Source organism: Tachyglossus aculeatus, unplaced genomic scaffold, assembly GCF_015852505.1.
Source record: "Tachyglossus aculeatus isolate mTacAcu1 unplaced genomic scaffold, mTacAcu1.pri scaffold_123_arrow_ctg1, whole genome shotgun sequence".
Lineage (NCBI taxonomy): Eukaryota > Metazoa > Chordata > Mammalia > Monotremata > Tachyglossidae > Tachyglossus > Tachyglossus aculeatus.
In genome coordinates, this window is record NW_024044852.1 from 430,832 (window position 1) to 502,920 (window position 72,089).

The 72,089-nt window shown below is 47.6% G+C and overlaps 4 pseudogenes; all 4 read right to left on the bottom strand.

Annotated features, from left to right (window-relative positions):
• Positions 1-1,211: 1,211 nt before the first annotated feature.
• Positions 1,212-21,528, bottom strand: LOC119922749 (annotated as a pseudogene).
• Positions 21,529-28,883: 7,355 nt separating this feature from the next.
• On the bottom strand, positions 28,884-36,120 carry LOC119922750 (annotated as a pseudogene).
• Positions 36,121-43,406: 7,286 nt separating this feature from the next.
• On the bottom strand, positions 43,407-52,946 carry LOC119922751 (annotated as a pseudogene).
• An 8,674-nt stretch (positions 52,947-61,620) lies between these two features.
• LOC119922752 lies at positions 61,621-69,214 on the bottom strand (annotated as a pseudogene).
• Positions 69,215-72,089: the final 2,875 nt, after the last annotated feature.

Below are 72,089 nucleotides of genomic sequence, written 5' to 3' on the forward strand. Positions count from 1 at the left end.
TGTCCATATTTATTCTAATTATTTTATTCGGTTAATATGTTTTGTTTTGTTCTCTGTCTCCCCCTTCTAGACTGTGAGCTCACTGTTCGGTCGGGACCGTCTTTGTATGTTGCCAACTTGTTCTTCCAAACCGCTTAGTACAGTGCTCTGCACACATGAAGCGCTCAATAAATACGATTGAATGAATAAATATTTGTACATATTTTATTACTCTATTAATTTTATTAATGATGTGTATATAGTTATAATTCTATTTATTCTGATGGTATTGACATCTGTGTATTTGTTTTGTTTTGTTGTCTGTCTCCCCCTTCAACAATGTGAGCCCGTTGTCGGGTAGGGACCATCTCAATATGTTTCCAATTTGTTCTTTCCAAGCGCTTAGTACAGTGCTCTGCACACAGTATGAGCTCAATAAATACGCTTTAATGAATGAATGAACGAATGATCTGGACTCGGAAAGATGCTGGGATCATTCACTGTGGCCATGTCAACTCCAGCAGGCAAAGAATGATGACTCCACGTCCTCAAGATGGAAGCCATTCCCTTCCGAGCCTTCTCCCCAAGGCGGCCTTCACATCCCGGTTCCTCAGGCTGTAGATAAGGGGGTTCAGGGTGGGGGGCACCACGGTGTGGAACACGGACACCAGAAGATCCAGTACTTAGGGGGAATCTCAGGGTGGTTTCAAGTAAGCACAGAAACAAATCATGACAAAGAGAGTAATGACGACGAGGTGAGGCATACAGGTGGAGGCTTTGGCCTGGCCCTCGGCGACCGGCATCCTCAGCACGGAGCGGAAGATATGCACGTATGAGATGATGATGAGAATGAAGCAGACAACGCCTAACGTTGCTCCGGCGGTGACGCTCACATCGACAGTGACGTGGCCCTCGGAGCAGGTGATCTTCAGCAGGGAAGGGACATCACAGAAAAACTTCTGGATGACGTTGGACCCACAGAAGGACAGAGAGAAGGTCAAAGCTGAAAACAAGACTCCGAACAGGCCCCCACTAAGCAACAAGGCGGCCGCCATCTTACCGCAGGTCACCCTGCTCATGACGACCTCGTAGCACAGGGGGAGGCAGATGGTGGCGTAGCAGTCATACGACATCACCGTGAGGACAAAACATTCTGCACCTGCATAGAAAATCAACAGATAGAACTTTGCTGCACAGCCTAGGAAGGAGGGAGTTGTGGATAGATTTGGGGACTATGACGGAGATGTAGCAGATCTTGAAGACGGACAGGTTCCTGAGGAAGAAGTACATGAGGGTGTGGAGGTGCTGGTCGAGAGCGGTGACGGCGAAGGTGAGGAGATTCCCTGTCAGAGCCGCCAGGTAGACCACGAGGCACAGCGCGCTGTGGAGCAGCTGCAGCTCCCGGACCTCCGTGAATCTCAGCAGGAGGAATCCCGTCATCATGGAGACGTTGGGCGTGTCCTGCAAGATATCCATGGGCATCAGATGATAGGACATGATTTCAGACAGGGATTAAAAACATTCAGTGAGAAACTCATACGACAAGATAATGCCCTCCAGGGATGAACCTCAATCAATCCATTAATCAGTCAATGATATTTATTGAGTGTTTGCTGTGTGCAGGGCACTGTACTTAGCACTTGGGAGAGTCCACTACAACAGAGGTGGTAGACACGTTCCCTTCCCACAGTGAACTCGCAGTCTATAAGGGGAGCCTCACCTGGTCATCTCGTCCTGCCTCCTGTCTCAATTCAGGACAAAACGGAAAACTTTCCCCGTTGATGATGTATATTTTATTCTGAAACATCAGCAGAGATTGTGTCCAGTGTTCTGCACTAAGTGCTCAATACTTAGAGAAGCAGCGTGGCTCAATGGGAAAGAGCACGGGCTTTGGAGTCAGAGGTCATGGGTTCAAATCCTGGCTCTGCCACTTGTCAGCTGTGTGACTTTGGGCAAGTCACTTAACTTCTCTGTGCCTCAGTTCCCTCATCTGTAAAATGCGGGTGAAGACTGTGAGCCCCACGTGGGACAACCTCATCATCTTGTATCCCCCCAGCGCTTAGAACAGTGCTTTGCACATAGTAAGCGCTTAATAAATGCCATCATCATCATCAATACGTTCCACTGATTGATTTGGGCTTATAAAAATCTAGAACTCAGGGGTTGTGTAATCACAAAACTACGTGTTTAGGGAAGGCTGGTGCTGAACTTTGTCAGACGCTAAACAGATGCACACAAGCCAATTCTTCCTGCAACACAGCACACTGTGTCCAAAAAGGCTCGAAGTGTAGAATGTATATTTCCAAATTTTCAGACGGCTTCCTAGCCAAGATATGATACAACAAAAACAAGGATTATGGCAACATTAAGTGTATCGACAAGCTCTTACTCACAGGATTGTTTTCATGGTGTTTGTTAAATGCTTACTATGTACCGGTCACTGTACTAAGCACTGCGGGGAATACAAGGAAATCAGGTTGGACACAGTCCCTGTCCCACACGAGGTTCACAGTCTTAATCCCCATCAGATGAGGTAACTAAGGCACAAAGAAATTATGTGACTTGCCCAATGTCACACACCAGTTAAGTGGCAGAACTGGGATTAGAACCCGGGTCCTCTTGCCTCCCGGGCCCATGCTCTTTCCACTAAGCGACACTGCTTCTAATTTAGAAAAATTGTGACTCTGACCCTGCTCATCCAGTTTCCTATTGAAACGTCTCTCACCTTACCCCGGCTCCTCTCCGGAGTCACCGGACGTGTCTTGGACTGGAGAGCAACGAACTCCACTGAGATAGAAGCTCACTCCATCCCATCGGTCCTGGACGCGGGTGGTGGTGACAGGGAGGTCTGGGTGAGGGGTGAGAGCTGTCAGGATCCTCTCTTCCCCTTTTGGTCCTCTGGATGGCTGTGCCATCCCCTCAGACGACAGCCGGGTTATTTTCTGGGGGATTTCCCGTGGGACAACGGTCCCAGAGCACCGCTGAGCTGGCTGACTGTCCGTGAAACTAAAAAGGCCACGATAGTGGGTTCCCTGTGGTCCCAGTCCCCTCAACTTAAATAACCGCCCATTCCCACGTGGTTCCCACTCTGGGACTCTATAACAACGTCAACAGTCTAATCATCATTCCCTTTCTGTGATTCATAATAGCGTTCTGGTTAAGCTCTGGGGTTTGGAGCCTCATCCCATGCTAGGGCTTGGGACCATCTGAAATCTGCAACAATCGATCTTAGACATTCCGCGCTACAATATAAACTCATCATAGAGAAACAGCGTGCCTCACTGGAAAGAGCACGGGATTTGGAATCAGAGGTCATGGGTTCAAATCTCGGCTCTGCCACCTGTCAGCTTTGTGACTTTGGGCAAGTCACTTAACTACTCTGGGCCTCAGTTACCTCATCTTTAAAATGGGGATTAAAACTGTGAGCCCCTGCTGGGACAACCTGATCACCTTGTAACCTCCGCACCTCTTAGAACAGTGCTTTGCTTGTAGTAAGCGCTTAACAAATACTAGCATTATTATTATTATTCATTCATTCATTTATTCAATCGTATTTATTGAGCGCTTACTGTGTGCAGAGCACTGTACTAAGCGCTTGGAAAGTACAAGTTGGCAGCATATAAAGACTGTCCCTACCCAACAGCGGGCTTCCAGTTTAGAAGGGGGAGACAGACAACAAAACAAAACATATTAACAGAATAAAATAAATAGAATTATCATGGGCAGGGAAAGTTGCTACCAACCCTGTTACACTGTTATATCGTACTCTCCCAAGGGCTTAGTATCAGGATCTGCACATATTAAGCGCTCAATAAATATGATCGATCAACTGATGTGCATTATTTTCCCCTACTGAATTCCTACCTGCATTCTCCATTCCTCCATTCCTCACCATCTCACTGTGCCTCATTCCCAACTCTTGCCCCCTCAGAATTCTACCTCACCACTTTTCCCCCGCTTGGAGTACCCTCTCTATTAAAATCCACCAGACCACAGGGCTGCCCATCTTCATCATCATCATCAATCGTATTTATTGAGTGCTTACTATGTGCAGAGCACTGTACTAAGCGCTTGGGAAGTACAAATTGGTAACATATAGAGACAGTCCCTACCCAACAGTGGGCTCACAGTCTAAAAGGGGGAGACAGAGAACAAAACCAAACATACTAACAAAATAAAATAAATAGAATAGATGTGTGCAAATAAAATAAATAAATAGAGTAAAAAATATGTACAAACATATATACATATATACAGGTGCTGTGGGGAAGGGAAGGAGGTAAGATGGGGGGATGGAGAGGGGGACGAGGGGGAGAGGAAGGAAGGGGCTCAGTCTGGGAAGGCCTCCTGGAGGAGGTGAGCTCTCAGCAGGACCTTGAAGGGAGGAAGAGAGCTAGCTTGGCGGATGGGAAGAGGGAGGGCATTCCAGGCCCGGGGGATGACGTGGGCTGGGGTCTATGGCGGGACAGGAGAGAGAGAGGTACGGTGAGGAGATCAGCGGTGGAGGAGCGGAGGGTGCAGACTGGGCTGTAGAAGGAGAGAAGGGAGGTGAGGTAGGAGGGGGCGAGGTGATGGAGAGCCTTGAAGCCCAAGGTGAGGAGTTTCTGCCTGATGCTCAGATTGATTGGTAGCCACTGGAGATTTTTGAGGAGGGGAGTGATATGCCCAGAACGTTTCTGGACAAAGATAATCCGGGCAGCAGCATGAAGTATGGATTGAAGTGGAGAGAGACATGAGGATGGGAGATCAGAGAGAAGGCTGATGCAGTAGTCCAGACGGGATAGGATGAGAGCTTGAATGAGCAGGGTAGCAGTTGGGATGGAGAGGAAAGGGCGGATCTTGGCAATGTTGTGGAGCTGAGACCGGCAGGTTTTGGTGACGGCTTGGATGTGAGGGGTGAATGAGAGAGCGGAGTCGAGGATGACAGCAAGGTTGCGGGCTTGTGAGACGGGAAGGATGGTAGTGCCGTCAACAGAGATGGGAAAGTCAGGGAGAGGGCAAGGTTTGGGAGGGAAGACAAGGAGTTCAGTCTTCGACATGTTGAGCTTTAGGTGGCGGGCAGACATCCAAATGGAGATGTCCTGAAGGCAGGAGGAGATGCGAGCCTGGAGAGAGGGGGAGAGAGCAGGGGCAGAGATGCAGATCTGGATGTCATCAGCATAGAGATGATAGTTGAAGCCGTGGGAGCGAATGAGGTCACGAAGGGAGTGCGTGTAGATCGAGAACAGAAGGGGACCAAGCACTGAACCTTGGGAAACCCCCACAGTGAGAGAATGGGAGGGGGAGGAGGAGCCTGCAAAAGAGACTGAGAAAGAACGACCGGAGAGGTAAGAGGAGAACCAGGAGAGGACGGAGTCTGTGAAGCCAAGGTCAGATAGCGTGTTGAGAAGAAGGGGGTGGTCCACAGTGTCAAAGGCAGCTGTGAGGTCGAGGAGGATTAGGACAGAGTAGGAGCCGTTGGACTTGGCAAGCAGGAGGTCATTGGTGACCTTTGAGAGGGCAGTTTCCGTGGAATGTAGGGGACGGAAGCCAGACTGGAGGGGGTCGAGGAGAGAGTTGTTGTTGAGGAATTCGAGGCAGCGAGTGTAGACAACTCGTTCAAGGAGTTTGGAAAGGAATGGTAGGAGGGATATGGGACGATAGCTAGAAGGTGAGGTGGGGTCAAGAGAGGGTTTTTTTAGTATGGGAGAGACATGGGCATGTTTGAAGGCAGAGGGGAAGGAACCAGTGGGGAGTGAGCGGTTGAAGATGGAAGTTAAGGAGGGGAGAAGGGATGGAGCGAGAGATTTAATGAGATGAGAGGGAATGGGGTCAGAAGCACAGGTGGCCGGAGTAGCACTTGAGAGGAGGGAGGAGAGCTCCTCTGAGGACACTGCTGGGAAGGATGGGAGAGTAGCAGAGAGTGTTGAGAGCCGGGGGGATGGAGAAAGGGGGGAAGAGACTTTGGAGAGGTCGGACCTGATGGATTTAATTTTGTTAATGAAGTAGGAGGCCAGATCGTTGGGGGTGAGGGAAGGAGGAGGGGGAGGAACCGGGGGCCTGAGAAGGGAGTTGAGTGTACGGAAGAGCTGGCGGGGGTAATGGGCATGGGTGTCAATAAGGGAGGAGAAATAGTTTTGTCTGGCAGAGGAGAGGGCTGAGTTAAGGCAGGAAAGGATAAACTTGAAGTGAACGAGGTTGGCATGGTGTTTAGACTTTCACCAGCAGCGTTCGGCAGCTCGAGCATAAGAGCGAAGGAGGCGGACAGTGGCAGTGATCCAGGGCTGTGGGTTAGTGGTGCGAGAGCGGCGAAGGGAAAGCAAGTGAGTCTAGCTGAGTAGAAAGGGTAGAGTTGAGAGCAGTAATCTGATCATCAAGACTGGGTAGAGAGGAGAGGGCGGCGAGGTGGGGTGTGAGGCGCTCTGAAAGATGGGTGGGATACAGAGAGCAGAGATCTCTGTGAGGGAGTAAACGGATTTACAGGGGAAAGTGTGAGTGAGGAGGCAGGTGAGAAGATTATGATGAGAGAGAGGGATTTCAGAGTTGGTGAGGGTGGACACAGTGCAGCGATAGGAGATGATGAGGTCGAGGGTATGACCAAGTTGGTGAGTGGGTGAGGTGGGGTGGAGGAAGAGGTTGGCAGCGTCAAGGAGAGATAGAAGGCGGGCGGCAGAGGAGTCGTTAGGTATATCCATGTGGATATTGAAGTCTCCGAGGATCAGAGTGGGCATGGAGAAGGAGAGAAGGAAGGTGAGGAATGGGTCAAAGTCGTTAAAGAAGTTGGAAGTGGGGCCAGGAGGGCGGTAGATGACGGCTACAAGAATCTGGAGGGGGTGGTAGAGGCGAATAATGTGGGCTTCAAAGGAAGGGAAAGAAAGGGAAGGGGGAGGAGGGATAGTGCGAAAGCGACATTGGGGGACGAGAAGGAAACCGACACCTCCTCCTTTTCCGCTGAGTCTGGGGGAATGGGAGAAGAAGAGGCCTGCACTGCAGAGAGCAGCAGAAGAGACCGTGTCGTCTGGAGACAGCCAAGTTTCAGTTAGGGCGAGGAGGAGTAGAGAGCTGGAAAGGAATAGGTCCAGGATGAAAGGGATCTTACTTAAAACGGAGCGGGGGTTCCAGAGGCCACACTTGGCAGCAGCTGTCGAGGGAGGGGAGGGAGGGGGAAGGGTGCGAGGGGTGGGGAGGGTTTGGATTGGGATGAGTTTGCGGGGGCCTGGGCGGGGAGAGTGGGAAGGGGGTGGCGATGGGAGAGGAGAACTGGTATGGGGTGGGGGCGGGGAGAAGGGGAGGGAGGGGGCCGGGAGGGAGGAGCGGAGGGCTGGCGCTGGTACAGAGGAATCCTTGTTAGGGGGTGAGGGGAGTGGTCTTGGTGGGGGAGAGGGAGGGAAAAAGCTGGGTGGGAGAGGGGAAGGGGAAGGTGAGGAATGGGAATGGCAGTTGGGAGCTAGGGAATTGAAAGTTCATGGTGAGTTCAGCAGGGCGAGTGACAGTACGGTGGGAGGTTAACAATTGAGATGCAGAAGCAATAAAACAGTAGCAATGATATAAGTAGGCGATGGCATCACAAGAACCAGAGGAAATTTGGACGGAGTTTAAAGATGTCATCAAGGAAGAAAGTGACACAGTATTGCAAAAGGTCAGGAAGAAGAAAAAGCCAAAATGGATGGCAAACATAACTCTGGAAGTAGCCAAAAAAAGGAAGGAAGCAAACATCAGAGGTTAAAAGAACCTGGTTCAAGAACTGAGCTGAGAATTTCAGCGCTCTGACAGGAAGGACAAACAGGAACATTGCAACAGCATATGTAAAGAAATGGGCATCAGTAACAAATGTGGGCAGACAAAATCACTGTTTCAGATGATTAAGGAAATTAAGGGAACATTTCATCCTTGAATTGGCTTTGTCAAAAGCAAAGATGGACTGACAATAAATGATACCTAGTGCAATCATACAGAGATGGAAAGAATACACACGGGAACTATACCAGAAAGACTGCAATATACAATAAGTATCTGAGGAATCTCCTTTAGGATTAAAGCCACTCATCATGGAAAGTGAAGTTAGGTTGGCTTTACACTGCCTCTCCAAAGACAAGGCACCTGGCTTTGATAGGCTTCTTATTGAGGTGTTTCCCACAGCTAAAGAGGAATTGGTTAAAGTCCTTACCGAATTATGTCAACAGGTGTGGCTAACCATTCAATGGCCATCTGATTGGAAGAGATCAGTTAATGTTCCAATACCGAAGAAAGCAGATACAACTAAATGCAACATTTATCATACACTTTCCTTGATCTCACATGCCAGCAAGGTACTGCTAAAAGTTATACAGCATCAAATGGAGGCCTACATGGAACGCGAATGGCCCAGTGTTCAAGCAGGATTCCGGAAAGGACAAGGGACATAAGATATTATTGCTGATGTTTGGTAGATAATTAAAAGGACAAGAGAATAGCAAAAGGAAGTCAGCCTGTGCTTTATTGATTATATTAAGGCCTTTGAATGTGTGGATCACAAGAAACCCGGGAGCACATTGAGGAAAATGGGCAGACTGAACCATGTAATTGCATTAATACAGAACCTGTATGACAAACAGGTGACGACATTGAGCTTACAGTCTGGAGGTAGAGATGGCACTGATATAAAGAAATCCATTACAGATATGGACGTAAGATATGGGGGCCCGGAAGGGGGTGGAACGCAAGAAGGCAGCAAGTCAGGGTGACTCAGAAGGGAGTGGAACAAGAAGACAGGAGGAGTTAGACAGGGAAGGCCTCTTGGGGGAGATGCGCCTTCAATAAGGCTTTGACTGGGGGTAGAGTCATTGTCTGTCAGATATGAGGATATGAGGAGAGAGGGCATTCCAGGCCAGAGGCAGGAGGTGGGTGAGAGTTCAGCGACGAGATGGAGTAGATGGAAGTATAGTGAGAAGGTTGGCATTAGAGAGGTGAAGAGTGTGGACTGGGTTGTAGTAGGAGAGTAGAGAGGTGAGAAAGGAGGGGACAAGGTGATGACAGACACCTCCTTCCTCATTACTTTCCCCAAAGCTAACCCCGTCTTTTACAGAGGCACGTGTGCATGCACACGCACACACACGTACACACACACACACACACACACACACACACACACACACACACACTGCCCTACCAACACCACCGCCCCCTCCATCTTTCGTTTGAGTGGGACTGCACTACAGGGCTTTCAATGGTGAGCTGCATTTGAGAATTGACCTGACTGCCCAAGTGCAGGGGGACATTCCTCTGGGCTGGGGAGTTGGGATGAGCTGCATCTGCAGAAGGAGCAACAGCCAGTTGAGTTCTCCCCTTGGTCATCCGGTCCCAACCTGCACACTGCTGGAGGAGGAGGCCTATGGGAGCTTTCTGATTCCCCTATGGGGGCCATGATCTCTGGCTCCCAAGCTCATCCTCTTTCCACTGAGCCATGCTGCTTCTGTAGGCTGCTCCTTCCCAATTCCTATTATGCTTATTTCTTATAACTTACTGCAGCAAATATTTTCAGATCATGACTCTAATGTTTAGTTGTTACGGACAAAAATACACCATGGCATCATTTTTACAAAACAATTCTACCCTTTTCCATTTTTTTTACAGTTTAGATAAATGGTAGGCATTTGTTTTAGAAATATCCCATTTTTTATTTGTCCAGAAACATTTGCAGAAAGGGAGCTAAGTTCCTTTGTTCCAATAAAAGTGAAAATTCCACCTCTTAAGAAAACCAATCAAGAATAATTGTGGTGTTTATTAAATGTTTATTACGTTCTAAACTCTGGGGGAACTACAAGGTTACCACACACCTTCAATTATAAATTCCTAATCCACGTTGTTTCACTTGACAATTGAACCCCAACTGATTCCAGTGCTGGACTGGGGATTCTGACCATGTCAGACCCCTCTGCACCTGCAGCCTTGCTACTGGGAAAGAGCAGAGAAATCCTTCACCAGATAGGTCTTTTTTAGCCACTGTGTTTCACTAGACCCTTGCACCCTGGATAGAGAATTCTTTTTTTAGGACATTGTAGGGTGGCAGAGGTTACCGAGAAGGCTTGGGGGTGCTGGGGAATAGCCGGTGAAGAGAGATGACATGTAAGATGGAGGGAGATGGTGCAGAGCTTTGAAGCTAATGGCAGTTAGTTTCCATTTATTGCAGAAGGAGAAGGATAACCACTGGAGATTTTTGAGGTGTGAGGAGATGTGTGCTGAGTGGTGCTGAAAAAGGATGATCCATGTAGCAGTGTAGAGAATGGGCTGGAGAGCTGGAGAGTTAGAGGCAGGGAGAACAGTGATGAGGCTGATACCTGATGTAGTCTTGCTGAGGTAGGATTGCAGGCTTGGGCCAGCGTGGATGGACAGGAAAGGGTGGATTCTGGAAATGTGGAAGAAGACCTGGCAGGATTTAGAAAGAGAAGGATGTGAGAATTGAAAGAGAAAGAGGAATTCAAGGATAATCATCATCATCATCATCAATCGTATTTATTGAGCGCTTACTATGTGCAGAGCACTGTACTAAGCGCTTGGGAAGTACAAATTGGCAACATATAGAGACAGTCCCTACCCAACAGAGGGCTCACAGTCTAAAAGGGGAAGACAGAACAAAACCAAACATACTAACAAAATAAAATAAATAGAATAGATATGTACAAGTAAAATAAATAAATAAATAGAGTAATAAATATGTACAAACATATATGCATATATACAGGTGCTGTGGGGAAGGGAAGGAGGTAAGATGGGGGGGATGGAGAGGGGGACGAGAGGGAGAGGAAGGAAGGGGCTCAGTCTGAGAAGGCCTCCTGGAGGAGGTGAGCTCTCAGCAGGGCCTTGAAGGGAGGAAGAGAGCTAGCTTGGCGGATGGGCAGAGGGAGGGCATTCCAGGCCCGGGGGATGACGTGGGCCGGGGGTCGATGGCGGGACAGGCGACAACGAGGTACGGTGAGGAGATTAGCAGCGGAGGAGCTGAGGGTGCGGGCTGGGCTGTAGAAGGAGAGAAGGGAGGTGAGGTAGGAGGGGGCGAGGTGATGGAGAGAATTGAAGCCGAGGGTGAGGAGTTTCTGCCTGATGCACAGATTGATTGGTAGCCACTGGAGATTTCTGAGGAGAGGAGTGATAGGCCCAGAGCGTTTCTGGACAAAGATAATCCGGGCAGCAGCATGAAGTACGGATTGAAGTGGAGAGAGACATGAGGATGGGAAATCAGAGAGAAGGCTGATCATGCTGAAGAATCCAGGTTCTGCGAACAGGGAGGGGGCATGGAATTGGTGGCAGCGAGAGGAACGTTTGGAGGAGAACAATTAGTGGAGATGGAGAAGGAGGGGCTTGACAAAAGAAGGTGAGGCTCTCAGTTTTGAACACGTTGAATGTGCAGGTAGAACATTCAAGTGGAGCTGTCCTAGGGCCAAGAGGAAATGTGGGATTAGAACCCAAGAATAGAACCAAGGTTAGAATGCTGCTTGGGGGAGACAGCATGGCTTCGGGGAAAAACCATGGGCCTGTAAGTCAGAGGTGGGAGGTCAGGGTTAGAGAGAGAGAAATGGGAGTCATCCTCTTAGTAGCCTTCCCTGATTAAGCCTTCTTTTCCCTGACTCTCTCTCTCTTCTGCATTATCTGTGCACTTGGGTTTGGTACTTTTGGGAGCATGATATAGACCTCACCCTCAAGCCTGCAGCACGTACATACATATCCATAATCATTTTATGTATATAAAGATCTATCTTCCCCTATCGACTGCAAACTTGTTGTGGGCAGAGAATGTGTCCACGAACTCTGTTGTATTGTACTCTACCCAGCGTACATGTCCCTGCACACAGTATGTGCTCAATAAATACCGATGATGGATTTATTCATTGATCGAGGTGGTAAATAAAGCCACATGAATACATAGATGCCTCTAACGAGTAAATGCAGAATGCACTAAGTAGGCATCCAGAACAGAACCTGTGGGACACTGACAACCAGCAGATCAGAGGGGAAGGAGATGCCAACAAACAAAACGAAGGGATTACAATCTCTGGAAGAGGTCATATTTCCTACTGATGAATTTTCTCAGGGCCCCTTTCATGTCCTTGTTCCTTAGGCTGTAGATGAAAGGGTTCAGCATGGGGGTCACCACTGAGTACATCAGAGATGCTATAGAGTCTTTCCTAGCCTTGTGGGTGGACCGGGGGCTGAAGTAGACCCAGAGGGAAGTGCCATAGGACAAGGAGACCACAGACAGATGAGAGCCACAGGTGGAAAAGGCTTTAAACCTTCCCCCAGCAGATGGGATTCTTAAAATAGTGGAGAAAATCCGAGTGTAAGAGAACAGAAGGCCAGTGAGGGGACCTAGCCCTAACAGAGCTGAAAGAACAAAGAGCAATATTTCATTGTTGATTGGATCAGTGCAGGAAAGGTTTACGATCTGGATAGGTTCACGGAAGAAGTGATGGATTTTATTGTCTGCACAGAAGGATATTCGAAGCACCATTAAAGTATGTGTCAGAGCATGGAGACTGCTGATAATCCAGGACCCAGCTACCATCAGGGCACATAGCCGTGGGCCCATGATGGTGGGGTAGTGGAGTGGGTGGCATATAGCCACATAGCGGTCATAAGCCATTCCAGTGAGAAGAATGTGGTCCAGAGTTCCGAACAGAATGAAGAAATACATTTGCGCCAGGCACCCAGTGTAGGATATGGATTTATTGTGGGTCTGAATGTTGACCAGCATCTTGGGGACTGTGGTGGACAGGAAACAGACGTCGGCCAGGGAGAGGTTGGTGAGGAAGAAGTACATGGGAGTGTGCAGATGCGGGTCAGATCTGATGGCCAGGATGATGAGCAGGCTCCCCAGGAAACCGAGCAGGTACATCCAGAGGAACAGCATGAAAAGGAGCTGCTGCTGCTCCGCTCAGTCGGACAGTCCCAGGAGGAGGAATTCTGAGATGCTGGTTTGGTTTCCCTTGTCCATTCAGCCGGAAATTCTTCTGGGGGAGATGTGGCAGGAGAATGGGAGGGAGGAGCAATCACATACTTGTTTAGACTTAGTCTAGACTTTATGTAATTCAGTGTGTTATTGCCGGGGCAGGGTAAATAGTGGAGGGACCCCTGCTACGCAATTTTATACATTTCCCTGCTTTATTGGAAATGTGGTTTGGAGCGTTGAGTTCTGGCTGGAGCATTTTGTTCATCTGAGATTCTCCTGCTCACACTCTCCAGCCTTCCTGGGGTCCTGGGTCAACAATTTCCGGGCCCGGAGATGTGTCAACACTAGGTGAAGCGAGTTCTATTTCTGTCCCATCCCCAGGCACAGAATTGGGCTCTCAGGTCGGCTGCTCCTCATTCCCATGGAACACCCCATCAGAGACTCGGAGCCCATCATCAGTGGCCCCTCAGGCTTCTCCTCACATGAATCAATAATCCCAGTTTCTTCAGACACCCCATTCCCAGACATTTCTCCATCATCACCTCTCCCTCCGGAGCCTTCTCCATGGAATGTCATCTCACTTCTCAGGTTAAGGCTACTCAGTACTAAGGAGACAAATTGTGCCTAGCTCATTTTGGTGCCAAAAGAATATTGCTGGGTCCTGTTCATGGACTTTACAGTGCTCGCAGCTGCCCTGCACCCTACACTTAACAAATGCCCCCCAACTCCTTCCTTATGCCTTCTTAATAAGTTTATTTTGCTTTCTTTTAAAGCCCAACATACTTGTTTCTGCCATGCTCAGTTCCAGCCCTTGCTCCCAGTCTTGCTTGTTTTCCACATTTCTGGACTTCCTATAAGAATGAGGGTTCTGGCATTTGCAGGGGGTGGTCCAATGGCTAGAGTAGTCTCCTCAAAACCCACCCAACAATTTGAGGAGTGAAGCCAGATCTCTATCAAGAGTGCAGGGTGGGCCATCCATGCGGGCGGGGTCACCAGTAGAGGGAAGCTCCGGTCTGTGATAGGCCGCTGGCTGGCCAGGTGAGTCTTCTTCCTCTCCCCCCCAGGATGAAAATAAAGCCCATACCAACTAAGAACCACTGGGAAAGACTGCAGGCATTTGTACTCTAGTACTCTTGATTGGAGAGGAGAAAATCTTGATAATTCCCCTGCCCCCAAGTGCTGTTTTAGCTATTTGTTTAATTTTGATAATTTGGGGGCTTAAATCATCAAATGCCTCTTATTCTGGATTGCAATTTACTGTTGTTTTTTTTCTTCTGTGGGTTTCTCTTCCCTTACGTAGTGGGGTCAGGGTCCAGAGAACTGAGACCATGTCTTGTGTTTGTCTTGAGGGCAGAGATTATGCCTGCCTACCCTCTTCTGCTGTGCTTTCTTAGGAACTTAATACCTTGCTCTATACACAGGTGTTCAATAAATACCAGTGATTAAATACCAGGGCTTAGTATGAGGTAAGTGCTCAACAATAATACTAATATAATCCTGAAAATGGCTGTTGTGATTGCTGTCTTTACATCCTCTAGAAACCCCTGATGACAGTTAAACATACCCCCCTCTTCTCCCTGCTCTGGCAGGAAAACCCACCTAATTACCCCACCAAGGTCCAGGCAGTAAACTCTCCCCCATCCCTGAATCCATTGTTAAGCCTAGGCATTTCCCGGGTTTAAACACTGCAGGTTGAAATCCGCGTCAGGGAGTATGAAGTAGTTTTAGTTGGTTCGGAGGGATTCTAGGCGGTTTGAGCCATGAAACTCTGTTGGGAGGTTCTGGTCCACCTTGGCTGATCCATGCTGATCATACTCCGAGCCCAGCTTTCTCCAGCCCCACAATCCTGAGGGCCAGCCCTTCTTCTGGGGTAATCCTAGTATCCAACAGTCTTCAGCTGTGATGGCCAGTTGACCAGTTAGGTCTTTGAAGCCGTCCTTTCACTTCAAACTTTCCCACCCCACTTCCAGTGCAAATCCTCACCTGGCTTTGCCCCTGATTCTTTTTTTAAAAATGGTATTTGTCAAGTTCTTACTATTTTCCAGGCACTGTACTGAGCCCTGGGGTAGATGCATGGCAATCACGTTGACACTTTCCATGTCCCATGTGGGGCTCGTAGTCATAGTTCACATTTAACAGATGAGGTAAATGAGGCATGGAGAAGTTCAATGACTTGCCCAAGGTCACAGGGTGGACAAGTGGCAGAGCTGGGTCTAAAAACCTAGGTCCTATTTACTCCCAGGCCAGAGTTTTCTCCACTGGGCCAAGCTGCTTCTCAAGATAAAAATTTGTCATCCATGATCTCATCTGGGACACCAGCCATCTACTTAACCCAGGTGGATGGACCGTTTTGATGGTTTTCTTTAAGCACTTAATATGCTCCAGACGCACTGTACTAAGCAGCGTAGCTCAATGGAAAGAGCACAGGCTTGACTATCAGAGGTCATGGGTTCTAATCTCGGCTCTGCCACTTGCCAGCTGTGTGACTTTGGGCAAGTTCCTTAACTTCTCCGTGCCTCAGTTCCCTCATCTGTAAAATGGGGATTAAGACTGAGTGCTCCACGTGGTACAACCTCATTACCTTGTATCCCCCCAGTGCTTAGAACACTGCTTAGCACATAGTAAGCGCTTAACAAATACCATCATCATCATCATCACTGCAATAGATCCAAGTTAATCAGGTTGGACGTAGTCCATGTCTCACATGGCACTCTCAGTCAATCCCCATTTTACAGGGAAGGCACAGGGAAGGGAAGTGACTTGGCCAATGTCACACAGCAGACAAGTGGCAGAAGCTGGGAATAGAACCCAGTCCTTCTGACTCCCATGTCCATGCTCTATCCCCTAGGCCACACTGCTTCTCAAGATCTCACCCAGGAATGGTCGGTTTTAGATTCTTGTCTTACTGGATGATTTAGAGGGAAAATTAGGGATATTAGATGAGGTATCCCTAACCATTTACATGATATTAAGGAGAGTAACTGTTACCAGTTGGCCAGTGGTCAGGGATGGGGGTCATGGCTCCACTTCCCACCTGGCAGACCTGGCCACTGTTGCCATCACCGGGATGATGAGGCCACTTACCCCACTCTCAGGGTGCCCCAATCATGTAGCTTACCATCAGGGAGGTGGGTTGAGACATGCTTTAGTCCCAGTATCAGAGTAGCGTGAAGGCTGATGTTCTCCTGTCAGGGGTGGGTAACAGGTGCGGGTGTTCCCATGGGCTGGCTCGGGGGGAATGTACCTTACCTGTCAGGTTGTCTTGAGGTCGGTCGGGCAATGTACTTTTCATACGCCATCCAACTCCTCTGTACCCTCGGGGTATGAGCCTTGTGGTGGGGAATTCCTCCTAGAACAATTGATGTGGCTGTTTGGGAAGAGGAATGCAAGAAATTCAGGGTCCCAGGCAGGAATGCTGCATCCTCACTCATGGTGGCAGTGCAGATGGGAAAGAGGCTCATGGCAGGACTATTGGCAAGACCCTCTGGGCCCTTGGGACTCACACTCCATGGCTCCCTGTGCTTCTTGTTAGATGTGAATGAACACTCAGCTTCTGGTTTCTGTCCTGGCCCCTCCTGGTTCTACTGAGGGAGGTATCTGGAGATGATAATGTAATCTTACTGGGGACTGCTTACATTGGCTTAGTAGAAAGAGCACAGACTTAGTGGAAAGAGGTTGTGGGTTCTATTCCTGCCTCTGCCACTTATCAGCTGTGCGACTTTGGGCAAGGTAGTTAACGTCTGTTGTGTCTCACTTGCCTCATCTGTAAAATGGAGATTAAGACTGTGAGCCCCAAGTGGGACTTCCTGATTACCTTGTATCTCCCCTAGAGTTTACAACAGTGCTTGGCACATAGTAAGCACTTAACAAATATCATTATTCCTTCTCGACTGTAAATCTGCTGTGGGTGGGGATTTTTCTTTTATGGTATTTGTAAAGCGCTTACTATGTACGAAGCACTGTTTTAAGCGCTGGGGGCTATAAGGTGATGAGGTTGTCCCACATGGGGCTCACAGTCTTAATCCCCACTTTATAGATGAGGTAACTGAGGCACAGAGAAGTTAAGTGGCTTGCCCAACGTCACACAGCTTTGTGGTAGAACCGTGAATTATTTCCGAATTGTACTCTCTAAGTGCTTAGTTCAGTGCCCTGCATACAGTAAGCACTCAATAAATAAGATTGAATGAATGAATGAATGAATGAATGAATGAACCTTCTCGGCTCCCCTGGAGAGCCGTCCCTGAAGCTCAGTGATTATATCCCCCAAGCCGACTCCTGAGAATCTCTCAGCATAGACCAAGGGACAACCATAACCAGTCTCCTCACCCCTCTAAGGCAGGAATCTACTCAGAATCCTCCACTGCACTACCACTATAACCTCTGCCCAGGAGAGAGTGAGCCTTGGGTGGCATTCTTATCTAACAACCAGAGAAATGCCATTGCTGTCTCAGCACAATGGTGCCCAGGTCCCAGAATTCTTTCTCTGACAGTGTCTTTCTCCCCCTATCTCAGAAGCACACTGTGGGCTTTCCTGGGATATACCTTCTTATCATCACTAGTGCTCCCTCCAATGAACTGCCATGAATGGATGCCTTCCTAATCCTTTCCTGAACCTTCCACTATCCCTCTTGTCTTGTCTTATGCCTTTGATTCATTTCTATCACATAGAGACACCACGGGCACCTCTGTTCCAGAAGGCCCCCCTCTCCATCTGCAATCATTCTGGTAGCGTTTCCAGAGTTTTCTTTGCAAAATTCCAGAAGTTATTTATCATTGCCGCCTTCCACCCTCAACCCTCTCCTTTGCCACTGCTGCCCATCATGGGTGAGTTTTGACTCGTAGGAGATTGCCTTCCATTCACTATCCACTGCCCAAAGTAGGAATGGAATGGATAGACCTGTGCTTGACACTCCCTCCCATAGCTGAGACTGATAGATTACTGGACACTCTCCAGATGCGACCCTGAGGGGGGCTAGTACCTTTCCATAAATCCATAACATCCATAAATTTAGTAAAATCCCATGTGAACATGGTTGATTTCTGCCTGAATTTCTTACATTTGCTTTTCTTTGGCTTGACACTCCCAACACTGAGTGTTATTAGGTGTCCCCTCCTCCCAGTAGTGTGGGATTTGGTCAACAACGAGACTTTATTGCCGCTATCTCCGCCCTTCATGAACAATGACACTTCAACCATAACCTAAGTATTCATCTTTTTTGTCAATTTCCGGCCTTTTTCACTGTTTCCCATTTTACAAATGTTAAGTGATGGGTTTTTTTCAGATTTTCAGTTTCTACAAATTCTGCAATTTGTAATCGCACCTGTGATGATGGCATTATTATTATTATTGTACATATTTATTACTTTGTACATATTTATTACTTTGTAGATATTTATTACTCTATTTATTTATTTATTACTCTATTTATTTATTTATTTATTTTACTTGTACCTATCTATTCTATTTATTTTATTTTGTTAGTATGTTTGGTTTTGTTCTCTGTCTCCCCCTTTAAGACTGTGAGCCCAATGTTGGGTAGGGACTGTTTCTATATGTTGCCAATTTGTACTTCCCATGCGCTTAGTACAGTGCTCTGCACATAGTAAGCGCTCAATAAATACGATTGATGATGATGATTATTATTAAGCATTTACTATGTGCCAAGCACTTTTCTAAGCGCTGGGGGGAAACAAGGTAATCAGGTTGTCCCACATAGGACTCACAGTCTTAATCCCCATTTTACAGATGAGGTAACTGAGGCACAGAGAAGTGAAGTGACTTGCCCAAAGTCACACAGCTGACAAGTGGCGGATCTGGGATTCAAACCTATGATCTCTGACTCGCAAGCCCGTCCTCTTTCCACTGAGCCACACTGCTTCTGTAGCCTGCTCCTTCCCAATTCTTATGATGGTTATTATTATAACTTACTGCAGCAAATATTTTCAGATCATGACTCTAAGGTTTAGTTGTTATGGATACAAATACATCATGGCATCATTTTTACAAAACAATTCTATCTTTTTCTATTTCTTTCACAGTTTAGATCATTGGTAGGGATTTGTTTTAGGAATATCCCATTTTTTATTTGTCCAAAAACATTTGCAGAAAGGGAGCTGAGTTCCTTTGTTCCAATAAAAGTGAAATTCCACCTCTTAAGAAAACCAATCAACAATAATTGTGGTGTTTAATTAAATGTTTATTATGTTCTAAACTCTGGGGTATCTATAAGAGGTATCTACAAGGTTACCCACACATCTTCAATTATACATTCCTAATTCTGGTTTTTTTTACTGGACAATTGAACCCCAACTCATTCCAGTGCTGGACTGGGGATTCTGACCATGCCAGACCCCACTGCACCTGCAGACTTGTTACAGGGAAAGAGCAGAGAAATCCTTCATGAGATAGCTCTTTTTTAGCCATTGTGTTTGACTAGACCCTTGCACCCTGGATAGAGAATTCCTTTTTTTTAGGACATTGTATGGAGGCAGAGGTTACCGAGAAGGCTCGGGGGTGCTGGGGAATAGCCGGTGAAGAGAGATGACATGTAAGATGGAGGGAGATGGTGCAGAGCTTTAAAGCTAATGGAAAGGAGTTTCCCTTCATTACAGAAAGAGAAGGATAACCACTGGAGATTTTTGAGGTGTGAGTAGATGTTTGCTGAGTGGTGCTAAAAAAGGATGATCCATGTAGCAGTGTAGAGAATGGGCTGGAGAGGTGGAGAGTTAGAGGCAGGGAGAGCAGTGATGAGGCCGATACCTGATGTAGTCTTGCTGGGCTACGATTGCAGGCTTGGACCACCGTGGATGGAGAGCAAAGGGTGGATTCTGGAAATGTGAAAGAAACTCTGGCAGGATTTAGAAAGAGAAGGATGTGAGAATTGAAAGAGAATGAGGAATTCAAGGATCATGTCAAAGAAGCCAGCTTCTGAGAACAGGGACGGGGCGTGGAGTTGGTGGCAGAGAGAGGAACGTTTGGAGGAGAACAATTAGGAGGAGATGGAGAAGGAGGGGCTTTACAAAGGAAGGTGAGGCTTTCTGTATTGAACACATTGAACTTGAGGTGCAGGTAGGACATTCAAGTGGAGCTGTCTTAGGGCCAAGAGGAAATGTGGGATTAGAACCCAAGAATAGAACCAAGATTAGAATGCTGCTTGGGGGAGACAGCATGGCTTCGGGGAAAAACCATGGGCCTGTAAGTCAGAGGTGGGAGGTCAGGGTTAGAGAGAGAGAACTGGGAGTCATCGTCAAGTAGTCTTCCCTGATTAAGCCTTCTTTTCCCTGACTCCCTCTTTCTTCTGCGTCATATGTGCACTTGGGTTTTTTTTCCGTTGGGAGCATGATATCGACCTCACCCTCAACCCTGCAGCACGTACATACATATCCATTATCGTTTTATGTATATAAAGACCTGTCTTCCCCTCTCGACTGCAAACTTGTTGTGGGCAGAGAATGTGTCCACGAAATCTGTGGTACTGTACTCTACTCAGCGTACAGGTCCCTTCACACAGTATGTGCTCAATAAATACAGATGATGGATTTATTCATTGATCGAGGTGGTAAATAAAGCCACATGAATACATAGATGCCTCTAAGGAGTAAGTGTAGAATGTGCTAAGTAGGCTCCCAGAACAGAAGCTGTGAGACACTGACAATCAGCAGATGAGAGGGGAAAGAGTTGCCAACAAGCAAAACAAAGGGATTACAATCTCTGTAAGAAGTCATACTTCCTACTGATGAATTTTCTCAGGGCCCCTTTCATGTCCTTGTTCCTCAGGCTGTAGATGAAAGGGTTCAGCATGGGGGTCACCACTGAGTACATCATGGATGCTATAGAGTCTTTCCTGGCCTTGTGGGTGGACCGGGGGCTGAAGTAGACCCAAAGGGAAGTGCCATAGAACAAGGAGACCACAGACAGATGAGAGCCACAGGTGGAGAAGGCTTTAAACCTTCCCCCGGCAGATGGGATTCTTAAAATAGTGGAGAAAATCCGAATGTAAGAGAACAGAAGGCCCGTGAGGGGACCTATCCCTAACAGAGCTGGAAGAACAAGGAGCAATACTTCACTGATGAGTGGTTCAGTGCAGGAAAGTTTTATGATCTGGATAGGTTCACAGAAGAAGTGATTGATTTTATTGTCTGCACAGAAGGATATTCGAAGCACCATTAAAGTATGTGTCAGAGCATGGAGAATGCTTAGTATCCAGGACCCAGCTACCATCAGGGCACAGAGACATGGGCCTATGATGGTGGTGTAGTGAAGTGCGTGTCATATAGCCACATAGCGGTCATAAGCCATTCCAGTGAGGAGAAAGTGGTCCAGGGTTCCAAACAGAATGAAGAAACACATTTGTGCCAGGCACCTAGCATAGGATATGGATTTATTGTGGGTCTGAATGTTGACCAGAATCTTAGGGGACTGTGGTGGACAGGAAACAGGCGTCAGCCAGGGAGAGGTTGGTGAGGAAGAAGTACATGGGCGTGTGCAGGTGTGGGTCAGATCTGATGGCCAGGATAATGAGCAGGCTCCCCAGGACCCCGAGCAGGTACATCCAGAGAAACAGCATGAAGAGGATCTGCCACTGCTCTGCCCTGTCGGACAGTCCCAGGAGGAGGAATTCTGAGATGCTGGTTTGGTTTCCCCTGTCCATGTGGCCGGAGGATCTGCTGGGGGAGATGTGGCAGGAGAATGGGAGGGAGGAGCAATCACATCCTGTTTCAGACTCAGTCTAGACTTTATGTAGTTCAATGTGTTATTGCCGGGGCAGGGCAGGGTAAACAGTGGAGGGACCCCTGCTACTTGATTTCATACATTTCTCCGTTTTATTGGAAATGTGATTGGGAGGGCTGGGTTCTGGCTGGAGCATTTTGTTCATCTGAGATTCTCCTGCTCACACTCTCCAGCCTTCCTAGGGTCCTGGGTCAACCATTACTGGGCCTGGGTGTGTGTCAACACTAGGTGAAGCGGGTTCTATTTCTGCCCCATCCCCAGGCACAGAATCGGGCTCTCGGTCTGGCTGTGCCTCATTCTTCATGGAACACCTCATCAGAGACTCGGAGCCCATCATCAGTGGCCCCTCAGGCTTCTCCTCACCTTCATGAATAATCCCAGTTTCTTCAGACACCCCATTCCCAGACATTTCTCCATCATCACCTCTCCCTCCGGAGCCTTCTCCATGGGATCTCATCCCACTTCTCAGGTTAAGCCTACTCAGTACTAAGGAGAAAAATTGTGCCTTACTCATTTTGGTGCCAAAAGAATATTGCTGGATCCTGTTGTTGGACTTTATAGTGCTTGCAGCTGCCCTGCACCCGACCCTTAGCAAATGCCCCCCAACTCCTTCCTTATGCCTTCTTAATAAGTTTATTTTTGCTTTCTTTTAAAGCCCAACATAATTGTTTCTGTCACGCTCAGTTCCAGCTCTTGTTCCCAGTCTTGTTTGTCTTCCACATCTGGACTTCCCATAAGAATGAGGGTTCTGGCATCTGCAGGGGGTGGTCCAATGGCTAGAGTAGTCTCCTCAAAACCCACTCAACAATTTGCGGAATGAAACCAGATCCCTATCAAGAGTGGAGGGTGGACCATCCATGCAGCCGAGATCCCCGTAATAGGGAAGCTCTGGTCAGTGATAAGCCGCTGGCTGGCCAGGTGAGTCTTCTTTCTCTCCCCCCGAGGATGAAAATAAAGCCCATATCACCTAGGAACCACCGGGATAAGACTGCAGGCATTTGTACTCTAGTACTCTGGATTGGAGAGGAGAGAATCTTGATAATTACCCCCTGCCCCCAAGTCCTGTTTTAGCTATTTGTTAAGTTTTATAATTTGGAGAGTTAAATCATCAAATGGCTCTTATTTTGGATTGTAATTTACTGTTGTACTTTTTGTTCTGTGGGTCTCTCTTCCCTTACTTAGTGGGGTCAGGGTCCAGAGAACTGAGACCGTGTCTTGTATTTTTCTTGAGGGCAGAGATTATGCCTGCCTACCCTCTTCTGCTGTGCTTTCCCAGAGGCTTAGTACAGTGCTCTACATGCAAGTGTTCAATAGATACCAGTGATTAAATACCAGGGCTTAGCATGAGGTAAGTGCTCAAGAATAACACTAATATAATACTGAAAATGGCTGTTATGATGTGATTGCTGCTTTTAAATCCTCTAGAAACCCTTGATGACAGGTAAACATATCCCCCTCTTCTCCCTGCTCTAGCAGGAAAACCCACCTAATTAACCCCTCCAAGGTACAGGCAGTAAACTGTCCACCATCCCTGAATCCACTGTTAACCTAGGCATTTCTCTGGTTTAAACACTGCAGGTTGAAATCCGTGTCAGGTAGTATGAAGGAGTTCTAGTTGGCTCGGAGGGATTCTAGGCATTGGAGCCATGAAACTCTGTTGGTTCTGGTCCACCTTGGACGATCCATGCTGAACATACCCCAAGCCCAACTTTCTCCATCTCCACAGTCCTGAGGGCCAGCCCTTCTTCTGGAGCAATCCTAGTATCCAGCAGTCTTCACCTGTGATGGCCAGTTGACCAGTTAGGTCTTCAAAGCCATCCTGTCACTTCAAACCTGTACCACCCCACTTCCCCTGCAAATCCTCACCTTGCTTTGCCCCTAACTCTTTTTTTTAAAAACGGTATTTGTCAAGTTCTTACTATTTGCCAGGCACTGTACTGAGCCCTGGGGTAGATGCATGGCAATCAGGTTGACACTTTCCATGTCCCACGTGGGGCTCATAGTTATAGTTCACATTTCACAGATGAGGTAAATGAGGCACAGAGAAGTTCAATGACTTGCCCAAGATCACAGGGAAGACCAGTGGCACAGCTAGGACTAGAACCCAGGTCCTATTTACTCCCAGGCCCGAGTTCTCTCCACTGGGACAAGCTGCTTCTCAAGATAAAAATTTGTCATCCATGATGTCATCTGGGACACTAGCCATCTACTTCACTTAACCCAGGTGGATGGAGCATTTTTATGGTTTTCTTTAAGCACTTAATATGTGCCAGACGCACTGTACTAAGCAGTGTGGCTCAATGGAAAGAGCATGGGCTTGAATGTCAGAGGTCATGGGTTCTAATCTCGGGTCTGCCACTTGCCAGCTGTGTGACTTTGGGGAAGTCCCTTAACTTCTCCGTGCCTCAGTTCCCCGATCTGTAAAATGGGGATTAAGACTGCGTGCTCCAAGTGGTACAACCTCATTACCTTGTATACCCCCAGCGCTTAGAACAGTGCTTAGCACATAGTAAGTGCTTAACAAATACCATCATCGTCATCGTCACTGCAACAGATCCAAGTGAATCAGGTTGGACGCAGTCCATGTCTCCCATGGCACTCTCAGTCAATCCCCATTTTACAGGGAAGGCACAGGGAAGTGAAGTGACTTGTCCAATGTCACACAGCAGACAAGTGGCAGGAGCTGGGCATAGAACCCGGTCCTTCTGACTCCCATGTCCATGCTGTATTCACTAGGCAACACTGCTTCTTAAGATCTCGCCCCGGAATGGTTGGTCTTAGATTCTTGTCTTACTGGATGACTTAGAGGGAAAATTAGGGATATTGGATGAGGTATCCCTAACCATTTATATGATATTAAGGAGAGTAACTGTTGCGACTTGGCCAGTGGTCAGGGATGGGGGTCATGGCTCCACTTCCCACCTGGCAGACCTGGCCACTGTTGCCATAACCGGGATGATGAGGCCACTGACCCCACTCTCAGGATGCCCCAATCTTGTGGCTTACCAACAAGGAGGTGCGTTGAGAAATGCTTTAGTCCCGGTATCGGAGTAGCGTGAAGGCTGATGTTCTCCTGTCAGGGGTGGGTAACAGGTGCGGGTGTTCCCATGGGGCTGGCTTGGAGGGAACGTACCTTACCTGTGCAGGTTGTCTTGAGGTCAGTCGGGCAATGTACTTGTCATACACTGTCTAACTCCTCTGTACCCTCGGAGGTTGAGCCTTGTGGTGGGGAATTCCTCCTAGAACAATTGATGTGGCTGTGTGGGAAGAGGAATGCAAGAAATTCAGGGTCCCAGGCAGGAACGCTGCATCCTCACTCATGGTGGCAGTGCGGATGGGAAAGGGACTCATGGCAGGACTATTTGCAAGAACCTCTGGGCCCTCGGGACTCACACTCCATGGCTCCCTGAGCTCCTTGTTAGATGTGAATGAACACTCAGCTTCTGGTTTCTGCCCTGGCCCCTCCTGGTTCTGCTGGGGGAGATATCTGGAGATGATAATGTAATCTTACTGGGGACAGTTTAGAATGGCTTAGTGGAAAGAACACGGACCTAGTGGAAAGAGGTCGTGGGTTCTATTCCTGCCTCTGCCGCTTATCAGCTGTGCGACTTTGGGCAAGTTACTTAACATCTGTTGTGCCTCAGTTGCCTCATCTGTAAAATGGAGATTAAGACTGTGAGCCCCAAGTGGGACTACCTGATTACCTTGTATGTCCCCTAGTGCTTAGAACAGTGCTCGGCACATAGTAAGCACTTAACAAATATCACTATTCCTTTCTTGACTGTAAGCCTGCTCTGGGTGGGGATTTATTTATGGTATTCTTAAAGCACTTACTATGTGAGAAGCACTGTTCTAAGCGCTGGGGCCTACAAGGTGATGAGGCTATCCCACCTGGGGCTCACAGTCTTAATCCCCATTTTACAGATGAGGTAACTGAGGCACCGAGAAGTTAAGTGGCTTGTCCAGGGTCACACAGCTAAGTGGTGGAACCCAGATTTATTGCAGAATTGTACTCTCCAAACACTTAGTTCAGTGCTATTCATACAGTAAGTTCACAATAAATAAGATGGAATGAATGAATGAATGAATGAACCTTCTTTGGCTCCCCTGGACAGCTGTTCCTGAAGCTCAGTGATTATATTCCCCAAGCCGACTTCTGAAAATCTCTCAGCACAGACCAAGGGACAGCCATAACCAGTCTCCTCACCCGTCTAAGACATGAATCTACTCAGAATCCTTAACTGCACTACCACTATAACCTCTGCCCAGGAGAGAGTGAGCCTTGAGCGGCATTCTTATCTAACAACCTGAGAAATGCCATTGCTGTCTCAGGACAATGGTGCTCAGGTCCCAGAATTCTTTCTCTGACAGTGTCTTCCTCCCTGTATCTCAGAAGCACACTGTGGGCTTTCTTGGGATATACCTTGTATCATGACTAGTGCTCCCTCCAATGACCTGCCATGAATGGACGCCTTCCTAATCCTTTCCTGAACCTTCCACTATCCCTCTTGTCTTGTCTTATGCCTTTGATTCATTTATATCCCATAGCGACACCACGGGCACATCTCTCCCAGAAGGCCCCCATCTCCATCTGCAATCATTCTGGTAGTGTTTCCAGAGTTTTCTTTGTAAAATTCCCGAAGTGGTTTATCATTGCTGCCTTCCGTGCAGTAAACCCTAGTCTCTGCCCTCAACTCTCTCCTATGCCGCTGCTGCCCAGCGTGGGTGAGTTTTGACTTGTAGCAGATTGCCTTCCACTCACTAGCCACTGCCCAAAGTAGGAATGGAATGGATACACCTGTGCTTGACACTCCCTCCCATAGCTGAGACTGATAGATTACTGGAAACTCTCCAGATGTGATACTGAGGGGGGCCACTATCCCTCACCTTTCCATAAATCCATAACATCCATAAATTTTGTAAAATCCCATTTGAACATGTTTGATTTCTGTCTGAAGTTCTTACATTTCCTTTTGTTTGGCTTTACACTCCCACCAGCGAGTGTCATTAGGTGTCCCCTCCTCCCAGTGGTGTGGGAGTTGGTCAACAATTAGTCTTTATTGCCGCTATCTTCGCCCTTCATGAACAATGACACTTCAACCATAACCTAAGTATTTATCTTTTTTGTCAATTTCCAACCTTTTCCACTGTTTCCCCATTTAACAAATGTTAACTGATGGGTTTTTCAGATTTTGACTTTCTACAAATTCTGCAATTTGTAATCACACCTGTAATAATAATAATGATGATGGCATTATTAAACATTTACTATGTGCCAAGCTTTGTTCTAAGCCCTGGGGGGAAACAAGGTAATCAGGTTGTCCCACATAGGACTCACAGTCTTAATCCCCATTTTACAGATGAGGCAACTGAGGCACAGAGAAGGGAAGTGACTTGCCCAAAGTCACATAGTTGGCAAGTGGCGGATCTGGGATTAGAACGTATGATCTCTGACCCCCAAGCCCATCCTTTTTCCACTGAGCCATGCTGCTTCTACAGGCTGCTCCTTCCCAATTCCTATTATGGTTATTTCTTATTATAACTTACCGCGGCAAATATTTTCAGATCATGACTCTAATGTTTGGTTTTTACGGATAAGAAAACACCATGGCATCATTTTTATAAAACATTTCTACCCTTTTCCATTTCCTTCACAGTTTAGATCAATGATAGGGATTTGTTTGAGAAATACCATGTGTTTTATTTGTTCAAAAACATTTGCAGCAATGGAGCTGAGTTCCTTTGTTCCAATAAAAGTGAAAATTCCACCTCTTAAGAAAACCAATCAACAATAATTGTGGTGTTTAATAAATGTTTATTATGTTCTAAACTCTGGGGTAGCTACAAGGTTACCCATACACCCGCAATTATACATTCCTAATCCACATTTTTTCACTAGACAATTGAATCCCAACGGATTCCAGTGCTGAACTGGGGATTCTGACCATGCTAGACCCCACTGCACCTGCAGCCTTGCTACTGGGAAAGAGAAGAGAAATCCTTCACGAGGTAGCTCTTTTTTAGCCATTGTGTTTGACTAGACCCTTGCACCCTGGATAGAGAATTCTTTTTTTAGGATATTGTATGGTGGCAGAGGTTACCGAGAGGGCATAGGGGTGCTGGGGAAAAGCCGGTGAAGAGAGATGACATTTAAGATGTAGGGAGGTGGCAGGGAGTTTCCCTTTATTGCAGAAGGAGTGGAATAACCACTGTAGATTTTTGAGGTGTGAGCAGATGTGTGCTGAGTGGTGCTGAAAAAGGTTGATCCATGTAGCAGTGTAGAGAATGGGCTGGAGAGGTGGAGAGCTAGAGGCAGGGAGAGCAGTGATGAGGCTGATACCTGATGTAGTCTTGCTGGGCTAGGATTGCAGGCTTGGACCAGCGTGGATGGGGAGGAAAGGGTGGATTCTGGAAATGTGGAAGAAGACCTGACAGGATTTAGAAAGAGAATAATGTGAGAATTGAAAGACAATGAGGAATTCAAGGATAATGGTCAAGAGGCCAGCTTCTGAGACAGGGAGGGGGCGTGGAGTCATTGACAGAGAGCGTTTGGAGGAGAAAAAATAGGAGGAGATAGAGAAGGAGGAGATTTATAAATGAAGGTGAGGCTCTCAGTATTGAACACGTTGAATTTGAGGTGCAGGTAGGACATACAAGTGGAGCTGTCTTAGGGCCAAGAGGAAATGTGGGAATAGAACACAAGAATAGAACCAAGATTAGAATGCTGCTTGGGGGAAACAGCACGGCTTCGGGGAAAAACCATGGGCCTGTAAGTCAGAGGTGGGAGGTCAGGGTTAGGGAGAGAGAACGGGGAGTCATCCTCATAGTAGCCTTCCCTGATTAAGCCTTCTTTTCCCTGACTCCCTCTCTCTTCTGCATCATCTGTGCACTTGGGTTTGGTACTTTGGGGAGCATGATATACACCTCACTCTCAACCCTGCAGCACGTGCATACATATCCATTATCGTTTTATGTATATAAAAGTCTACCTTCTGCTCTCGACTGCAAACTTGTTGTGGGTAGAGAATGTGTCCACGAACTCTGTTGTATTGTACTCTACCAGCATACACGTCCCTGGACACAGTATGCGCTCAAAAAATACCGATGATGGATTTATTCATTGATCGAGGTGGTAAATAAAGCCACATGAATAAATAGATGCCTCTAAGGAGTAAGTGCAGAATGTGCTAAGTAGGCATCCAGAACAGAACCTGTGGGACACTGACAATCAGCAGATGAGAGGGGACAGAGTTGCCAACAAAGGAAACGAAGGGATTACAGTCTCTGGAAGAAGTCATATTTCCTACTGATGAATTTTCTCAGGGCCCCTTTCATGTCCTTGTTCCTCAGGCTGTAGATGAAAGGGTTCAGCGTGGGGGTCACCACTGAGTACATTACGGATGCTATAGAGTCTTTCCTGGCCTTGTGGGTGGACCAGGAGCTGAAGTAGACCTAAACGGAAGTGCCATAGAATAAGGAGACCACAGACAGATGAGAGCCACAGGTGGAGAAGGCTTTAAACCTTCCCCCGGCAGATGGGATTCTTAAAATAGTGGAGAAAATCTGATTGTAAGAGAACAGAAGTCCCGTGAGGGGACCTAGCCCTAACAGAGCTGCAAGAACAAAGAGCAATATTTCATTGATGAGTGGATCAGTGCAGGAAAGTTTTATGATCAGGATAGGTTCACAGAAGAAGTGATGGATTTTATTGTCTGCACAGAAGGATATTCGAAGCACCATTAAAGTATGTGTCAGAGCATGGAGACTGCTGATAATCCAGGACCCAGCTACCATCAGGGCGCAGAGCTGTGGGCCCATGATGGTGGTGTAGTGGAGTGGGTGGCATATAGCCACATAGCGGTCATAAGCCATTCCAGTGAGGAGAAAGTGGTCCAGAACTCCGAACAGAAGGAAGAAATACATTTGTGCCAGGCACCCAGCGTAGGATATGGTTTTACTGTGGGTCTGAATGTTGACCAGCATCTTGGGGACTGTGGTGGACAGGAAACAGACGTCGGACAGGGAGAGGTTGGTGAGGAAGAAGTACATGGGCGTGTGCAGGTGCGGGTCAGATCTGATGGCCAGGATGATGAGCAGGCTCCCCAGGACCCCAAGCAGGTACATACAGAGGAACAGCATGAAGAGGAGCTGCCGCTGCTCTGCCTGGTCGGACAGTCCCAGGAGGAGGAATTCTGAGATGCCGGTTTGGTTTCCCCTGTCCATGCGGCCGGAGATTCTGCTGGGGGAAATGTGGCAGGAGAATGGGATGGAGAAGCCATCACATCCTGGTTCAGACTCTGTCTAGACGTTTGTAGTTCAATGTGTTATTGCCGCAGCAGGGCACGGTAAACAGTGGAGAAATCCCTGCTACTCGATTTCACAAATTTCCCCGCTTTATTGGAAATGTGGTTTGGAGGGCTGAGTTCTGGCTGGAGTATTTGTTCATCTGAGATTCTCCTGCTCACACTCTCCAGCCTTCCTGGGATCCCGGGTCAACTATTTCCGGGCCTGGGTGTGTGTCAACACTAGGTGAAGCGGATTCTATTTCTGCCCCATCGCCAGGCAAAGAATTGTGCTCTCAGTCTGGCTGTGCCTCATTCTCCATGGAACACCTCATCAGAGACTTGGAGCCCATCATCAGTGGCCCCTCAGGCTTCTCCTCACCTGAATGAACAATCCCAGTTTCTTCAGACACCCCATTCCCAGACATTTCTCCATCATCACCTCTCCCTCCGGAGCTTTCTCCATGGAATCTCATCCCACCTCTCAGGTCAAGCCTACTCAGTACTAAGGAGAAAAATTGTGCCTTGCTCATTTTGGTGCCCATAGAATATTGCTGGGTCCTGTTGATGGACTTTATAGAGCTCGCAGCTGCCCTGCACTCTACCCTTAGCAAATGCCCCCCAACTCCTTCCTTATGCCTTCTTAATAAGTTTATTTTGGCTTTCTTTTAAATCCCAACATTCTTGTTTCTGTCACGCTCAGTTCCAGCTCTTGCTCCCAGTCTTGTTTGTCTTCCACATTTCTGGACTTCCCATAAGAATGAGGGTTCTGGCATCTGCAGGGGGTGGTCCAATGGCTTGAGTAGTCTCCTCAAAACCCACCCAACAATTTGAGTAGTGAAGCCAGATCTCTATCAAGAGTGGAGGGTGGGCCATCCATGCGGCCGGGATCCCCATAAGAGGGAAGCTCCGGTCTGTGATGAGCCACTGGCTGGCCAGGTGAGTCTTCTTCCTCTCCCCCCACCCCCCAAGAATGAAAATAAAGCCCATACCACCTAGGAAACACTGGGAAGAACTGCAGGCATTTGTACTCTAGTCCTCTTGATTGGAGAGGAGAAACTCTTGATAATTCCCCCCGCCCCCAAGTGCTGTTTTAGCTGTTTGTTAAATTTTTATAATTTGGGGACTTAAATAATCAAATGTCTCTTATTTTGGATAGGAATTTACTGTTGTTCTTTTTCTCCTGTGGGTCTCTCTTCCCTTACCTAGTGGGGTCATGGTCCAGAGAACTGGGACCGTGTCTGGTATTTTTCTTGAGGGCAGAGATTATGCCTGCCTACCCTCTTCTGCTGTGCTTTCCCAGAGACTTAGTACAGCACTCTACACACAAGTGTTCAATAGAGACCAGTGATTAAAAACCAAGGGTTAGTATGAGGAAAGGCTCAACAATAACACTAATATAATCCCGAAAATGGCTGTCATGGTGTGATTGCTCTTTTTAAATCCTCTAGAAACCCGTTATGATAGGTAAACATATCCCCCTCTTCTCCCTGCTCTAGCAGGAAAACCCACCTAATTAACACCTCCAAGGTCCAGGCAGTAAACTCTCCCCCATCCCTGAATCCATTGTTAAGCCTAGGCATTTCCTGGGTTTAAATACTGCAGGTTGAAATCCGTGTCAGGGAGTATGAAGAAGTTCTAGTTGGCTCGGAGGGATTCTAGGTGATTGGAGCCATGAAACTCCGTTGGGAGGTTCTGGTCCAGCATGGCTGATCCATGCTGATCATACCCCAAGCCCAACGTTCTCCAGCCCCTCAGTCCTGAGGGCCAGCCCTTCTTCTGGAGCAATCTTAGTATCCAGCAGTCTTCACCTGTGATGGCCAGTTGACCAGTTAGGTCTTCGAAGCCGTCCTGTCACTTCAAACCTTTCCCACCCCACTTCCCCTGCAAATCCTCACCTTGCTTTGCCCCTGACTCTTTTTTAAAAAATGGTATTAAGTTCTTACTATTTTCCAGGCACTGTACTGAGCCTTGGGGTAGATGCATGGCAATCACGTTGACACTTTCCATGTCCCACGTGGGGCTCATAGTCATAGTTCCCATTTCACAGATGAGGTAAATGAGGCACGGAGAAGTTCAATGACTTGCCCAAGGTCACAGGGAAAAGCAGTGGCAGAGCTGGGTCTAGAACCCAGGTCCTATTTACTCCCAGGCGTGAGTTCTCTCCACTGGGCCAAGCTGCTTCTCGAGATAAAAATTTGTCATCCATGATCTCATCTGGGACACCAGCCATCTACTTCACTCACTCCAGGTGGATGGACCGTTTTTATGACTTTCTTTAAGCATTTAATATGTGCCAGACGCACTGTACTAAGCAGCGTGGCTCAATGGAAAGAGCACGGGCTTGGTTGTCAGAGGTCATGGGTTCTAATCACGGCTCTTCCAGTTGCCAGCTGTGTGACTCTGGGAAAGTTCCATAACTTTTCCGTGCCTCAGTTCCCTCATCTGTGAAGTGGAGACTAAGACTGTGAGCTCCACGTGATACAACCTCATTACCTTGTATCCCCCAGCGCTTAGAACAGTGCTTAGCACATAGTAAGCACTTAACAAATACCATCATCATTATCGTCCCTGCAATAGATCCAAGTTATTCAGGTTGGACGCAGTCCATGTCCCACATGGCACTGTCAGTCAATCCCCATTTTACAGGGAAGGCACAGGGAAGTGAAGTGACTTGGCTAATGTCACACAGCAGACAAGTGGCAGGAGCTGGGAATGGAACCCAGTCCTTCTGACTCCCAGGTCCATGCTCTATCCAGTAGACCACACTGCTTCTCAAGATCTCACCCAGGAATGGTCGGTCTTAGATTCTTGTCTTACTGGATGACCTAGAGGGAAAATTAGGGATATTAGATTGGATATCCCTAACCATTTATGTGATATTAAGGAGAGTAACTGTTACCAGTTGGCCAGTGGTCCATTGGGTATAGGGCCCACAAGCTGCAGGATAAGTGATACCAGCAAGATAGTGTATAGAGCCTGCATCGGATGGTCTTGAACAGACTGCTTGGTCATCTCGGGAACTAATTGTTCATTCTTGGAAGAGTCCTCCAGCGACCCACTCTTTGCATCATCCAAAGGAGGAACTTCCCTCCGAGGGTTCCCGCATACTATCAGCAAGGCTAACTAAGGATCTCTCAAAAATGGTTCAAACCTATGATCATCAAAGGAAGGAGGACCTAGGACTGGAGGCATTACCCAAAAATAGAAATTAACTCCAGGATTCATTAAAAGGAGGGAGGGACTTCCTCTGTGTTCAGGGCAGCAAGTGGGAAGACTTTTAGTGGGGGTGCTTTAGAATATAAAGGCACAGCTAGTTGCTGCAAAACTATGTATTTATCTGTTTGTACTGGGATGGTGCACCTTGTTATGTGGGATCCAGTGGGATGTTTTAATAAAGAGGATCTGTTATTCACTGAGATCTTGGGGTATAGTGTATTCAGTAATGGCTATGGAATGAGAAAGACAGTCTCCTGTTCCCTGAAAGGGTCAGTGAAAATAGAAATGATTCATTCATTGTCAGATTTATTGAGCGCTTACTGTTATGAAGAGCACTGTACTAAGCATTTGGAAAGAAAATTCGGCAATAGATAGAGAGAATCCCTGCCCAACAACGGCTCACAGCCTGAAAGCAGGAGACAGACAACAACAAAAAAAAAGTAGATAGGCATCAATGCCATCAATATAGATAAATAGAACTATAGATAATATTTAGTATTATTATTAATAAAATGAATTAAGTAATAATTATGTACAAATATAAACAAGTCCTGTGGGGAGGGGGAGGGGGTAGAGCAGAGGGATGGAGTAGGGGCGGTGGGGAGGGGAGGAGGAGCAGAGGAAAAGGGGGGCTCAGTCTGGGAACGCATCCTGGAGGAGACGAGCTCACAGTAGGGCTTTGAAGAGGGGAAGAGTGCTAGTTTGATTAATTAATTAATTAATACTTAACAATGGCATTGGTTAAGCGTTTACTATGTGCGAAGCACTGTTCTAAGCGCTGAGCACTGTTCTAAGTGCTGTTGTAAGTTTGATTTGAGTAGGGAGGTCATATCTCACTTTCAGAATGCCCCGATATTGTGGCTTTTAGACTTCTGTGCACCCCCTGGGGAACGGGGCTGGGATGTACTTGTAGCCCCAATATTGGATCAGAGTGAAGGCTAAAGTTCTCCCATCGTGACTGGGAAGAGGCATGGGTGCTCCTGTGTGCTGGGACCGGGGGGTCGTTCCCTACCTGTGCAGGTCGTCTTGGGGTCAGTCGGGCAATGAAGGCTGTCTGCACCGTCCGCCTCCTTTGTCCCTTCGGTTGATGGGCCTTGTGGTGGGGAACTCATCCTGGAACAATCAGTGAAGCTGAGAGGGAAGCGGGACGGGGGGCTGTGGAGCTCCAAGCAGAAACGCTACGTCCTCAACCACAGGCGCAGTGGTGGTGTGAGTGGGGCTTATGGCAGGACTATTTGCAGGAGTCTCTGGTCCCTCAGGCGCCACAGTTTATGGCTCCCCCAGCTCCGTGTGAGAGAGATACAAACTCTCAGTGCCTGGTCTCCCTGCTGGGCTATGCTTAGGGAGATGTCCCAGGAGATTTTCTGTTTTAAGTGGTATTTAAGTGCTTACCATGCGCCAGGCACTGTACTGTGGGGTAGATACAAGATAATCGGGATGGACACAATCCCCGTCTCACAAGGGACTCACAATCCTAATCTCCATTTCATAGATGAGGTAAATGAGGCACAGAAAAGTGAATTGACTTGCCCATGGCTACACAGTAGAGAAGTAGCAGAAGCAGGATTAGAACCCTGGTCTTCCAACTCCCAGGCCCATACTAGGTCCACCAGGCCATGCTGCTTCCCTATTAATAATGGCATAGGTTATGTGCCACACATTGTATTAAGGGCTGGGGCAGATATAAGATGATTAGGTCTCACGTAGGACTCACAGCCTCAGTAGGAGGGGGAACAGGTACTGAATCCCCATTTTACAGTTTAGGACCTGAAGCACAGAAAAGTTAAGTTACTTGTCCAAAGTCACACAGCACACAAGTGGTGAGCTGGGATAAGAGCTCAGTTTCTCTGACTCCCATGTCCCTGCTCTTTCCACTAGGCAACCCTGCTTCTCTGGTCAACAGAATATTGGTGACCATAAAGGAGGATAGTAAACTCTCACTAGGAATGTGAGAGTTTGACCCTCTCCTACAAAAAACAAACAAAACCAAATTGTACATGACAAAAAGTATGCGAGGTTCGAGAGCTGGCTTAACTTTCTCAGAAAAATAAGTTTCAGGTGAATCAGCATGTCAGAGTCCTCGAGAGAAGACACTTTTCCTGTTGAATGCGTTTCTCAGGGCCATTTTCATGTTCTTGTTCCTCATGCTGTAGATGAAGGGATTCACTGTGGGGATGACCACTGTGTACAAAATCGAGCCCTTACTGAATGTTTGGGTAGATGTTGGACAAAAGTAGGTCCCAAGAGAGGTGCTGTAGTATGAGGAGACCACGGACAGGTGAGAACTACAAGTGCTGAAGGCTTTCCACCTACTCCCTGCAGATGGGATTCTCAATATGGTGGAAATGATGCGAATGTAAGAGAACAGGAGGCCGGTGATTGGACCTACCCCAATCACTACTACAGAGACAAACACGATTACTTCATTGATGCAAATGCCAGAACAGGAAAGCTTTAGGATCTGGTAAAGTTCACAGTAGAAGTGAAGAATTTCCCGATTAGTACAGAAGGATAAGCGAACCACCAATAGGGTGTGTGTCAGAGCATGGAGGGAACTGAAGATCCAGGATCCAGCAACCACCAGGGTACAGAGCTGTGGGCTCATGATGGTGGTGTAGTGGAGGGGGTGACATATGGCCTCGTAACGGTCATATGCCATTCCAGTGAGGAGAAAATGGTCCAGACTTGCTAACAGAATGAAGAAGTACATTTGTGCCAGGCAGCCAGCGTAGGATATGGATTTGTCGTGGGTCTGAATGTTGACCAGCATCTTGGGGACCGTGGTGGACAGGAAGCAGATGTCAGCCAGGGGGAGGTTGGTGAGGAAGAAGTACATGGGGGTGTGCAGGTGTGGGTCAGAGCTGACAGCCAGGACGATGAGCAGGCTCCCCAGAACCCCAAGCAGGTACAACCAGAGGAACAGCACCAAAGAGGAGCTGCCGCTGCTCTGCCAGGTTGGACAGTCCCAGGAGGAGGAATTCGGAGACGCCAGTTTGGTTTCCTCTCTCCATGGGGCTGGAGGATCTGCTGGGGGAGATGTGGCAGGAGAATGGGATGGTGGAGCAATCACATCCTGCTTCAGACTCAGTCTAGGTTTTATGCAGTTTAATGTGTGTGTTCCAGGGCGGGGCAGGCTAAACATTGGAGAGACCCCTGCAGCTCGATTTCAGACATCTCCCCAGCTTTATTGGGAATGTGGATGGGAGGGCTGGGGTCTGGCTGGAGTATATGTTCATCTGAGATTCTTCTGCTCACACTGTCCAGCCTTCCTGTGGTCCTGGGTCCACCCTTCCCAGGCCCGTGTGTGTCGGCACAAGATGCAGCGGGTTCTATTTCTGCCCCACCCTCAGGCAGAGTATTCAGCTCTCCTGGTCCGGCTATTCCTCATTCTCAGAAACTCAGAGCCCATCATCAGTGGCCCTTCAGGCTTCTCCTCACCGCATTGTACAATCCCAGTTTGTTCAGGCACCCCCTTTCCCTGACATTTCACCATCATCACTACTCTCTTCTGAGCTTTCTTCATGGAATCTCATCCCAATTCTCAGGCCAAGCCTATTCATTACTAAGGAGAAAAATTGTGCCTTGCTCATTTTGGTGCCAAAAGAATATTTCTGGGTCCTGTTGATGGACTTCAGGGTGCTGGCAGCTGTTCTGCACCCTACCCTTAGCAAATGCCCCCCAACTCCTTCCTTATGCCTTCTTATAAGTTTATTTTTGCTTGCTTTTTAAGCCCAACACACTAGTTTTTGCAAGGCTCATTCCACTCCTCACTCCCAGTCTTGTTTGTCTTCCTCGTGTCTGTAGTTCCCATAAGAATGAGGGTTGTGGTTTCTGCAGGGGGTGGTCGAATGGGTAGAGTAGTCTTCCCTCCACCCACCAACAATTACAGGAGTGAAGTCAGGTCTCTTTCATGAGTGGAGGGTGGGCCATCCATGCGGCCGGGGTCTCCATAAGAGGGAAGCTCCGGTCTGTGATGTGCCAGTGGCTGGTCAGGGCAGTCTTCTTCCTCTCCCCCCACAGTTTGAAAGTACAGCCCATAACCACCTAGGAAACACTGGGAGTGACTGCAGGCTTTTGTACCCTAGTACTCTTGATTGGAGAGGAGAGAAACTTGATAATTATCCCCTCCAAGTGCTGTTTCAGCTATTCGTTTTAATGTTAATAATTTGGGCAATGAAATCTTCAAATGGCTCTTATTTTGGATTATAATTTACTGTTGCTGTTTTTCTTCTATTGGTCTCTCTTCCCTTACTTAGTGGGGTCAGGTTCCAGAGAATTGAGACCGTGTCTTGTATTTTTCTTGAAGGCAGAGATTATGCCTGCCTACCCTCTTCTGCTGTGCTTTCCCAGGAGCTTAGTACAGTACAGGAGCTTAGTATAGGAGTTTAGTACAGTGTTCTACACACAAGTGTTCAATAAATACCAGGGATTAAATACCAGGGGTTGGTATGAGGTAGGTACTCAACAATAGCACAGGGGAAGCAGCGTGGCTCAGTGGAAAGAACCCGGGCTTTGGAGTCAGAGGTCATCGGTTCAAATCCCGGCCCCGCCACTTGTCAGCTGTGTGACTTTGGGCAAGTCACTTCACTAATCTGGGCCTCAGTTCCCTCATCTGTAAAATGGGGATTAAGACTGTGAGCCCCCCCATGGGACAACGTGATCACTTTGTAAACTCCCCAGCGCTTGGAACAGTGCTTTGCACATAGTAAGTGCTTAATAAATGCCATTATTATTAATAGCACTAATACAATGAGGAAATGGCTGTTATGATGTGATTGCTGTTTTTAAATTCTCTAGCAACCCTTGATGACAGGTAAGCATCCCCCCTCTTCTCCCTGCTCTAGGAGGAAACCGCACCTAATTAACCCCTTCAAGGTCCAGGCAGTAAACTCTTCCCCATTCCTGAATCCACTGTTAAGCCTAGGCATTTCCCAGGTTTAAACACTGCAGATTGAAATCTGTGTCCGGTGATATGAAGGAGTTCTCGTTGGTTGGGAGGGATTCTAGGAGATTGGAGCCATGGAACTCTGTTGGGAGGTTCTGGTCCACCTTGGCTGATCCATGCTGATCATACTCCGAGCTCAACTTTCTCCAACCCCGCAGTCGTGAAGGCCAGCCCTTCTTCTGGAGCAATTCTGATATCCAGCAGTCTTCACCTGTGATGGCCCTTGACCAGTTAGGACTTCAAAGACATCTGATCACTCCCAAGACCTGTCCTATCACATTTCCCCTGTAAATCCTCACCTTGCTTTGTCCCTGACTCTTTTTTTTTTTAGTTGTATTTTTCAAGTTCTTACTATTTGCCAGGTGCTGTACTGAGCCCTGGGGTAGGTGCATGGCAATCAGGTTGACACTTTCCATGTCCCACGTGGGGCTCAGAGTCATAATTCCCATTTTACAGATGAGGTAAGTAAGGCATGGAGAAGTTCAATGACTTGCCCAAGGTCACGGGGCAGACGAGTGGCAGAGCTGGGACTAGAACTCAGGTCCTACTGTCTCTCAGGCCCGTACTCTATCCACTAGGCCAAGCTGCTTCTCAAGATGAAAATCTTTCATCCATGATCTCATCTGGGACACCAGCCATCTACTTCACTAAACTCAGGTGAATGGACCATTTTTTTAATGGTATCTGTTACACACTTAATATGTGCTGGGGCACTGTACTAAGCAGCATGGCTAAACAGAAAGAGCATAGGCTTGGGAGTCAGAGTCCATGGGTTCTAATCAAGGCTCCACAACTTGTCAGCTGTGTAACTTTAGGCAAGTCATTTAACTTCTCAGTGCCTCAGTTCCCTCATCTTTAAAATGGGGATTAAGACTGTGAGCCCCACACGGCACACCCTGATGACCTTGTCTCCCCCACAGCGCTTACAGCAGTTCTTGGCACATAGTAAGTGCTTAACAAATACCATCATTATTATCATTATTATTATTAACAAATACCATCATCATCATTGCTGCAATAGAGCCAAGTTAATTTTGTTGGACGCAGTCCATGTCCCACATGGCACTCTCTGTCAATCCCCATTTTACAGGGAAGGCACAGGGAAGTGAAGTGACTTGCGGTTGTTCCCATAGGCTGGCTCGGGGGGAATGTACCTTACCTGTGCAGGTTGTCTTGAGGTCGGTCGGGCAATGTCCTTTTCATACGCCGTCTAACTCCTCTGTACCTCGTGGGATGAGCCTTGTGGTGGGGAATTCCTCCTAGAACAATTGTAGCGGCTGTGTGGGAAGAGGAATGCAAGAAATTCAGGGTCCCAGGCAGGAACGCTGTAACTTCACTCATGGTGGCAGTGCAGATGGGAAAGAGACTCATGGCAAGACTAGTTGCAAGAGCCTCTGGGCCCTTGGGACTCACACTCCATGGCTCCTTGAGCTCCTTGTTAGATGTGAATGAGCACTCACCTTCTGGTTTCTGTCCTGGCCCGTCCTGGTTCTGCTGAGGGAGATAACTGGAGATGATAATGTAATCTTACTGGGGACAGTTTAGCATGGCTTAGTGGAAAGAGCACGAACGTAGTGGAAAGAGCACGAACGTAGTGGAAAGAGGTCGTGGGTTCTATTCCTGCCTCTGCTGCTTATCAGCTGTGCGACTTTGGCCAAGTTACTTAACGTCTGTTGTGCCTCAGTTGCCTCATCTGCAAAATGGAGATTAAGACTGTGAGCCCCAAGTGGGACTACCTGATTACCTTGTATGTCCCCTAGTGCTTAGAACAGTGCTTGGCACATAGTAAGCACTTAACACATATCATTATTCCTTTCTTGACTGTAAGCCTGCTGTGGGTGGGGATTTTTTTATGGTATTCGTAAAGCACTTACTATGTGCGAAGCACTGTTCTAAGCGCTGGGGGATACAAGGTGATGAGGTTGTCCCATGTGGGGCTCACAGTCTAAATCCCCATTGTACAGATGAGGTAACTGAGGCACAAAGAAGATAAGTGGCTTGCTCAGGGTCACACACCTAAGTGGTGGAACCCAGATTTATTGCAAAATTGTACTCTCCAAGCGCTTTGTTCAGTGCTCTGCATACAGTAAGTGCACAATAAATAAGATGGAATGAATGAATGAATAAATGAATGAACCTTCTTTGGCTCCCCTGGACAGCCTTTCCTGAAGCTCAGTGATTATATTCCCCAAGCTGACTTGTGAGAATCTCTCAGCACAGACCAAGGGACAGCCATAACCAGTGTCCTCACCCCTCTAAGACAGGAATCTACTCAGAATCCTTCACTGCACTACCACTATAAACTCTCCCCAGGAGAGAGTGAGCCTTGAGCGGCATTCTCATCTAAGAACCTGAGAAATGCCATTGCTATCTCAGGACAATGGTGCCTAGGTCCCAGAATTCTTTCTCTGACAGTGTCTTCCTCCCCCTATCTCAGAAGCACACTGTGGGCTTTCCTGGGACATACCTTCTATCATCACTAGTGCTCCCTCCAATGACCTGCCATGAATGGATGCCTTCCTAATCCTTTCCTGAACCTTCCACTATCCCTCTTGTCTTGTCTTATGCCTTTGATTCATTTCTATCCCATATTGACTCCACAGGCACATCTCTCCCAGAAGGCCCTGCTCTCCATCTGCAATCATTCTGGTAGTGTTTCCAGAGTTTTCTTTGTAAAATTCCCGAAGTGGTTTATCATTGCCGCCTTCCACACAGTAAACCCTAGTCTCTGCCCTCAACTCTCTCCTATGCTGCTGCTGCCCAGCGTGGGTGAGTTTTGACTTGTAGGAGATTGTCTTCCATTTACTAGCCACTGCCCAAAGTAGGAATGGAATGGATACACCTGTGCTTGACACTCCCTCCCATAGCTGAGACTGATAGATTACTGGAAACTCTCCAGATGTGACACTGATGGGGGCCACTATCCCTCACCTTTCCATAAATCCATAACATCCATAAATTTTGTAAAATCCCATTTGAACATGTTTGCTTTCTGTCTGAAGTTCTTACATTCCTTTTGTTCGGCTTTACACTCCCACCAGTGAGTGTCATTAGGTGTCCCTTCCTCCCAGTAGTGTGGGATTTGGTCAACAATGAGTCTTTATTGCCGCTATCTTCGCCCTTCATGAACAATGACACTTCATCCATAACCTGTCTAAGTATTTATCTTTTTTGTCAATTTCCAACCTTTTCCATTGTTTCCCCATTTAACAAATGTTAACTGATGGGTATTTCAGATTTTCACTTTCTACAAATTCTGCAATTTGTAATCACACCTGTAATAATAATAATGATGATGGCATTATTAAGCATTTACTATGTGCCAAGCACTGTTCTAAGCCCTGGGGGGAAACAAGGTATTCAGTTTGTCCCACATAGGACTCACAGTCTTAATCCCCATTTTACAGATGAGGCAACTGAGGCACAGAGAAGGGAAGTGGCTTGCCCAAAGTCACATAGTTGACAAGTGGCGGATCTGGGATTAGAATGTATGATCTCCGACCCCCAAGCCCATCCTTTTTCCACTGAGCCATGCTGCTTCTATAGGCTGCTCCTTCCCAATTCCTATTATGGTTATTTCTTATTATAACTTACTGCAGCAAATATTTTCAGATCATGACTCTAATGTTTAGTGGTTACGGATAAGAAAACACCATGGCATCATTTTTATAAAACATTTCTACCCTTTTCCATTTCCTTCACAGTTTAGATCAATGATAGGGATTTGTTTGAGAAATACCGTGTCTTTTTTTTTGTCCAAAATCATTTGCAGGAAGGGAGCTGAGTTTCTTTGTTCCAATAAAAGTGAAAATTCCACCTCTTAAGAAAACCAATCAACAATAATTGTGGTGTTTATTAAATGTTTATTACGGTCTAAACTCTGGGGTAGCTACAAGGTTACCCACACACCCGCAATTATACATTACTAATCCACATTTTTTCACTAGGCAATTGAACTCCAACTGATTCCAGTGCTGGACTGGGGATTCTGGCCATGCCAGACCCCACTGCACCTGCAGCCTTGCTACTGGGAAAGAGCAAAGAAATCCTTCACGAGGTAGCTCTTTTTTAGGCATTGTATTTGACTAGACCCTTGCACCCTGGATAGAAAATTCTTTTTTTAGGACATTGTATGGTGGCAGGGGTTACCGAGAAGGCTTGGGGGTGCTGGGGAAAAGCCGGTGAAGAGAGATGACATTTAAGATTGAGGGAGATGGTGCAGAGCTTTGAAGCTAATGGCAGGGAGTTTCCCTTTATTGCAGAAGGAGTAAAATAACCACTGGAGATTTTTGAGGTGTGAGGATATGTGTGCTGAGTGGTGCTGAAAAAGGATGATCCATGTAGCAGTGTAGACAATGGGCTGGAGAGGTGGAGAGCTAGAGGCAGGGAGAGCAGTGATGAGGCTGATACCTGATGTAGTCTTGCTGGGTTAGGATTGCAGACTTGGACCAGCGTGGATGGAGAGGAAAGGGTGGATTCTGGAAATATGGAAGAAAACCTGGCAGGATTTAGAAAGAGAATGATGTGAGAATTGAAAGACAATGAGGAATTCAAGGATGAAGCCAAAGAAGCCAGCTTCTGAGAACAGGAAGTGGGCATGGAGTTGGTGGCAGAGAGAGAAGCGTTTGGAGGAGAACAATTAGGAGGAGATGGAGAAGGAGGGGATTTACAAATGAAGGTGAGGCTCTCAGTTTTGAACACGTTGAACTTGAGGTGCAGGTAGGACATTCAAGTGGAGCTGTCTTAGGGCCAAGAGGAAATGTGGGATTAGAACCCAAGAATAGAACCAAGATTAGAATGCTGCTTGGAGGAGACAGCATGGCTTCGGGGAAAAACCATGGACTTGTAAGTCAGAGGTGGGAGGTCAGGGTTAGGGAGAGAGAACTGGGAATCATCCTCATAGTAGCCTTCGCTGATTAAGCCTTCTTTTCCCTGACTCCCTCTCTCTTCTGCATCATCTGTGCACCTGGGTTTGGTACTTTTGGGAGTATGATATACACCTCACCCTCAACCCTGCATCACGTGCATACATATCCATAATCGTTTTATGTATATAAAGATCTATCTTCCCCTCTCGACTGCAAACTTGTTGTGGGCAGAGAATCTGTCCACAAACTCTGTTGTATTGTACTCTACCCAGCGTACACGTCCCTTCACACAGTATGTGCTCAATAAATACTGATGATGGATTTATTCATTGATCGAGGTGGTAAATAAAGCCACATGAATACATAGATGCCTCTAAGGAGTAAGTGCAGAATGTACTAAGAAGGCATCCAGAACAGAACCTGTGGGACACTGACAATCAGCAGATGAGAGGGGAAAGAGTTGCCAACAAACAAAACAAAGGGATTACAGTCTCTGGAAGAAGTCATATTTCCTACTGATGAATTTTCTCAGCGCCCCTTTCATGTCCTTGTTCCTCAGGCTGTAGATGAAAGGGTTCAGCATGGGTGTCACCACTGAGTAGATCACGGATGCTATAGAGTCTTTCCTGGCCTTGTGGGTGGATCGGGGGCTGAAGTAGACCCAAACGGAAGTGCCATAAAACAAGGAGACCACAGACAGATGAGAGCCACAGGTGGAGAAGGCTTTAAACCTTCCCCCGGCAGATGGGATTCTTAAAATAGTGGAGAAAATCTGATTGTAAGAGAACAGAAGTCCCGTGAGGGGACCTAGCCCTAACAGAGCTGCAAGAACAAAGAGCAATATTTCATTGATGAGTGGATCAGTGCAGGAAAGTTTTATGATCTGGATAGGTTCACAGAAGAAGTGATGGATTTTATTGTCTGCACAGAAGGATATTCGAAGCACCATTAAAGTATGTGTCAGAGCTTGGAGACTGCTGATAATCCAGGACCCAGCTACCATCAGTGCACAGAGCCGTGGGCTCATGATGGTGGTGTAGTGGAGTGGGTGGCATATAGCCACATAGCGGTCATAAGCCATTCCAGTGAGGAGAAAGTGGTCCAGAACTCCGAACAGAAGGAAGAAATACATTTGTGCCAGGCACCCAGCGTAGGATATGGTTTTACTGTGGGTCTGAATGTTGACCAGCATCTTCGGGACTGTGGTGGACAGAAAACAGATGTCAGCCAGGGAGAGGTTGGTGAGGAAGAAGTACATGGGCGTGTGCAGGTGTGGGTCAGATCTGATGGCCAGGATGATGAGCAGGCTCCCCAGGATCCCAAGCAGGTACATGCAGAGGAACAGCATGAAGAGGAGCTGCCACTGCTCCACCCGGTCGGACAGTCCCAGGAGGAGGAATTCTGAGATGCCGGTTTGGTTTCCCCTGTCCATGCGGCCGGAGATTCTGTGGGGGAACTGTGGGATGGAGAAGCCATCACATCCTGGTTCAGACTCTGTCTAGACTTTATGTAGTTCAATGTGTTATTCCCGCAGCAGGGCACGGTAAACAGCGGAGAAATCCCTGCTACTCGATTTCATAAATTTCCCCGCTTTATTGGAAATGTGGTTTGGAGGGCTGAGCTCTGGCTGGAGTATTTATTCATCTGAGAGTCTCCTGCTCACACTCTCCAGCCTTCCTCGGTTCCCGGGTCAACTATTTCCTGGCATGGGTGTGTGTCAACACTAGGTGAAGCGGGTTCTATTTCTGCCCCATCCCCAGGCACAGAATTGGGCTCTCAGTCCTGCTGCGCCTCATTCTCCATGGAACACCTCATCAGAGACTTGGAGCCCATCATCAGTGGTCCCTCAGGCATCTCCTCACCTGAATGAACAATCCCAGTTTCTTCAGACACCCCATTCACAGACATTTCTCCATCATCACCTCTCCCTCAGGAGCCTTCTCCATGGAATCTCATCCCACTTCTCAGGTCAAGCCTACTCAGTACAAAGGAGAAAAATTGTGCCTTGCTCATTTTGGGGCCAAAAGAATATTGCTGGGTCCTGTTGATGGACTTTACAATGCTTGCCCTGAACTCTACCCTTAGCAAATGCCCCCCAACTAACTCCTTCCTTATGCCTTCTTAAGTTTATTTTGGCTTTCTTTTTAAGCCCAACATACTTGTTTCTGTCACGCTCAGTTCCAGCTCTTGCTCCCAGTCTTGTTTGTCTTCCACATTTCTGGACTTCCCATAAGAATGAGGGTCCTGGCATCTGCACAGGGTGGTCCAGTGGCTTGAGTAGTCTCCTCAAAACCCACCCAACAATTTGAGGAGTGAAGCCAGATCTCTATCAAGAGTGGAGTGTGGGCCACCCATGCGGCCAGGATCCCCATAAGAGGGAAGCTCCGGTCTGTGATGAGCTGCTGGCTGGCCAGGTGAGTCTTCTTCCTCTCCCCCACAGGATGAAAATAAAGTCCATACCACCTAGGAAACACTGGGAAGGACTGCAGGCATTTGTACTCTAGTCCTCTTGATTGGAGAGGAGAAAACCTTGATAATTCCCCCCGCCCCCACGTACTGCTTTAGCTATTTCTTAAATTTTGATAATTTGGGGACTTCAATCGTCAAATGGCTCTTATTTTGGATAGTAATTTACTGTTGTTCTTTTTCTCCTGTGGGTCTCTCTTCCCTTACCTAGTGGGGTCAGGGTCCAGGGAACTGGGACCGTTTCTGGTATTTTTCTTGAGGGCAGAGATTATGCCTGCCTACTCACTTCTGCTGTGCTTTCCCAGAGACTTAGTACAGCACTCTACACACAAGTGTTCAATAGATACCAGTGATTAAATGCCAGGGCTTTGCATGAGGTAAGTGCTCAACAATAACACTAATATAATACTGAAAATGGCTGTCTTGATGTGATTGGTGCTTTTAAATCCTCTAGAAACCCTTGATGACAGGTAAACATATCCCTCTCTTCTCCCTGCTCTAGCAGGAAAACCCACCTAATTAATCACTCCAAGGTCCAGGCAGTAAACTCTCTACCATCCCTGAATCCATTGTTACTCCTAGGCATTTCTTGGGTCTAATGCTGCAGGTTGAAATCCGTGTCAGGGAGTATGAAGAAGTTCTAGTTGTCTCGGAGGGATTCTAGGTGATTGGAGCCATGAAACTCCGTTGGGAGGTTCTGGTCCAGCTTGGCTGATCCATGCTGATCATACCCCAAGCCCAACGTTCTCCAGCCCCTCAGTACTGAGGGCCAGCCCTTCTTCTGGAGCAATCCTAATATCCAGCAGTCTTCACCTGTGATGGCCAGTTGACCAGTTAGGTCTTCGAAGCCATCCTGTCACTTCAAGCCTGTCCCACCCCACTTCCCCTGCAAATCCTCACCTTGCTTTGCCCCTGACTCTTTTTTAAAAAATGGTATTAAGTTCTTACTATTTTCCAGGCACTGTACTGAGCCTCGGGGTAGATGCATGGCAATCACGTTGACACTTTCCATGTCCCACGTGGGGCTCATAGTCATAGTTCCCATTTCACAGATGAGGTAAATGAGGCACGGAGAAGTTCAATGACTTGCCCAAGGTCACAGGGAAAAGCAGTGGCAGAGCTGGGTCTAGAACCCAGGTCCTATTTACTCCCAGGCCCGAGTTCTCTCCACTGGGCCAAGCTGCTTCTAAAGATAAAGATTTGTCATCCATGATCTCATCTGGGGCACCAGCCATCTACTTCACTCAACCCAGGTGGATGGACCGTTTTTATGGCTTTCTTTAAGCACTTAATATGTGCCAGACGCACTGTACTAAGCAGCGTGGCTCAATGGAAAGAGCATGGGCTTGGCTGTCAGAGGTCATGGGTTCTAATCATGACTCTTCCAGTTGCCAGCTGTGTGACTTTGGGAAAGTTCCATAACTTTTCCGTGCCTCAGTTCCCTCATCTGTGAAGTGGAGACTAAGACTGCGAGCTCCAGGTGGTACAACCTCATTACCTTGTATCCCCCAGCGCTTAGAACAGTGCTTAGCACATAGTAAGCGCTTAACAAATACCATCATCATCATCGTCACTGCAATAGATCCAAGTTATTCAGGTTGGACACAGTCTATGTCCCACATGGCATTGTCAGTCAATCCCCATTTTACAGGGAAGGCACAGGGAAGTCAGGGTGAGTTGGCTAATGTCACACAGCAGACAAGTGGCAGGAGCTGGGAATAGAACCCAGTCCTTCTGACTCCCAGGTGCATGCTCTATTCACTAGGCCACACTTCTTCTCAGGATCTCGCCCAGGAATGGTCGGTCTTAGATTCTTGTCTTACTGGATGACCTAAAGGGAAAATTAGGGAGATTAGATGAGGTATCCCTAACCATTTATGTGATATTAAGGAGAGTAACTGTTACCAGTTGGCCAGTGGTCCATTGGGTATAGGGCCCACAGGCTGCAGGATAAGTGATACCAGCAAGATAGTGTATACAGCCTGCATCTGATGGCCTTGGCCTGACTGCTTGGTCATCTCGGGAACTAATTGTTCATTCTTGGAAGAGTCCTCCAGCGACCCACTCTTTGCATCACCCAAAGGAGGAACTTCCCTCTGAAGCTTCCCGCAAACTATCAGCAAGGCTAACTAAGGATCTCTCAAAAATGGTTCAAACCTATGATATTCAAAAGAAGGAGGACCTAGGACTGGAGGCATCACCAGAAAATAGAAATTTCCTCTCCAGGATTCATTAAAAGAAGGGAGGGACGTCCTCTGTGTGCAGGGCAGCAAGTGGGAAGACTTTTAGAGGGGGTGCTTTAGAATACATAAGGCACAACTAGTTGCTGCTAAAGTATGTATTTTTTGTATCTGTTTGTACCGGGATGGTGCACCTTGTTACGTGGGATCCAGTGGGATGTTTTAATAAAGAGGACCTGTTATTCACTGAGATCTTGGGGTATAGTTTCTTCAGTAATGGCTATGGAATGAGACAGACAGTTTCCTGTTCCTTGAAAGGGTCAGTGAAAATAGTAAGGATTCATTCATTCAATCAGATTTATTGAGCGCTTACTGTATGAAGAGCACTGTACTAAGCATTTGGAAAGTAAATTTGGCAATAGAGAGAATCCCTACCCAACAACGGGCTCACAGCCTGAAAGCAGGAGACAGACAACAAAACAAAAAAAGTAGACAGGCATCAATACCATCAATATAGATAAATAGAACTTTAGATAATATTTAGTATTATTATTATTAATAAAATAAAGTGATAATTTTGTACAAACATAAACATGTGCTGTGGGGAGGGGAAGGGGGTAGAGCAGAGGGATGGAGTAGGGGTGGTGGGGAGGGGAGGAGGAGCAGAGGAAAAGGGGGGCTCAGTCTGGGAAGGCATCCTGGAGGAGGTGAGCTCACAGTAGGGCTTTGAAGAGGGGAAGAGTGCTAGTTTGATTAATTAATTAATTAATACGTAATAATGGGATTTGTTAAGCACTTACTATGTGCGAAACACCGTTCTAAGCGCTGAGCACTGTTCTAAGTGCTGTTGTAAGTTTGATTTGAGTAGGGAGGTCATATCTCACTTTCAGAATACCCCGATACTGTAGCTTTTAGACTCCTGTGGACCCCCTGGGGAAGGGGGCTGGGATGTACTTGTAGCCCCAATATTGGATCAGAGTGAAGGCTAAAGTTCTCCCATCGTGACTGGGAAGAGGCATGGGTGCTCTTGTGTGCTGGGACCGGGGGGTCGTTCCCTACCTGTGCAGGTCGTCTTGGGGTCAGTCGGGCAATGAAGGCTGTCTGCACCGTCCGCCTCCTTTGTCCCTTCGGTTGATGGGCCTTGTGGTGGGGAACTCGTCCTGTAACAATCAGTGAAGCTGAGAGGGAAGCGGGACGGGTGGCTGTGAAGCTCCAAGCAGAAACGCAGCGTCCTCAACCACAGGCGCAGTGGTGGTGTGAGTGGGGCTTATGGCAGGACTATTTGCAGGAGTCTCTGGTCCCTAAGGCCCCACAGTTTATGGCTCCCCCAGCTCCGTGTGAGAGAGACACAAACTCTCAGTGCCTGGTCTCCCTGCTGGGCTTTGCTTAGGGAGATGTCCCAGGAGATTTTCTGTTTTAAGTGGTATTTAAGTGCTTACCATGTGCCAGGCACTGTACTAAGTGTGGGGTAGATACAAGATAATCGGGATGGACACAATCCCCGTCTCACAAGGGTCTCACAATCCTAATCTCCATTTCATAGATGAGGTAAATGAGGCCCACAAAAGTGAAGTGACTTGCCCATGGCTACACAGCAGAGAAGTGACAGAAGCAGGATTAGAACCCTGGTCTTCCAACTCCCAGGCCCATACTAGGTCCACCAGGCCATGCTGCTTCCCTAATAATAATGGCATAGGTTATGTGCCAAGCATTGTACTAAGGGCTGGGGCAGATATAAGATGATTAGGTCTCACGTAGGACTCACAGTCTCAGTAGGAGGGGGAACAGGTACTGAATCCTCATTTTACAGATAAGGACCTGAAGCACAGAAAAGTTAAGTGACTTGTCCAAAGTCACACAGCACACAAGTGGTGAGCTGGGATAAGAGCCCAGTTTCTCTGACTCCCTTGTCCCTGATCTTTCCACTAGGCAACACTGCTTCTCTGGTCAACAGAATATTGTTGACCATAAAGGAGGATGGTAAACTCTCACTAGGAATGTGAGAGTTTGACCCTCTCCTACAAAAAACAAACAAAACCAAATTGTACATGACAAAAAGTATGCGAGGTTCCAGAGCTGGCATATCTTTCTCAGAAAAATAATCTTCAGGTGAATCAGCATGTCAGAGTACTCGAGAGAAGACACTTTTCCTGTTGAATGCGTTTCTCAGGGCCATTTTCATGTTCTTGTTCCTCAGGCTGTAGATGAAGGGATTCACTCTGGGGATGACCACTGTGTACAGCACAGACGCTATCGAGCCGTTACTGAATGTTTGGGTAGATGTTGGACAAAGGTAGGTCCCAAGAGAGGTGCTGTAGAATAAGGAGACCACAGACAGGTGAGAAGCACAAGTGCTGAAAGCTTTCCGCCTACCCCCTGCAGATGGGATTCTCAATATGGTGGAGATGATGCGAACATAAGAGAACAGAAGGCCGGTGATTGGACCTACCCCAATCACTACTGCAGAGACAAACACGATTACTTCATTGATGAAAATGTTAGAACAGGAAAGCTTTAGGATCTGGTAAAGTTCACAGAAGAAGTGAAGAATTTCTCAATTGGTACAGAAGGATAAGCGAACCAACAATAGGGGGTGTGTCAGGGCATGGAGAGAACTGAAGATCCAGGATCCAGCAACCACCAGGGTACAGAGCTGTGGGCTCATGATGGTGGTGTAGTGGAGGGGGTGACATATGGCCTCGTAACGGTCATATCATCATCATCATCATCAATCGTATTTATTGAGCGCTTACTATGTGCAGAGCACTGTACTAAGCGCTTGGGAAGTACAAATTGGCAACATATAGAGACAGTCCCTACGCAACAGTGGGCTCACAGTCTAAAAGGGGGAGACAGAGACCAAACATACTAACAAAATAAAATAAATAGAATAGATATGTACAAATAAATTAAATAAACAAATAAATAAATAGAGTCAAAAAACTATGTACAAACATATATACATATATACAGGTGCTGTGGGGAAGGGAGGGAGGTAAGATGGGGGGATGGAGAGGGGGACGAGGGGGAGAGGAAGGAAGGGGCTCAGTCTGGGAAGGCCTCCTGGAGGAGGTGAGCTCTCAGCAGGGCCTTGAAGGGAGGAAGAGATCTAGCTTGGCGGATGGGCAGAGGGAGGGCATTCCAGGCCCGGGGGATGACGTGGGCCGGGGGTCGATGGCGGGACAGGCGAGAGCGTGGTACGGCAAGGAGATCAGCGGTGGAGGAGCGGAGGGTGCGGACTGGGCTGTAGAAGGAGAGAAGGGAGGTGAGGTAGGAGGGGGCGAGGTGATGGAGAGCCTTGAAGCCCAGGGTGAGGAGTTTCTGCCTGATGCGCAGATTGATTGGTAGCCACTGGAGATTTTTGAGGAGGGGAGTGATATGCCCAGAGCGTTTCTGGACAAAGATAATCCGGGCAGCAGCATGAAGTATGGATTGAAGTGGAGAGAGACACGAGGATGGGAGATCAGAGAGAAGGCTGATGCAGTAGTCCAGACGGGATAGGATGAGAGCTTGAATGAGCAGGGTAGCGGTATGGATGGAGAGGAAAGGGCGGATCTTGGCAATGTTGTGGAGCTGAGACCGGCAGGTTTTGGTCACGGCTTGGATGTGAGGGGTGAATGAGAGAGCGGAGTCGAGGATGACAGCAAGGTTGCGGGCTTGTGAGACGGGAAGGATGTTAGTGCCGTCAACAGAGATGGGAAAGTCAGGGAGAGGGCAAGGTTTGGGAGGGAAGACAAGGAGTTCAGTCTTCGACATGTTGAGCTTTAGGTGGCGGGCAGACATCCAAATGGAGATGTCCTGAAGGCAGGATGAGATGCGAGCCTGGAGAGAGGGGGAGAGAGCAGGGGCAGAGATGTACATCTGGGTGTCATCAGCGTAGAGATGATAGTTGAAGCCGTGGGAGCGAATGAGGTCACCAAGGGAGTGCGTGTAGATCGAGAACAGAAGGGGACCAAGCACTGAACCTTGGGGAACCCCCACAGTGAGAGAATGGGAGGGGGAGGAGGAGCCTGCAAAAGAGACTGAGAAAGAACGACCGGAGAGGTAAGAGGAGAACCAGGAGAGGACGGAGTCTGTGAAGCCAAGGTCAGATAGCATGTTGAGAAGAAGGGGGTGGTCCACAGTGTCAAAGGCAGCTGAGAGGTCGAGGAGGATTAGGACAGAGTAGGAGCCGTTGGATTTGGCAAGCAGGAGGTCATTGGTGACCTTTGAGAGGGCAGTTTCCGTGGAATGTAGGGGACGGAAGCCAGACTGGAGGGGGTCGAGGAGAGAGTTGTTATTGAGCAATTCTAGGCAGCGAGTGTAGACAACTCGTTCAAGGAGTTTGGAAAGGAATGGTAGGAGGGAAATGGGACGATAACTAGAAGGTGAGGTGGGGTCAAGAGAGGGTTTTTTTAGGATGGGAGAGACGTGGGCATGTTTGAAGGCAGAGGGGAAGGAACCAGTGGAGAGTGAGCGGTTGAAGATGGAAGTTAAGGAGGGGAGAAGAGATGGAGCGAGAGATTTAATGAGATGAGAGGGAATGGGGTCAGAAGCACAGGTGGCCGGAGTAGCACTTGAGAGGAGGGAGGAGAGCTCCTCTGAGGATACTGCTGGGAAGGATGGGAGAGTAGCAGAGAGTGTTGAGAGCCGGGGGGATGGAGAAAGGGGGGAAGAGACTTTGGGGAGGTCGGACCTGATGGATTTAATTTTGTTAATGAAGTAGGAGGCCAGATCGTTGGGGGTGAGGGAAGGAGGAGGGGGAGGAACCGGGGGCCTGAGAAGGGAGTTGAGTGTACGGAAGAGCTGGCGGGGGTGATGGGCATGGGTGTCAATAAGGGAGAAGAAATAGTTTTGTCTGGCAGAGGAGAGGGCTGAGTTAAGGCAGGAAAGGATAAACTTGAAGTGAACGAGGTTGGCATGGTGTTTAGACTTCCGCCAGCAGCGTTCGGCAGCTCGAGCATAAGAGCGAAGGAGGCGGACAGTGGCAGTGATCCAGGGCTGTGGGTTAGTGGTGCGAGAGCCATTGGTCATATGGTCATATGCCATTCCAGTGAGGAGAAAATGGTCCAGACGTGCGAACAGAATGAAGAAGTACATTTGTGCCAGGCAGCCAGCGTAGGATATGGATTTGTCGTGGGTCTGAATGTTGACCAGCATCTTGGGGACCGTGGTGGACAGGAAGCAGATGTCGGCCAGGGAGAGGTTTGTGAGGAAGAAGTACATGGGGGTGTGCAGGTGTGGGTCAGAGCTGATGGCCAGGAGGAAGTGCAGGCTTCCGGAACCCTGAACAGGTACAACCAGATTAACAGCACGAAGAGGAGCTGCCGCTGTTCTGCCAGGTTGGACAGTCCCAGGAGGAGGAATTCGGAGACACCAGTTTGGTTTCCCCTCTCCATGGGGCTGGAGGATCTGCTGGGGGAGATGCGACAGGAAAATGGGATGGTGGAGCAATCACATCCTGGTTCAGACTAGGTTTTATGCAGTTTAATGTGTGTGTTCCGGGGCGGGGCAGGCTAAACATTGGAGAGACTCCTGCTGCTCGATTTCAGACATCTCCCCAGCTTCATTGGAAATGTGATTGGGAGGGCTGGGGTCTGGCTGGAGTATTTGTTCATCTGAGATTCTTCTGCTCACACTGTCCAGCCTTCCTGAGGTCCTGGGCCCACCCTTCCCAGGCCCGTGTGTGTTGGCACAAAGTGCAGCGGGTTCTATTTCTGCCCCACCCCCAGGCACAGCATTGGGCTCTCCTGGTCCGGCTATTCCTCATTCTCAGAAACTCGGAGCCCATCATCAGTGGCCCTTCAGGCTTCTCCTCACCGGAATGAACAATCCCACTTTCTTCAGACACCCCCTTTCCCTGACATTTCTCCATCATCACTATTCTCTCCTGAGCTTTCTCCATGGAATCTCATCCCAATTCTCAGGCCAAGCCTATTCATTACTAAGGAGAAAAATTGTGCTTTGCTCATTTTGGTGCCAAAAGAATATTTCTGGGTCCTGGTGATGGACTTTACGTTGCTGGCAGCTGTTCTGCACCCTACCCTTAGCAAATGCCCCCCAACCCCTTCCTTATGCCTTCTTATAAGTTTATTTTTGCTTGCTTTTTAAGCCCATCACACTAGTTTTTGCAAGGCTCATCCTACTCCTCACTCTCAATCTTGTTTGTCTTCCTCATGTCTGTAGTTCCCATAAGAATGAGGGTTGTGGTTTCTGCAGGGGGTGGTCGAATGGGTAGAGTAGTATTCCCTCCACCCACCAACAATTACAGGAGTGAAGTCAGATCTCTTTCATGATTGGAGGGTGGGTCATCCACGCGGCCGGGGTCTGCATAAGAGGGAAGCTCCGGTCTGTGATGTGCCAGTGGCTGGTCAGGGCAGTCTTCTTCCTCTCCCCCCACAGTTTGAAAGTACAGCCCATAACCACCTAGGAAACACTGGGAAAGACTGCAGGCTTTTGTACCCTAGTACTCCTGATTGGAGAGGAGAGAATCTTGATAGTTATCCCCTCCAAGTGCTGTTTCAGCTATTCGTTTTAATGTTAATAATTTGGGCAAGTAAATCTTCAAATGGTTCTTATTTTGGATTGTAATTTACTGTTGTTGTTTTTCTTCTATTGGTCTCTCTTCCCTTACTTAGTGGGGTCAGGTTCCAGAGAATTGAGACCGTGTCTTGTAGTTTCCTTGAGGGCAGAGATTATTCCTGTCTACCCTCTTCTGCTGTGCTTTCCCAGGAGCTTAGTACAGTACAGGAGCTTAGTATAGGAGCTTAGTACAGTGTTCTACACACAAGTGTTCAATAAATACCAGGGATTAAATACCAGGGCTTGGTAAGAGGTAGGTACTCAACAATAACACAGGGGAAGCAGCGTGGCTCAGTGGAAAGAACCCGGGCTTTGGAGTCAGAGGTCATCGGTTCAAATCCTGGCCCCGCCACTTGTCAGCTGTGTGACTTTGGGCAAGTCACTTCACTTCTCTGGGCCTCAGTTCGCTCATCTGTAAAATGGGGATTAAGACTGTGAGCCCCCCGTGGGACAACCTGATCACTTTGTAAACTCCCCAGCGCTTGGAGCTGTGCTTTGCACATAGTAAGTGCTTAATAAATGCCATTATTATTAATAACACTAATACAATGAGGAAATGGCTGTTATGATGTGATTGCTGCTTTTAAATCCTCTAGAAACCCTTGATGACAGGCAAACATCCCCCCTCTTCTCCCTGCTCTAGGAGGAAACCCCACCTAATTAACCCTTCAAGGTCCAGGCAGTAAACTCTTCCCCATTCCTGAGTCCACTGTTAAGCCTAGGCATTTCCCAGGTTTAAACGCTGCAGGTTGAAATCTGTGTCCGGTGATATGAAGGAGTTCTCGTTGGTTGGAAGGGATTCTAGGAGATTGGAGCCATGGATATGAAGGAGTTCTCGTTGGGTGGAAGGGATTCTAGGAGATTGGAGCCATGGAACTCTGTTTGGAGGTTCTGGTCCACCTTGGCTGATCCATGCTGATCATACCCCGAGCTCAACTTCCTCCAACCCTGCAGTCGTGAAGGCCAGCCCTTCTTCTGGAGCAATTCTAATATCCAGCAGTCTTCACCTGTGATGGCCCTTGACCAGTTAGGATTTCAAAGACATCTGATCACTCCCAAGACCTGTCCTATCACATTTCCCCTGTAAATCCTCACCTTGCTTTGCCCCTGACTCTTTTTTTTATTGTATTTTTTAAGTTCTTACTATTTGCCAGGCACTGTACTGAGCCCTGGGGTAGATGCATGGCAATCCATGTCCCACGTGGGGTTCACAGTCATAATTCCCATTTTACAGATGAGGTAAGTAAGGCATGGAGAAGTTCAATGACTTGCCCAAGGTCACAGGGCAGACGAGTGGCAGAGCTGGGACTAGAACTCAGGTCCTACTGTCTCTCAGGCCCGTACTCTATCCACTAGGCCAAGCTGCTTCTCAAGATGAAAATCTTTCATCCATGATCTCATCTGGGACACCAGCCATCTACTTCACTCTCCTCAGGTGAATGGACTATTTTTTTAATGGTATCTGTTACACACTTAATATGTGCCAGGGGCACTGTACTAAGCAGCATGGCTAAATGGAAAGAGCATAGGCTTGGGAGTCAGAGTTCATGGGTTCTAATCAAGGCTCCACAACTTGTCAGCTATGTAACTTTAGGCAAGTCACTTAACTTCTCAGTGCCTCAGTTACCTCAACTTTAAAATGGAGATTAAGACTGTGAGCCCCACATGGCACACCCTGATGACCTCGTCTCCCCCACAGCGCTTAGAGCTGTTCTTGGCACATAGTAAGTGCTTAACAAATACCATCATTATTATTATTATTATTAACAAATACCATCATCATCCTTACTGCAATAGATCCAAGTTAATTTTGTTGGATGCAGTCCATGTCCCACATGGCACCCTCAGTCAATCCCCATTTTACAGGGAAGGCACAGGGAAGTGAAGTGACTTGCCCAATGTCACACAGAAGACAAGTAGTAGAGCTGGGATTAAAACCCAGGCCCTTCTGACTCCCAAGTCCATGCTCTAGCCACTAGGCCACACTGCTTCTCAAGATCTCACCCAGAGGTGGTCGGTCTTAGATTCTTGTCTTACTAGATGACTTAGAGGGAAAATTAGGGATGTTAGATGGTACATCCCTAACCGTTAAGATGAAGTTAAGGAGAGTAACTTTTACTAGTCGGCCAGTGGTCCACTGTGTACATGGCCCACGAGCTACAGGATAGGTGATACCAGCAAGATAGTACAGACAGCTTGCATCCAATGGTCTAGGAGAGACTGCTTGGTCAACTCAGGAACTAATTGTTCATTCTTGTAAGAGTCCTCCAGAGACCTACTCTTTTCATCACCCAAAGGAGTATCTTCCCCTTGAGTGTTCCCACATACCATCATCAGGGGTCACTAAGGATCTTTCAAATGCAGTTCACACCTATGATCATTAAAAGAAGGAGGAACTAGGACTGTATGCATCATTGGTCATTGGGGATGTTTGATAGGGCAGTTCGGTAGAACGGAGGGGACTGAAGCTAGACTCGAGGGGATCCAGGAGAGCATTGGAGTTGAGCAATTCGAGGCATCGAGTATCGACGACTCGCTCTAGGAGTTTGGAAAGGAAGGGTAGGAGGGGGATAGGGCAATAACTGGAAGGAGCGTTGGGGTCAAGAGAGGGTTTTTTTAGGATAGGGGAGAATTGGGCATGTTTGAAGGCAGATAGGAGGAAGCCGTTGGAGAGTGAGTGGTTGAGGATGGAAGTTGAGGGGAGGAAGGAAGGGGTGAGAGTTTTTATAAGATGAGAGGGAATGGGGTCAGAAGCACAGGTGGCAGGGGTGGCACTTGAGAGGAAGAAGGAGATCTCCTCTGAAAATACTGTCAGAAAGTATGGGAAGGTAGAGGAGAAGGTTGAGAGAGGGGGGATGGAGAAGGGGGAGCGGTAACTTTGGAGAGCTCAGACCTGATGGTGTTAATTTTCCTAATGAAGTAGGTGGCCAGATCATTGGGGGTGAGGGATGGAGGACGGGGAGGAACAGGGGACCTGAAGAGGGAGGTAAATGCCCGGAACAGCTGACATGGGTAATGGGCATGGGTGTCAATAAGGGAAGAAAAATTGTTTTGCCTGGCAGAGGAGAGGTCAGTTTTAGGGCAGGAAAGGTTAAGTTTAAAGTGAACAAGGTTGGCTTGGTGACCATAACCAATTCTGGTGGTGAAACATCCTTGCTTGGGCAGGTTAGTATACGGCCTGGTAGGGACCAGGGGAGACCTGTTTGATTTTAGCCAAGAAACTCCCAGGGCAATACCCGAAACTCGGAGAAGTCAACACCAACATTACCCGCTTCAGATGGCATCCAAGATGATAGACAAAAACACTATGGAAACCCAGCCCAGGCATTATTTGTCACACTGTGGCCAGCAGATTTAGCTAGAACAGAGCTTCCCTGGGTACCCAGTCTCTGACACACTGGTCCCTGATTCCTGCTGCATGGCTCCAGCTGCTGACCTCTAACGACCTCTGGCCCTCCCTGTCCTTTCTCCATCCCTTGCAGAAGAAGAAGCACTGTACACTATTGGTTTGTTTTGCTAACTCTGTTGTATTGTATTCTCACAAGGGTTCAGTACAGTATTTGCATATACTAAACACTCAATAAATACCATTGATGATGATAATGATAATGTGGACACAAGATCAGGTGAGCCAGGTGGCTTTTGTAGAAAAAAGGTCATTGTGACTGGAACCATCCCACACTTGGAAGCCTTTCCCTTCTCTGTCAGTGATCTGAAAGCAAGGGTGTCCAGAATGTGTATCTTAGAACAGTGCTTTGCACATAGTAAGCGCTGAACAAATACCATCATCATCATCATCATCATCATCATTATTATCTATTTATATTATTGTCTGTCTCCCCGACTAGCTTGTAAGGTCATTGTGTACAGGGAGTATTTCTGTCATATTGCTGGGCTTTACTCTCCCAAGTGCTTAGTACAGTGCTCGTCACACAGTAAGCGGTCAATAAATATGATTGGTTGATAGATTGGTGTATGGGTGAAGTTTCCTGCATATAGGACCCAAGACTACCTGTCCCCGCATGTTCTGTGACTTCAACTGAGCCTGCTCAGAGTGTGTTCCAACCTGAACATGGAAGGCTAGGCATTTCCAGTGAAGAAGAGCAGCTGCTCACACCAAGACTAGAGCACCCAGCACATGCATGTGGCTGTTGGTTTCTCTCCTAAATGTGGTCAGTAACATATAACAGAGAAGAAGAGGCTTTGGAGGATCGGGATGAGGACCCACACTCCAGTGGAAAGTTAATGGTGGTCTGCAGCTCCCCCAGAGACATGCCCTTCTCTCAGCTCCCTCCCCAGCCCCTGGCCGTCAGGGACGGGGTTCACGGCTCCACTTCCCACCCCGCAGACCTGGTCACTGTTGCCATCACCGGGATGATGTGGCCACTGACCCCACTCTCAGGAAGCCCCAATCCTGTGGCTTACCATCGGGTGGGTGGGTTGAGACATGCTTTAGTCCAAGTATTGGAGTAGCATAAAGGCTGAAGTTCTCCTGTCAGGGGTGGGTAACAGGTGTGGGTGTTCCCATGGGCTGGCTCGGGGGGAACGTACCTCACCTGTGCACGTTGTCTTGAGGTCGGTCGAGCAATGTCCTTTTCATACACCGTCTAACTCCTCTGTACCTCGGGGGATGAGCCTTGTGGTGGGGAATTCCTCCTAGAACAATTGATGTGGCTGTGTGGGAAGAGGAATGCAAGAAATTCAGGGTCCCAGGCAGGAACGCCGCATCCTCACTCATAGTGGCAGTGCGGATGGGAAAGGGGCTCATGGCAGGACTATTTGCAAGAAACTCTGGGCCCTTGGGACTCACACTCCATGGCTCCCTGAGCTCCTTGTTAGATGTGAATGAACACTCAGCTTCTGGTTTCTGCCCTGGCCCCTCCTGGTTCTGCTGAGGGAGATATCTGGAGATGATAATGTAATCTTACTGGGGACAGTTTACATTGGCTTAGTGGAAAGAGCACGGACTTAGTGGAAAGAGGTCGTGGGTTCTATTCCTGCCTCTGCCGCTTATCAGCTGTGTGACTTTGGGCAAGTTACTTAACGTCTGTTGTGCCTCAGTTGCCTCATCTGTAAAATGGAGATTAAAACCGTGAGCCCCAAGTGGGACTTCCTGATTACCTTGTATCTCCCCTAGTGTTTAGAACAGTGCTTGGCACATAGTAAGCACTTAACAAATATCATTATTCCTTCTTGACTCTAAATCTGCTGTGGTTGGGGATTTTTCTTTTATGGTATTTATAAAGCACTTACTATGTGCGAAGCACTGTTTTAAGCGCTGGGGGCTACAAGGTGATGAGCTTGTCCCACGTGGGGTTTACAGTCTTAATCCCCATTTTACAGATGAGGTAACTGAGGCACAGAGAAGTTAAGTGGCTTGTCCAAAGTCACACAGCTAAGTCGTGGAACCCAGATTTATTGCGGAATTGTACTCTCCAAGTGCTTAGTTCAGTGCTCTGCATACAGTAAGTGCTCAATAAATAAGATTGAATGAATGGATGAATGAATGAATGAATGAATGAACCTTCTGGGCTCCCCTGGACAGCCGTTTCTGAAGCTCAGGCTGCTCCTTCCCAATTCCTATTATGGTTATTTCTTATTATAACTTACTGCAGCAAATATTTTCAGATCATGACTCTAATGTTTAGTTGTTACGGATAAAAATGCACCATGGTATCATTTTTAAAAAACATTTCTACCCTTTTCCATTTCTTTCACAGTTTAGATCAATAGTAGAGATTTGTTTTAGAAATATCCCATTTGTTATTTGTCCAGAAACATTTTGAGAAAGGGAGCTGAGTTCCTTTTTTCCAATAAAAGTGAAAATTCCACCTCTTAAGACAACCAATCAACAATAATTGTGGTGTTTATTAAATTTTTATTATGTTCTAAACCCTAGGGTAGCTGCAAGGTTACCCACACACCTTCAGTTATAAACTCCTAATCCACGTTTTTTCAGTAGACAATTGAATCCCAACTGATTCCAGTGTTGGACTGGGGATTCTGACCATGCCAGAGCCCACTGCACCTGCAGACTTGCTACTGGGGAAGAGCAGAGAAAGCCATAACGAAATAGCTCTTTTTTTGCCATTGTATTTGACTAGACCCTTGCACCCTGGATAGAGAATTCCTTTTTAGGACATTGTATGGTGGCAGAGGTTACCGAGAAGGCTTGGGGGTGCTGGGGAATAGCCGGTGAAGAGAGATGACATGTTAGATGGAGGGAGATGGTGCAGAGCTTTGAAGCTAATGGCAGAGGGATTCCATTTATTGCAGAAGGAGAAGGATAACCACTGGAGATTTTTGAGGTGTGAGGAGATGTGTGCTGAGTGGTGCTGAAAAAGGATGATCCATGTAGCAGTGTAGACAATGGGATGGAGAGGTGGAGAGCTAGAGGCCGGGAGAGCAGTGATGAGGGTGATACCTGATGTAGTCTTGCTGGGCTAGGATTGCAGGCTTGGACCAGCGTGGATGGAGAGGAAAGGGTGGATTCTGGAAATGTGGAAGAAGACCTGACAGGATTTAGAAAGAGAATGATGTGAGAATTGAAAGAGAATGAGGAATTCAAGGATCATGCCAAAGAAGCCAGCTTCTGAGAACAGGGACTAGGCATGGAATTGGTAGCAGAGAGAGGAACGTTTGGAGGAGAACATTTAGGAGGAGATGGAGAAGGAGGGGCTTGACAAAGGAAGGTGAGGCTCTCAGTTTTGAACACGTTGAATGTGCACGTTGAATGAGCCCACTCTTGGGTAGGGACTGTCTCTATATGTTGCCAACTTGTACTTTCCAAGAGCTTAGTACAGTGCTCTGCACACGGTAAGTGCTCAATAAATACGATTGATGATGATGATGATGCAGGTAGGACATTCAAGTGCAGCTGTCGTAGGGCCAAGAGGAACTGTGGGATTGGAACCCAAGAATAGAACCAAGATTAGACTGCTGCTTGGAGGAGACAGCATGAGTTCGGGGAAAAACCATGGGCCTGTAAGTCAGAGGTGGGAGGTCAGGGTTAGAGAGGGAGAACTGGGAGTCATCCTCATAGGAGCCTTCCCTGATTAAGCCTTCTTTCCTTGACTCCCTCTCTCTTCTGCATCATCTGTGCACTTGGCTTTGTTACCTTTGGGAGCATGATATTGACCTCACCCTCAACCCTGCAGCACATACATACAGATCCATAATTGTTTTATGTATGTGAAGATCTACCTTCCCCTCTCGACTGCAAACTTGTTGTGGGTAGAGAATGTGTCCACGAACTCTGTGGTATTGTACTCTACCCAGCGTACACGTCACTGCACAGAGTATGTGCTCAATAAATACCGATGATGGATTTATTCATTGATCAAGGTGGTAAATAAAGCCACATGAATACATAGATGCCTCTAACGAGTTAAGTGCAGAATGTGCTAAGTAGGCACCCAGAACAGAACCTGTGGGACACTGACAACCAGCAGATGAGAGGGGAAAGAGTTGCCAAAAAACAAAACGAAGGGATTACAATCTCTGGAAGAAGTCATATTTCCTACTGATGAATTTTCTCAGGGCCCCTTTCATTTCCTTGTTCCTCAGGCTGTAGATGAAAGGGTTCAGCATGGGGGTCACCACTGAATACATCACGGATGCTATAGAGTCTTTCCTGGACTTGTGGGTGGACCGGGGGCTGATGTAGACCCAAAGGGAAGTGCCATAGAACAAGGAGACCACAGACAGATGAGAGCCACAGGTGGAGAAAGCTTTAAACCTTCCCCCGGCAGATGGGATTATTAAAATAGTGGAGAAAATCTGATTGTAAGAGAACAGAAGTCCTGTGAGGGGACCTAGCCCTAACAGAGCAGCAAGAACTAAGAGCAATATTTCATTGATGAGTGGATCGGTGCAGGAAAGTTTTATGATTTGGACAGGTTCACAGAAGAAGTGATGGATTTTATTGTCTGCACAGAAGGATATTCGAATCACCATTTAAGTATGTGTCAGAGCATGGAGATTGCTGATAATCCAGGACCCAGCTACCATCAGAGCACAGAGCCGTGGGCCCATGAAGGTGGTGTAATGGAGTGGGTGGCATATAGCCACATAGCCGTCATAAGCCATTCCAGTGAGGAGAAAGTGGTCCAGAGTTCTGAACAGAATGAAGAAATACATTTGCGCCAGGCACCCAGCATAGGATATGGATTTATTGTAGGTCTGAATGTTGATCAGCATCTTGGGGACTGTGGTGGACAGGAAACAGATGTCGGCCAGGGAGAGGTTGGTGAGGAAGAAGTACATGGGCTTGTGCAGGTGCGGGTCAGATTTGATAGCCAGGATGATGAGCAGGTTCCCCAGGACCCCAAGCAGGTACATCCAGAGGAACAGCATGAAGAGGAGCTGCTGCTGCTGCTCCACCCGGTCGGACAGTCACAGGAGGAGGAATTCTGAGATGCCAGTTTGGTTTTCCCTGTCCATTCGGCCGGAGGATCTGCTGGGGGAGATGTGGCAGGAGAATGGGATGGAGGAGCAATCAAATCCTAGTTCAGACTCAGTCTGGACTTTATGCAGTTTAATGTGTTTTTGCCGGGGCAGGGCAGGGTAAACAGTGGAGAGATCCCTGCTACTCGATTTCATACATTTCCTCGCTTTATTGGAAATGTGGTTGGGAGGGATGGGTTCTGGCCAGAATATTTGTTCATCTTTGATTGTCCTGCTCAGACTCTCCAGCCTTCCTGGAGTCCTGTGTCAACCATTCCCGGGCCTGGGTGTGTGTCAACACTAGGTGATGCGGGTTCTATTTCTGCCTCATCCCCAGGCACAGAATTGGGCTCTCAATCCAGCTGCTCCTCATTTTCCATGGAATACCCCATCAGAGACTCGGAGCCCATCATCAGTGGCCCCTCAGGCTTCTCCTCACCCGAATCAATAATCCCAGTTTCTTCAGACACCCCATTCCCAGACATTTCTCCATCATCACTTCTCCCTCTGAAGCCTTCTCCATGGAATCTCATCCCACTTCTCAGGTCAAGCCTACTCAGTACTAAGGAGAAAAATTGTGCCTTGCTCATTTTGGTGCTAAAAGGATATTGCTGGGCCCTGTTGATGGACTTTACAGTGTTTGCAGTTGCCCTGCACCCTACCCTTAGCAAATGCCCCCAGCTCCTTCCTTATTCCTTCTTAATAAGTTTATTTTTGCCTTCTTTTAAAGCCCCACGTACTTGTTTCTGCCACGCTCAGTTCCAGCCCTTCCTCCCAGTCTTGTTTATCTTCCACATTTCTGGACTTCCCATAAGAATGAGGGTTCTAGCATCTGCAGGGGGTGGTCCAATGGCTAGAGTAGTCTCCTCAAAACCCACCCAACAATTTAAGGAGTGAAGTCAGATTCTATCAAGAGTGGAGGGTTGGCCATCCATCCCGCCGGGGTCCCCAGTAGAGGGAAGCTCCAGTCTGTGATGAGCCGCTGGCTGGCCAGGTGAGTCTTCTTCCTCTCCACCGCAGGATGAAAATAAAGCCCATACCACCTAGGAAACCCTGGAAAAAACTGCAGGCATTTGTACTGTAGTACTCTTGATTGGAGAGGAGAGAATCTTGGTAATTCCCCCTGCCCCCAAGTGCTGCTTTAGCTATTTATTAAATTTTGATAATTTTGGGAATTAAATCATGAAATGGCTCTTATTTTGGATTGTAATTTACTGTTGTTCTTTTTCTCCTGTGGGTCTCTCTTCCCTTACCTAGTGGGGTCAGGGTCCAGAGAACTGGGACCGTGTCTTGTATTTTTCTTCACTGCAGAGATTATGCCTGCCTACCCTCTTCTGCTGTGCTTTCCCAGAATCTTAGTACAGTGCTCTACACACAAGTGTTCAATAAATACCAGTGATTAAATACCAGGGCTTAGTATGAGGTAAGTGCTAAAGAATAACACTAATAGAATCCTGAAAATGGCTGTTACGATGTGATTAATGCTTTTAAAACCTCTAGAAACCCTTGATGACAGGTAAACATATCCCCCTCTTCTCCCTGTTCTAGCAGGGCAACCCACCTAATTAACACCTCCAAGGTCCAGGGAGTAAACTCTCCCCCATCCCTGAATCCATTGTTAAGCCTAGGCATTTCCCGGGTTTAAACACTGCAGGTTGAAATCCGTGTCAGCGAGTATGAAGTAGTTATAGTTGGCTCAGTGGGATTCTAGGTGATTGGAGCCATGAAACTCTGTTAAGTGGTTCTGGTCCAGCTTGGCTGATCCATGCTGATCAAACCCCCAGCCCATCTTTCTCCAGCCCCGCAGTCCTGAGAGCCAGCCCTTCTTCTGGAGCAATCCTAGTATCCAGCAGTTTTCACCTGTGATGGCCCTTGACCAGTTAGGTCTTCCAAGCCATCCTGTCACTTCAAACCTGTCCCACCTCACTTCTCCTGCAAATCCTCACCTTGCTTTGCCCCTGACTCTTTTAAAAAGTGATATTTAAGGTCTTACAATTTTTCAGGCACTGTACTGAGCCCTGGGGTAGATGCATGGCAATCAGGCTGACACTTTCCATATCCCACATGGGGCTCACAGTCATAGTTCACATTTTATAGATGAGGTAAGTGAGGCACAGAGAAGTTCTATGACTTGCCCAAGGTCACAGGGTAGACAAGTGGCAGAGCTGGAACTAGAACCCAGGTCCTGTTTACTTCCAGGCTTGCGTTCTCTCCACTGGGCCAAGCTGCTTCTCTAGGTAAAAATTTGTCATCCATGATCTCATCTGGGACACCAGCCATCTAATTCCCTCAACCCAGGTGGATGGGCCATTTTTTTATGGTATCTGTTATACACTTAATATGTGCCAGACGCACTGTAGTATGTAGCGTGGCTCAATGGAAAGAGCACGGGCTTGGCTGTCAGAGGTCATGGGTTCTAATCACGGCTCTGCCACTTGCCAGCTATGTGACTTTGGGCAAGTTCCTTAACTTCTCCGTGCCTCAGTTCCCTCATCTGTAAAATGGGCATTAAGACTGCGAGCTCCACGTGGTACAGCCTCATTACCTTGTATCGCCCCAGCGTTTAGAACAGTGCTTAGCACATAGTAAGTGCTTAACAAATACCATCATCATCATCGTCACTGCAATAGATCCAAATTAATCAGGTTCGACGTAGTCCATGTCTCACATGGCACTCTCAGTCCATCCTCATTTTACAGGGAAGGCACAGGGAAGTGAAGTGACTTGGCCAATGTCACACAGCAGACAAGTGGCAGGAGCTGGGAACAAAACCCAGTCCTTCTGACTCCCAGGTCCATGCTCTATCCACTAGGCCACACTGCTTCTCAAGATCTCGCCCAGGAATGGTCGGTCTTAGATTCTTGTCTTATTGGATGACTTTGAGGGTAAATTAGGGATATTAGATGAGTTATCCCTAACCATTTACATGATATTAAGGAGAGTAACTGTTACCAGTTGGCCACTGATCCACTGGGTATAGGGTCCACAAGCTGCAGGATAAGTGATGCCAGCAAGATAGTGTATACAGCGTGCATCGGATGATCTTGGACAGACTGCTTGGTCATCTCGGGAACTAATTGTTCATTCTTGGAAGAGTCCTCCAGCGACCCACTCTTTGCATCACCCAAAGGAGGAACTTCCCTCTGAGGCTTCCCGCAGACTACCAGCAAGACTAACTAAGGATCTCTCAAAAAGGGTTCAAACCTATGATCATCAAAAGAAGGAGGACCTAGGACTGGAGGCATCACCAGAAAATAGAAATTTCCTCTCCAGGTTCATTAAAAGGAGGGAGGGACTTCCTCTGTGTGCAGAGCAGCAACTGGGAAGACTTTTAGTGGGGGTGCATTAGAATATAAAAGGCACAACTAGTTGCCGCAAAAGTGTGTGTCTATCTGTTTGTACCAGGATGGTGCACCTTGTTATCTGGGATCCAGTGGGATGTTTTAATAAAGAGGACCTGTTATGCACTGAGATCTTGGGGTATAGTGTCTTCAGTAATGGCTATGGAATGAGACAGACAGTTTCCTGTTCCCTGAAAGGGTCAGTGAAAATAGTAATGATTCATTCATTCAATCAGATTTATTGAGTGCTTACTGTTATGCAGAGCACTGTACTAAGCATTTGGAAAGTAAATTCGGCAATAGATATAGAGAATCCCTGCCCAACAACAAGCTCACAGCCTGAAAGCAGGAGACAGACAACAAAACAAAATAAGTAGACAGCTATCGATACCATCAATATAGATAAATAGAGCTATATATAATATTTAGTATTATTATTATTAATAAAATAAAGTAATAATTTTGTACAAATATGAACAAGTGCCATGGGGAGGGGAAGGGGGTAGAGTAGAGGGATGGAGTTGAGGCGGTGGGGAGGGGAGGAGGAGCAGAGGAAAAGGGGGGCTCAGTCTGGGAAGGCATCCTGAAGGAGGTGAGCTCACAGTAGGGCCTTGAAGAGGGGAAGAGTGCTAGTTTGATTAATTAATTATTAATAAGTAATAATGGTATTTGTTAAGCGCTTACTATTAGCAAAGCACTGTTCTAAGCGCTGAGCACTGTTCTAAGTGCTGTTGTAAGTTTGATGTGAGTAGGGAGGTCATATCTCACTTTCAGAATGCCCCGATATTGTGGCTTTTAGACTCCTGCGGACGCCCTGGGGCAGCTGGCTGGGATGTGCTTGTAGCCTCAATATTGGATCAGGGTGAAGGCTAAAGTTCTCCCATCGTGACTTGGGAATAGGCATGGGTGCTCCTGTGTGCTGGGACGGGGGGTCGTTTCCTACCTGTGCAGGTCGTCTTGGGGTCAGTCGGGCAATGAAGGCTGTCTGCACCATCCGCCTTCTTTGTCCCTTCGGTTGATGGACCTTGTGGTGGGGAAATCGTCCTGGAACAATCAGTGTAGCTGAGGGGGAAGAGGGATGGGGAGATGTGGAGCTCCAAGCCGAAGCGCTGCATCCCCAACCACAGGCACAGTGGTGGTGTGACTGGGGCTTACGGCAGGACTATTTGCAGGAGTCTCTGGTCCCTCAGGCCCCGCAGTTTATGGCTCCCCCAGCTCCGTGTGAGAACACACAAACTCTCAGTGCCTGGTCTCCCTGCTGGGCTTTGCTTAGGGAAATTTCCCAGGAGATTTTCTGTTTAAAGTGGTATTTAAGTACTTACCATGTGCCAGGCTTTGTACTAAGAGTGGGGTAGATACAAGATAATCGGGATCAATCAATCAATCAATCGTATTTATTGAGCGCTTACTGTATGCAGAGCACTGTACTAAGCGCTTGGGAAGTACAAGTTGGCAACATATAGAGACAGTCCCTACCCAACAGTGGGTTCACAGTGTAAAAGGGAGAGACAGAGAACAAAACCAAACATACTAACAAAATAAAATGAATTAAATAGAATAGATACGTACAGGTTAAATAAATAAATAAATAGAGTAATAAATATGTACAAACATATATACATATATACAGGTGCTGTGGGGAAGGGAAGGAGGTAAGATGGGGGGATGGAGAGGGTGACGAGGGGGAGAGGAAGGAAGGGGCTCAGTCTGGGAAGGCCTCCTGGATGGACACAATCTCTGTCTCACAAGGGACTCACAATCCTAATCTCCATTTCATAGATGAGGTAAATGAGGCCCAGAAAAGTGAAGGGACTTGTGACTTGTCCATGGTCACACAGCAGAGAAGTGTCAGAAGCAGGATTAGAACCCTGGTCTTCCAACTCCCAGGCCCATACTAGGTCCACCAGGCCATGCTGCTTCCCTAATAATAATGGCATAGGTTATGTGCCAAGCATTGTACTAAGGGCTGGGGCAGATATAAGATGATTAGGTCTCACAGTCTCAGTAGGAGGGGGAACAGGTACTGAATCCCCATTTTACAGATAAGGACCTGAAGCACAGAAAAGTTAAGTGACATGTCCAAAGTCACACAGCAGACAAGTGGTGAGCTGGGATAAGAGCCCAGTTTCTCTGACTCCCATGTCCCTGATCTTTCCACTAGGCCACACTGCTTCTCTGGTCAACAGAATATTGGTGACCATAAAGGAGACTGGTAAACTCTCACTAGGAATGTAGTCTGTTCCTCTCCTACGAAAAACAAACAAAACCAAATTGTACATGACAAAAAGTATGTGATATTTGAGAGCTGGCTAAACTTTCTGAGACAAATAAGCCTCAGGTGAATCAGCATGTCAGAGTCCTCAAGAGAAGACACTTTTCCTGTTGAATGCCTTTCTCAGGGTCATTTTCATATTCTTGTTCCTCAGACTGTAGATGAAGGGATTCATTGTGGGGATGACCACTGTGTGCAGCACAGATGCTATCGAGCCCTTACTGAATGTTTGGGTAGATGTTGGACAAAGGTAGGTCCCAAGGGTGGTGCTATAGAATAAAGAGACCACAGACAGGTGAGAAGCACAAGTGCTGAAAGCTTTCCACCTACCCCCTGCAGATGGGATTCTCAATATGGTCAAGATGGTGAGAACGTAAGAGAACAGAAGGCCGGTGATTGGACCTACCCCAACTCCTACTGCAGAGACAAACATGATTACTTCATTGATGAAAATGCTAGAACAGGAAAGCTTTAGGATCTGGTAAAGTTCACAGAAGAAGTGAAGAATTTCCCAATTGGTACAGAAGGATAAGCGAACCACCAATAGGGTGTGTGTCAGGGCATGGAGGGAACTGAAGATCCAGGATCCAGCAACCACCAGGGTACAGAGCCGTGGGCTCATGATGGTGGTGTAGTGGAGGGGGTGACATATGGCCTCGTAACGATCATATGCCATCCCGGTGAGGAGAAAGTGGTCCAGAGTTCCAAACAGAAGGAAGAAGTACATTTGTGCCAGGCAGACAGGGTAGGATATGGATTTGTCGTGGTTCTGAATGTTGACCTGCATCTTGGGGACCGTGGTGGACAGGAAGCAGATGTCAGCCAGGGAGAGGTTGGTGAGGAAGAAGTACATGGGGGTGTGCAGGTGTGGGTCAAAGCTGACGGCCAGGATGATGAGTAGGCTCCCCAGAACTCCAAGCAGGTACAACCAGAGGAACAGCATGAAGAGGAGCTGCCGCTGCTCTGCCAAGTTGGACAGTCCTAGGAGGAGGAATTCTGAGACGCCCGTTTGGTTTCCCCTCTCCATGGGGCTGGAGGATCTGCTGGGGGAGATGTGGCAGGAGAATGGGATGGTGGAGCAATCACAACCTGGTTCAGACTCAGACTAGGTTTTATGCAGTTTAATGTGTGTGTTCTTGTGCAGGGCATGGTAAATAGTGGAGAGACTCCTGCTGCTCCATTTCAGACATCTCCGCACCTTTATAGGAAATGTGGTTGGGAGGGCTGGGTTCTGGCTGGAGTATTTGTTCATCTGAGATTCTCCTGCTCACACTCACCAGCCTTCCTGGGGTCCTGGGTTCACCCTTCCCGGGCACGTGTGTGTATCGGCAGAAGGTGCAGAGGGTTCTATTTTGCCCCACCCCCAGGCACAGCATTGGGCTCTCCCGGTCTGGCTACTCCTCATTCTCCATGGAACACCCCATCAGAGACTCGGAGCTCATCATCAGTGGCCCTTCAGGTTTCTCCTCACCGGATTGAACAATCCCAGTTTCTTCAGACACCCCCATTCCCTGACATTTCTCCATCATCACTACTCTCTCCTGAGCTTTCTCCATGGAATCTCATCCCAATTCTCAGGCCAAGCGTATTCATGCCTAAGGAGAAAAATTGTGCCTTGCTCATTTTGGTGCTAAAAGAATATTTCTGGGTCCTGTTGATGGAGTTTATGGTGCTTGCAGCTGTTCTGCACCCTACCCTTAGCAAATGCTCTCCAACTCCTTTCTTATGCCTTTTTATAAGTTTATTTTTGCTTGCTTTTTAAGCCCATCACACCAGTTTTAGCAAGGGTCAGCCCACTCCTCACTCCCAGTCTTTTTTGTCTTCCTCGTGTCTGGAGTTCCCATAAGAATGAGGATTGTGGCGTCTGTAGAGGGTGGTCCAATGGGTAGAGTAGTCTTCCCTCCACCCACCAACAATTACAGGAGTGAAGTCTGATCTCTTTCATGAGTGGAGGGTGGGTCATCCATGCGGCCGGGGTCTCCATAAGAGGGAAGCTCCAGTCTGTGATGGGCCGCTGGCTGGTCAGGGCAGTCTTCTTCCTCTCCCCGCACAGTATGAAAGTAAAGCCCATAACCACCTAGGAAACACTGGGAAAGACTGCAGGAATTTGTTCTCTAGTACTCTTGATTGGAGAGGAGAGAATCTGGATATTTGCCCCCTCCAAGTGCTGTTTTAGCTATTTCTTTTAATGTTAATAACTTGTGCAATTAAATTTTCAAATGGCTCTTATTTTGAATTGTAATTTCCTGTTGTTCTTTCTCTTCTATGAGTCTCTCTTCCCTTACTTAGTGGATTCAGGGTCCAGAGAATTGAGTCCGTGTCTTGTATTTTTATTGAGGGCAGAGATTATGCCTGCCTACCCACTGCTGCTGTGCTTTCCCAGGAGCTTAGTACAGTGTTCTACACACAAGTGTTCAGTAAATACCAGTGAGTAAATACCAGGGCTTAGTATGACGTAGGTACTCAACAATAACACTAATGCCATAGTGAAAATGGCTATGATGTGATTTCTCCTTTTAAATCCTCTAGAAACCCTTGATGATAGGTAAACATCCCCACACTTCTCCCTGTTCTGGCAGGAAACCCCACCTAATTAACCCCTTCAAGGTCCAGGCAGTAAACTCTTCCCCATCCCTGAATCCACTGTTAAGCCTAGGCATTTCCCAGGTTTAAACACTGCAGGTTGAAATCCGTGTCAGGGGGTATGAAGGATTTCTAGTTGGCTCGGAGGGATTCTAGGCTATTGGAGCCATGAAACTCTGCTGGAGCCATGAAACTCTGCTGGGAGGTTCTACTCCACCTTGGCTGATCCATGCTGATCATACCCTGAGCCCACCTTTCTCCAGCCCCGCAGTCCTGAGGGCCAGCCCTGCCTCTGGAGCAATGTTAGTATCCAGCATTCTTCACCTGTGATGGCCTTTGACCAGTTAGGTCTTCAGAGCCATCCTGTCACTCCAAGACCTGTCCCTCCCCACTTCCCCTGCAAATCCTCACCTTGTTTTTCCCCTGACTCTTTTTTTAAATAATGGTTTTAAGTTCTTACTATTTGCCAGGCACTGTACTAAGCCCTGGGATAGATGCAAGGCAATCAGGTTGACACACTCCCTGTCCCACATGGGGTTCCTAGTCATAATTCCCATTTTACAGATGAGGTAAATGAGGCACAGAGAATTTCATTGACTTGCCCAAAGTTACACGGCAAACAATTGGCAGAGCTGGGACTAGAACCCAGGTACTACTGACTCTCAGGACTTCACTCTATCCACTAGGCCAAGCTGCTTCTCAAGATGAAAATTTGGCATCCATTATCTCATCGAGGACACCAGCCATCTACTTCACTCAACCCAGGTGGATGGACCGTTTTTTATGGTATTTGTTAAGCACTTAATTTGTGCCAGGCGCACTGTACTAAGAAGCGTGGCTCAATGGAAATAGCGTGGGATTCGTTGTCAGAGGCCATGGGTTCTAATCACTGCTCTGCCACTTTTCAGCTGTGTGACTTTGGTCAAATCACTTAACGTCTCTGTGCCTCAGTTCCCTTAGCTGTAAAATGGGCATTAAGACTGTGAGCTCCAGGTGGGACAACCTGATTACCTTGTACCACCCCCCCCAGCGCTTAGAGCCGTGCTTGGCACATAGTAAGTGCTTAACAAATCTCGTCATTATCATAATCACTGCAATAGATCCAAGTTAATCAGGTTGGACGCAGTTCATGTCCCACATGGTGCTCCCAGACAATCCCCATTTTACAGGGAAGGCACAGGGAAGTGAAGTGACTTGCCCAGTGTCACACAGCAGACAAGTGGCGGGAGCTGGGATTAGAACCCCATCCTTCTCACTCCCAGGTCTGTGCTCTATCCAGTAGACCACCGTGGCTCAGTGGGAAGAGCCCGGGCTTTGGA